Here is a 72089-nt window from a genome sequence, read left to right on the forward strand (position 1 = left end):
TTTTGGTAAACATAGAGGTTTAAGAACATTGGTGAAAAACTGATTTTTGGTCGAACTTCGGCAAGCTATAACTCAACTTCCGGATTCTTAAATGGTTTCAAACTTATTTATACAAAAAATTTGGTCTGTTAAATTTACGCCATTTGAAGAACAAAAGAAAAATGTTTTGAAACGAAAAAGTTATGCGCGTCGGAAGTTCGGTGGGCAAAATTGAAATTTTGCAGCAGTTAACCAAATTTCCTTCTCTGCAGGATTTACGTATGCGAACACTGCACGCGACGCGGCCAACCCATTTGGGTTTGGTGTTTCGCGTACACGAGCAAGAGTATGCATACGCGAAAGGTGAGTTTTAAAGGGTTGCGTACACGAGCGAGGTGTGTGAGTACGCGAGCCGTGAATTTGAGGGGTTGTGTATGCGACCACTTATACGTGACGCGGCCATTCCTTCCGAGTTCAGTTCCTTGCGTACGCAAGCAAGAGGATGCGTACGCGAGCAAGGAAAAACCAGTCCTTGCGTACGCGAGCAAGGTGCTCGCGTGTGCGACACCCCTATTTTCAGCAAATGAGTTTTTGAGTTTTAAAACTTAATTTTGAACCTCTAAACCTCTGTTTTTACTCTTTTAGCCCTAGATCATAGTAGTAAGCCTAATAATAAGATGAAGCTAGGAAATGGAGGTAACTTGGGGGTGAAGAAAGGTTGGAAAATTGATGAATTATATATGAAAATGTGAATACTTTGAGTGTATATGGTGCCATGAATGTAATGATATGATTATGCAATGATTACAAATGATTATGAATGTTAATTGGCTTATGCACTCAACTATCTGGCTTATGCACTCAACTATCTGAGATACGAGTTTTCCTGGATAAAGTACCATGACTTGCTACCACGTGTTTCAAGTTGAGACTCGATACTCTGTTGACCCTACATCATAAGGGTGACCGGACACTTATAAATTTTCGGGAAGGTTAACCCCAATTGAGGAAAGTTATATATATAAATTATGAATGAGAAGAGAAAAAGCTATGCATAGACTCATGGGGATGCTCGATGGGGGACAGTCTAGGAGTTAGCAGCCGAACTTGTCGGATTGACTTGATAACCGACAGATGAGACTCATCAGCCATAGGACAGACATACATCATATGCATATTGTTTGCTTTGCTTGTTTGTGCATTAATTGAGAATGCCTAAGTGAATTTACTATGTTAATTGTTATATTCGTTAACTGCAGTACTTGTATAGTAGCCGTGTTTGCCCTTGCTTGGTTGTTTGTTTGTTATCACTGGTGTTGGGAGGTCGGAGGAAAGGCGAGGAAGTTAGGGAGTTTAATCAAGTTTAAAGTTTGGTTAAGTTAGAATCTTAGAAGACCACCCGTTTATGGTATCTGTTTTAGTCCTTTAAGTGCTATAATTTGAGTATCGGTGTTCTAGGATTGCCTTTGGTATTCCCAAGACCTTATATCTTATGTACTGCCATCTTTACCATGCTGAGAACTCCCGGTTCTTATCCCATACGTTATTGTTATTTTCAGATGCAGGTCGAGAAACACCTCGCTAGGCGTTTGTTCTCTTGATTCTCTACTCTTGTCCTTTATATATATATATGTTAGTGCTCATAACTTTCTTTGTACACAAGTAATCTTTAATTTTGAGCGTTGCACTTTTAATTTTACGATTTTATTTTATCTATTCTTCACGACTCCTAGTATACTACTTTCTCTCGACTATTATATATATATATATATATATATATATATATATATATATATATATATTATTTTAGAGGTCGTAATACCACAACACCTCTATTTTACGACATAAGCATAAATCTCTATGTGGTAGGGTGTTACACCCGATCCCTTTCCATCTTCGTCTCCTTAGGGAATGTAGATGTCTATGATTATCTATGGATATTCTTTGAAAATTTTTGAAAATATTAACAAAAAAAGTCATAATATAATAATCACAAAATAATCAATTTAATATAATTCAACACAATTCATAATATATTTATTATAAAAAAATAACATTTCAAAAGAAAAAATATAAAAACATCTTCCAACATAATAACATAACATAATTTTTTGGGGCGAGACTAAGCGACATAGTGATGGACTTAAGAAGCAGAGAAAGTGAGTTAAAGAGAAGGAGAGAATGAATTCCATGGAGATATCATGTTCCCGTATCCGTTTATTTTATGTGGACAGGTCCCACTCGTGAAGATTTTACAGTCCCTATTTAGTCCAAATCGCGAATAATTCCTGCGAATATTCATTTGGCTTTTTTATCATCACAATTACTAGCATTTGTTGGTTCGTGATATGAAGCTACTCTAACCATCCAACCACTTAGTAAATTTTTAGATAACCAAAGTTCAGCTATATTATTCTCATAAAGTCACATGTATCTTTGTTATAACAATATTAATCGAAGATAAATAGCTAAATACTAAATGAGTCACATTTTTTATATATATAACAATGACTAATATCACATATTATAACTTGTAAAATTATATTATAAAATATTAATAACTCTGGATAACTTTAAGAAAAGATAAAAAATATTAAAAAATTATTGGTTGAATTATAAGATTTTGTTTTTAGAAAATTTTCTATGGTTTATGATTAATAATTTGGAATTACATATATGTTATTTATTTTATATGTATTTTAATTTATTTTATAGAAACTTATACTTGTTTTTGTATCGATGTTGTTAATAACTATAGAGAGACTTTTACTATTAAATAAAATTATAAAAAATTTTAAAAAATTGTTAATATTTTTCTAATAATGTGTTTAATTTTTAATTTATATTTATTTATTTATCCTAATAATTATTTAGAATAGATAATATATGTAAACATATTTTGAAAGAAACAGTTTATTTTATATAATTAAAAGATAACCATAAAATTGAGACTAAGACGAAGTGAAATATAATAAACATGTTGGAAGTAAAAGTTAAATAAACAATTAAAAATAAGAAAAAGAAAGCAACTAAAATAAAGTAAAAATAGATAAAAAAAAAAGCTATATACATGTAGTCGATAAAACGATAATTAGATTTGTTTTTAAGTTTGATTAAAAAATCTATTGTAAATATATTCAACTTTTATATATACTAAATATAATAATATTTAATAGTATAGTATTTATTATAGCAATGATTTAAAATATTAACTCAAGCGAGTAAGATCAACATAGGTCCATTGTTAAGATCCCAAATTTAAATTAGATTCATTATTTTCGGACCCAATGCAAATGAAGTCCACATGTCCCATCTTAAATCGGCTCGAACTAAATTCCGTAGTTAGTTAGAGATGATAATAGATACTCATGTAAACATTACGTATCCCCTTTTTCATCCCTCACTTCTGTTTTAAAAAGATGCCCCTGTCTCCTCTATATCTTTGTCGCAAATCCCTATTTAATTATTCTCTTAGGGAATGCAGATACTCACGATTATCTATAGATATTTTTTTTGAAAATTTTTAAAAAAATTAACAAAAAGTCATAATATAATAATCATACAATTCAATATAATTCAACACAATTTATAATATATTCATTATAAAAAATAAAATTTCAAAAAAAATTATAAAAACATCTTTCAACATAATAACATAACATATTTTTTTGGGACGAGACTGAACGACGTAGTGACAGACTTAAGAGGCAGATCAAAGTGAGTTAGAGAGAAAGAGAGAGATGCAAAATCGAGACTAAGAATGAGTCTAAAATAAAAAAAAAGGTGGTCGAATTGAAGGCAAGAATTATGATTACTAAATTTAAAAAATGAATATATATATATATATATATATATTAGGATAAATTAGTAATGTTATATTTGCGTGAATTTAACGGATCCAATGGAAGGGTGCCTATGTGTCTCTGTCTCTATCCATTTTATGTAGACAGGTCACTACTCCCGAAGATTTCACGGGTCCCACTTAGTCTCAAATCGCGAGTAATTGCTGTGAATATTCATTTGGCTGGGTTTTTTTTATCATCACAATTGCTACCATTCGTTGATTCGTGACATGTAGCTACTCTAGCCACTTAGTAAATTTTTAGATAATCAAAGTTCAAACTATATTATTCTTGTAATGAAGTTACATGTATCCTTGTTATAACAATATTAATCGAAGATAAATGGTTAAACGCTAAATGAGTCACATTTTATAACAATGAGTAATATCACATATTATAACTTGTGAAATGATATTATAAAATATTGATAATTTTGGACAACTTTAAAAAATATATAAAATATTAAAATATTATTGGTTGATTCATAAGATTTTGTTTTTAGAAATTTATTTATAGTCTGATTAACAACTTTGGAATTACGTATATGTTATTATATATTATTTTATATTATATTATAGAAATTTATACTTTTTTTTTGTATCGACGATGTTAGTGGTTATAGAGAGAATTTTACCAGTAAATAAAATTATAGAAAAATTTAATAAAGTAATGATATATTTATGATAATTTATTAATTTTTTTATTTAAAATAAAATAAAATTATATATTCAATATATATTTGTTTGTTTATCCTAATAATTATTTATAATAGATAATATATGTAAGTATGTTTTGAAAGAAATGGTTCAATTTTATATAATTAAAAGATAACCATAAAATTGAGACTAAGACGAAGTGAAATATATTAACATGTTGCGAGTAAAAATTAAATAAATAATTAAAAATAAGGTAAAAAGAGTAGAAATAGGCAGAAAAGACTCTAGGTGTAGCCGATAAAAAATACACCGTAAAAAAAATTTAGTATAAATTGATGAATATAAAACATAAAAAAATCAAGATATTTTCTTATTAAAAAATTTCAAGAAAATATTATGAATAAGAAACTATTAATCAAATTCTAAAAAATATTAATAAAAAAAATAATAATACCCTTAAAAATATTAATCAAAATACATAAAAAAATAAAATAAAATAAAATTTTGATAAAATAAAGATAAACAAAATCAAAAAATAAAAATTACAAAAATCATAACTGAAACACAGAAGAAAGATAAAGAACAAAAGTATAAATACATTATAATTTCACATATATAAAAAATAATAAAAAAAGTTTTAAATTAAATTTATTTTTCATTTCTTTATTCATTATTTATTAAATAATTTAATGGTTATTTTATTCAAATCAAATTATTAATATAATTAATTATTTATATTTAATGTTATTCATCTTAGTGGTATAACTAAAATATATTAAAATATCAAGAATAAAATTAAAATTAAATATTACGAATAAAATAAAATTAAAATTACATTTACTATTTTATAATTTTTATAAATAAAATCACATTTATGCTCCTTTAAAATGTATCATTTTAACACTATAATATGTTTTATTGAAAATAAAAATTATGATAAATATCACATATATTTGTTAATAACTTGAACAAGTTTAAATGTGATTATGATAGTTGATTAAGTATTATATATTCTTTAATAATTATCTCTAATAATATATTTAATAATGTTATTCACAAATATTTGGGTTTAATTTCTCGTAGTTCTCACTTTTCAGTTATTTCATTAGATGTAGTTGATAATTATTGAAATTTCTCGATTAATATAAAAAAAAATATATTATTATATGATAGAATTAATATGAGTATATTTTGTTATTAAATAAATAAAGTTAACGTAAAATGAAAATACACATAAAGAAAAAAGCAAAGAAAACAAAGTTAAAATAACAAAAGTGATAAAAGATTATTTTTACAATTTTATTTTGTCATTTTTATGTATAGAAGATTAGAAAATAATAAACTTCTAACTAAATTAGTTTGTATTTATTATATTTAATTTAAATAAATAATAAATTATCTTATTTTAATTTATTCCTTAAATTTATATATCATAAAAATTAAATCAATTAACTGATAAACATAATTTAAAATTGCATGATACTTAAATATTTAATCAAATTAATTAGTTGATATAATTAATTTATCATAATGAATTATATTTAATAAGTTAAAAGAGATAAATTAGAAAATACTCTCATAAGCATGTGCTATGTCAGCTCCATCATTAAATGTAAAAATTTAATTTTTATATAATAAAATAGATAATATAATAGACAGCGATAAAGAAAAAATAAGCATTTTAAATCCTAGATTATTTCATTTGGATGTTGTAATGTGAGTATTACATTATTTTACTTATTCTACCGTATAGACCATTTGTAACTTTATTTCAATATTAATAAAATTTCAGTACTTTGAATAATAAATTAAAATTCAAAATGAAGGTGAAAAAGAAAAGTAAAGTGGATAAAATTATTGATTGAAATTTAATTTTATCTTTTGTTATTATAATAAGTATTTTTATTCAATATACCAACACCATACAAAATTAATCATAAAAAATATAAAATATAAATAAATATACTGGATTAAAATGATGAATGGTTAATTATTATTCATTATTAATAATATTTTGATCATAATAAAAAGTAAAAATATAATAATATCTAGATTTACATTTTAGAATAATTAACTTTATAAGTAATAAATTATCTATTTTATTATACATATTATAAATTACTGAATTAAACTAATTGATATAATGAATTATAATTAATTGATATAAATTATAATAAATTGTGTGATATTTAAAAAAAAATAAAATGAATAACACGAAAATAACAAAATAGAAGAGATAAAATACTACAATAAAATGAATTGAGTGTGGGTTTTTTTTTATAAATTTCATATCACATCCGTTTAAATAATAATAAATAAAAATACATCAACTTAATATCTAAAAAAAATTATGAGATAAAATCATAACACAGTTCTAAAGTAAAAGCTTAAATTATACCATAATATCATTGTATAACACAAATTGAAAATAATTTTATACTACAATATACCACACAAATAGGTAAATGACTTGAGTAAATTTAAATACGGAACTTTTTATTTGTGCATACATGATAACACCATGGTCCATAAATGATTCATAACTAACATATCATATATTGCTGCGAACGATGAACACTAAGTTAATGGGAGTTGGAGAATATGGTGGTTTGTATCCGCGATGGTTACCTTCTTGCGACGGTACCTCATAGGAAGAAAAAGAATTATTGTAAAAATTATCCAATGAAAGAGTAATTGATAAACAAATGATATTATCTTCTAGTATATATGATCTTTTATAGTAGTAAAATAAAAATGAAAGGAATAAAAATTTGTATTTTTATATTAGGAATAGAATTTGATATATTTATCCTAATAAAATTTAATAATTAATTAGTTATAATTCATGTATTTAAATAAATAAAATAAATTAAATAAAAGTACTTTTAAGAATTAATCAAATCAATTAGTTGATACAAATCATTAGTATAATTGATTTTATTTGATTTATTGAATTCAAAAAATAAATTAAAAAATAGTCAATTGAATTAATTAATTGATATAATTATTTTATTATAATTGATTGAATTTAATGAATTAAAAAAATAAATAAAAAAACATAAGAGAAAATAATTTTCTTAACTAAATTAATGTGTATTTCTTGCATTTAATCAAAATAAATAACAAACTCTCTATGTTATTATATACCTTATAAATTAATAAATTAAAATAATTAATATAATAAATTATAATTAATTAATTGATATAAATTATGATAAATTGTATGATATTTAAATATTTAATTAAATTAATTAGTTAATATAATTAATAAATCGTAATAAATTATATTTAAAAATTAAAAAAATAAATTAAAAAATATATTCAAAAGTATATCATATTAATTTTATTATTAAATATAAAAATTAATTTTTTATATAATAAAATAGATAGAATAGATATTAAAACAAATAAGTTGCCAGAGACATATTATTGTACAAAACATGGTATGAATCCAAAAACAAAACAAAACAAATCTCCCCAATTATGATATTAGTCCCTCATATAAAATTTATTTTCGACCAACGCCAAAATAGTATAATTCTTCGGCTGTTCTTACAACCACTGATCAAAACAAAACTCATGACTAAATTCTTCAAGCAAAAGATTATTCTTCATCCCAAAAACCGCAATCTTTTTTAGAGGTGGGTCCCATAGATGCACTTATAAATCGCAGTGCTTCTTTTGGTATTATCGGTACATTATGTCAATTTGAATAAAATCAATATAAACCAATTAATGATTTATTCTTTTTTTTTTCCGAAACATAAATCATGGTCTTACTCAAGATTTTATATTTTTTTATAAGATTTATGACTCATTCTTACTGACGATTTCTCTTATATAAATAATAAATTTTGATGAAGTTTTGCTATTTCTTTTAAAAACAAAATTATTATCAATTCAATTTTAAGACCATGTGTAATACCATCTTCAAGTAGTTTATTTAAGGTTTCAGAACGTAACGGGCTTCAATCATGAGAAACAAACATCATCGTGGTCACGTCAGACTCATTCGCTGCTCCAATTGCAGGCAACTGCGGTCCCAAAGATAAATCTCCACCCTCTTATTTCCTTCTTCTCTTTCCTAAATGCCTCTACTTTCATCCTATTACTTCATGGCCACCACTTCTCTTCTCATTAAACTCATTAGTTTTTCAACTAATCTGAAAAATCTGAAAAATTCCTAGAAAAATATGCGAGAGAAGTGATTGAGAAATGTGTAACCCGTGAACTATAATTTGTTCCGAAAAAAATCTATTAATTCCCTCCCAATTAATTAGATTGGATTGTAGGTACAATAATTTATTTCACGGCGAAGTCTCTAGTTAAGTCTAGAATAGTCTAACTGTATCAAAGAAAAAGAATAAAAAACTGACTCTTTCACCCCATTTTTAGGGTTTATCTTGTATTGAATTTAGAGTATTTTGATGATCTTTTCTCACATTTAACCTATAAATTAGCATGATTTTGTTATCTCTCATGTATTTGTGCTTAAGTGTAAAAACATGCTTTTTAAGCCTTTAATTTGATAATTTTAATTCATCATTGATTCCATAAGATGCCTTGATGTGTTTGCTAGTAATCTCAGGTTAAAATAGGCTAGACATGGATCAATGGAGCAAGGAAGAAAGCATGCAAGTGGAGACAAGAACCAAAGAATTGATCTTGACCAAGCACGCGCACGCGCACAAGGCGCCCGCGCGCACATTGCAAAATCGGCCAGGACGCGCACGCGTACCGTGCGCGCACGCGTCGATGACCGCGCATGACTTCATTAAAGCAACACGTGTCTGGCGATTTGGAAGGGGTTTCTGAACCCATTTTTGGCGCCAATTGCTGATAGAAGGGAATAAAAGGATCAAGGATTGAGGGGAAGATAATCATTCTATCATTCTCTCTAGGATTAGGATTAGGTTAATCTTTCCTCTTAGATCTAGGTTTAATTCATGCTTCAATTCACTTTTTCCCACATCAAGTTTTAATCTTCTCCTCTTCCTCTTTCTAGTTATGTATTTTAATAATTGTAATTCTTCATTTTGTTTTGGATAGATTGTTGTTCCTTTGTTTTCTTTCAATAATGCAATTTGAGGTAATTCATGATAATTGTGATTTCCTTGATTGTTATTGTTAATTCTTTGTAATAATTGTTGTTAGATTTCATTCTTATTGTTGATTTACTATGCTTTCTTTTTGTGCCTTCCAAGTGTTTGATGAAATGCTTGGTTGAGTTCTAGTGTAGATTTTTGTTCCTCTTGGCCTAGGTAGAGTAATTAGTGACTCTTGAGTTATTTAATTCCTTTGTTGATTGATAATTAGAAGTTGCTAATTGATTTGAATGTCTCTAAAGCTAGTCATTCCTTTAGGAGTTGATTAGGACTTGAGGAATCAAATTGATTCATCCACTTGACTTCCCTCCATGTTTAGGGGTTAACTAAGTGGGAGCAATGAACAATTCTCATCACAATTGAGAAAGGTAACTAGGATAGGACTTCTAGTTCTCATATCTTGCCAAGAGCTTTGTTAGTTGTTAGTTTATTTTTCTTGCCATTTATCTTTCATGCCTCTTATCAAAACCCCAAAATAATTCATAACCAATAACAAGACACTTTATTGTAATTCCTAGGGAGAACGACCCGAGGTTCAATACTTCAGTTTATAAATTTAGGGGTTTGTTACTTGTGACAAACAATCTTTTGTATGAAGGGATTATTGCTTGGTTTAGAAACTATACTTTACAACGAGATTTCATTAGTGAAATTCTAAACCGTCAAAAATCCAATCATCAAAATGGCGCCGTTGCCGGGGATTTGCAATGGTGTTATGTTATTGGTTATTGTACATATGTGAATAGTGTGAATATCTTGCTTTTTGCTTTATTTGCTAGTTGTAGAATTTTATTTTCTCCTTCCACCATGAATTCTCACTTTGGATATGAGTGTGATTACAACTATGTTGTAGGTGATGAGAGCTTCAATGAGAATGTGTATCAAGAATGGGACAATCAAAGGTGGGAAGAGCCATATGCTTATGATCAATCCTCTTGGCAACAACCCCCACCAATGCACTATGAAGAAGAGCCATTCTATGATGCATATCAATCAAATGGCTATGGTGAATCTCCTTGTGATTTTCAACAATCACCATCATATGCCTATGAATCTCACCCTCAACATGAACCTCAACCATTCTCACAAGCCTTTCCATACCAAGCATCTTCCTATGATCCATATCCATCATATGACCAAGCAACCATACCATACTCCTATAACCATTATGAGCAAGAACCTTTAGAACCACCACAATTCCAAGATTACTACTACCAAAAACCACCTCAATACACACAATCTTCACAACCTTACCAAGAAGAACCACCTTCCTATTATGAACCCTCTCTCCAAAATGATGAGCCTTCCTACCCACCACAAGCCCCAATAGACGATCCTCTCACTTTGTTACTTCAAGGACAAGAAGCCATGAAGCGGGATACACTTGAGTTTGTGACCAATTTGACCAAGGTGGTGCATACTCTAGCCCACCAATGTTTGAAGACTCAAGGTAATTCCGTAACCACATGTGAAAGGTCAAAAGAAGAGCAAAGTATGAAGGAGAAATTGGAAAATTCGGTGGAAAAGGAAGAATCAAATTTTGTGTTGGAACAAGTGGAGGAGCCTATGATCATTGAAGAAAAGGAAGAAGTGGTTGAAGAATTAGGAGATGTTGAAAGTCCATGGGAATGTAGCATCATGGAGCACTCTTCCAAAAAGCTTGATATTGATGTTGAGGAGGGTGTGCGACCTCCGAGGCATATCATCGTTGGAGACTTGGAAGAGGCTTATCAAGAGATGGATTCAATCATGGATGAATTTCTCTCTACAATGGAATCCTCTCCCATTGGACATGAAGTTAAAATTATAAAAGAATGTGCACAACCATCCATACTCTCGGTGAGCATCAAGAAAGAGAGCTACCAAGAGGAAAAAGTTGGCATGGTGTATATTGAAATTGAAGAATATGAAGAGGTTGATCAAGAGATGGACTTACTCATCAATGAATTCCTATCAAAAATTGAATCACCTCCCATTGGGCAAGATGAAGTTCTTGAAGACAACACCAGGCCAAGTAAAAGGAAAGAGGTTGAAATTGAAGAGCACAAGGAAGTGGACCTTGCATTGTCTAAGTGTGGGGAAACCTCCCTACCCAAGTTACCATCGAATACAACATTTAAGTGGGTAAAATCTCTATCTCTAAGCTTTAACTTCTCGCTTGAATATGGTTTAATTGAAAATGATGGTCAACTTCGAGCTCTTTGTGGAGTTAGGAATAGGAGAGAGTTGTGTAGTGGTTGAAAATTCGGTATAAAAATTATAAAGGCCAAGACTCTAAGGTATAGGAATGAGGATGGAACGGAAATCACCGTATATGGGTCTAGAAGGAAGCATTGGTGGAATAAAGAGAATTCTATGTGTCAATCACATGCATATTCCACTTGATTCGAGGGATATAACTCAGTTAATAGAGCTCCACTTTTACAATTGGGTCATTACAATTACAGATTAATTTAATTGTCCAAGCAGTAATGATAGTTTCTTGTGTCCAAACCGGTAGCATATTTTTTCTAGCATACTTTTTCTAAGTAATGAAAAAGATGACTGAAACATGCCACTAAAAGATTCTACCGAAACAACGATGGATGTCAAGAATATAGATGAGGTATGATGAATAGTTGGTCAGATCTAGTAGGGATCGTACATGGACGATAGTTGAAGTTGGCGGCTCTCCTAGGATTTTCTCATCTGTTATCCTGGGGAAGAGGATCAAATTGGCCCTTTGATGAGCGGATAATTTATACGCTTTTTGGCATTATTTTTAGGTAGTTTTTAGTAAGTTCAAGCTACTTTTAGGGATGTTTTCATTAGTTTTTATGTTAAATTCACATTTCTGGACTTTACTATGAGTTTTGTGTTTTTCTATGATTTCAGGTAATTTCTGGCTGAAATTGAGGGACTTGAGCAAAACTCTGAAAGAAGGCTGACAAAAGGACTGCTGATGCTGTTGGATTCTGACCTCCCTTCACTCGAAATAGATTTTCTGGAGCTACAGAACTCCAAATGGCACGCTCTCAACGGCGTTGGAAAGTAGACATCCAGAGCTTTCCAAAAATATATAATAGTCCATACTTTATTTGGGAATTGACGACGTAAATTGGCGTTGAACGCCAAGTACATGCTGCTGTCTAGAGTTAAACGCCAGAAACACGTCATGATCCGGAGTTGAACGCCCAAAACACGTTATAACTCGGCGTTCAACTCCAAGAAAAGCCTCAGCTCGTAGATAGATCAAGCTCAGCCCAAGCATACACCAAGTGGGCCCCAGAAGTGGATTTATGCATCAATTACTTACTCATGTAAACCCTAGTAGCTAGTCTAGTATAAATAGGATAAGTTACTATTGTATTAGACGTCTTATCTTTTGACAGTTTAATTTTTGACTGTTTTAGTCTTTGATCATTCGGTCTTTTGATCATTCAGGGGGCTGGCCATTCGGCCAGGCCTGAACCTTTCACTTATGTATTTTCAACGGTGGAGTTTCTGCACACCATAGATTAAGGGTGTGGAGCTCTGCTGTACCTCAAGTTTCAATACAATCACTATTATTTTCTATTCAATTCTCTTTTATTCTTATTCCAAGATATACGTTGCACAACACTTTGATGAATGTGATGATCCGTGACACTCATCATCATTCTCACCTATGAACGTGCGTGACTGACAACCACTTCCGTTCTACCTTAGGCCGGGCGCATATCTCTTAGATTCCCCAACAGAATCTTCGTGGTATAAGCTAGATAGATGGCGGCATTCATGGGGATCCGGAAAGTCTAACCTTGTCTGTGGTATTCCGAGTAGGATCCCGAGAATCCGGAAAGTCTAACCTTGTCTGTGGTATTCCGAGTAGGATTCCGGTATTGAATGACTATGACGAGCTTCAAACTCCTGAAGGCTGGGCGTGATGACAAACGCAAAAGAATCAAGGGATTCTATTCCAACCTGATTGAGAACCGACAGATGATTAGACGTGCTGTGACAGAGCATTTGGACCATTTTCACTGAGAGGATGGGATGTAGCTATCAACAAGGGTGATGCCTCCAGACGATTAGCCGTGCAGTGACAGCGCATAGGACCATTTTCCCGAGAGGATTAAAAGTAGCCATTGATGATGGTGATGCCCTACATACAGCTTGCCATGGAAGGGAGTAAGAAGGATTGGATGAAAGCAATAAGAAAGTAGAGATTCGAAAGGATTCTAGCATCTCCACACGCCTATCTGAAATTTCCACTATTGATTTACATAAGTATTTCTATCCCTTTTTATTTTCTATTTATTATTAATTTTCGAAACCCATAACCATTTAATTTGCCTAACTGAGATTTACAAGGTGACCATAGCTTGCTTCATACCAACAATCTCTGTGGGATCGACCTTTACTCACGTAAGGTATTACTTGGATGACCCAGTACACTTGCTGGTTAAGTTGAACGGAGTTGTGTCCACATATAGCCAAGAGCCATAATAATGATTCCATACAATAACAAAGAGTACTACATTGATGTGATCACAATTTCGTCCACCACCCTTGCAAACAGCTTGATGCACTATCTCACTTCAACCCTTTGAACGAAATGTGGCAAAAGGAAAGAAAATCCATGGACCCACCCCATCGCCTCCATCCCGTAGTAACTACGAGATCGGGCTTGAAGTGAGATAGTGCATCAAACTGTTTGCAAGGGCCAACTTGGTCCTCTTCTCTAGATCCAGATGAGGAAACTAAAGGAGAGCCGCTGACTCCAACTACCGTCCATATACGATCCCTACTAGATCTAACCAACTACCCATCCTACCTCCTACGTTCTTGACAGTCAGTGTCATGTTTCGATCATCTTTTCCATTACTTAAGAAAGTGGGCCACCGGTTCAAGCACAAAAACTTATCATTACTGCTTGGACAATTAGACATCCAACCATAATTGTAACAATCCAATTGCAAGAGTGGAGCTCTACCAACAGAGCTATATCCCCCTAGCCAAGTGGAGCATGCATGAAAGAGTCAGTCTTCTACTCTTTTTCTTGGGGGCAGCTGGGCTATCCTGGACTTGAACCAGAGACCTCGTCCATGAAGTAAATCATCGCACCTACGGTCCAATCCAACCAATTGGGACAGAATTAATAGATTCATTTTCGAGAGCGATTCATCCTTTCCGAACGTAGTATACAACTATCTGCTGTACTGCGCTCTCCAAGTGTGCTTGTTCTCCTTCTTCCTTACCATGGTAAATTTTTGTGAAAAAAGTCCGATGAGAAGAAAAAAGAAGGCGTTAAGAGACCCTTCTGGCTCCACCCTAGACACTCTAACATCCTTTTTCAAAACTGCTCCCATTTCGAGTCAAGAGATAGATAAATAGACACATCTCATTACACTGATCGGGGGGCGTTTGTAGTGACTGAGGAGTCAAAGACTAAGAAGTGAGTTATTTATCAGTCAAGCATTCTATTTTTGTTACGGTTAGATCCAATCTCCTGGTCCTTGCAAAAATTAAAAAGAATTTAAAGTTCTTCCTCTCAAAAAGGGAAGATTAGGAAAATTCTATTGCAACTTTTTCGAGACTCCCAGAAAAGCATGAAAAAAAAGGCTCGAATGGTACGATCCAGCCGTCACCCCAGAATGAAAGGGGCGATCTCGTAGTTCTTGGTCTATGAAGATACGTTGTTAGGTGCTCCATTTTTCTTTTTCCATTAAGGCCGAACCTAAACTTGTACTCGAGAGATAAATGTCCATATAATGATAAGAGATGTATGAATTATCGAGAAGAGATGAGACATGGTGGTCCCCCTGGACCACCCAAATTCCATGAGTGAATAGAAAGTTAGATCTACGTTGGATCTCACCTGAATCACCCAATCTATCCTCTTGATGAGAAGTTTTCGAATAAGAGAAGTACGCCATGCTAATGTGCCTTGGATGAACCACATCTCAGGGTCAGGTGCCAATGAGCACATTGAACTATCCATGTGGTTGAGATCCCTCACAGTCCAAGCACAATGACACAATTATCAGAGGTGCGCTCTACCACTAAGCTAATAGCCCTTAACTTGAAGGCTATGCCATCATAAGGTGCTGCTAGATGAAAGGATCTTATCAACATCCATAAATAATAAATAATAGCATATATCAAACTGCTGAATCGAAAAAATTGGGTGCTATCATATAACATAGCTTTGTATCGGTTAAGTTCACGAGTTGGAGGTAAGCAGACTCGAACCACTGACATCTGTCACAGGGTAAACCACCACCTCTCAGGCCCTGACTGATTCTACTATAGAGGCCAACAATAGGCAATAACTCTTTCCGAACACAGCTTACAACTTTCATCGTACCGTGCTCTCTAAGGAGTAACTCTTCTCAAAATCTCAAAAGGTGCGAGCGTACAGCAGGAGAATTAGTAGAAGGTGGTAAACAATCTTTCTTCTATCCAGTGGGATGAGGCATCAGAGTGAGAGGTGGTATTTTTCAAAATGTATCCTCATCATCGTTAAGAAATGGCTCGAGTTTGAGGATGAAGGTGGTCGGTTGGATATCCTCTGCGCAGAGATACCGGCAGCACAGAGTGGAAGTGACGACAACTTGATGTCCTGGATAGGGATGACAACCAACAAATATTTTTTCTAAAATGAAGGGGTGAACACAAACAATAGTGTATGGAACATGATTACATGTTAGATAGTTCTTTATCGAAAAATAAATCTAAACAGAGTATTATAAATTTGTCTGTCTCTTGTTTTGAGTTTCTGCAAGAGCACACATTAAGATTAAATTGTTAAATTATCAATGCCTTTCCTAGTTGTGGAGGTTCATAAAGATTAATTCTCTTAATAATGAAACTTCTAATGCATTAAGTGGCACAATGCTCAAAACAAATTAAAAGAGAAAAAATTGAATTATCCATTTATATTATTCTTGCCAAAATTGAAGAAATTCATTCTTATTAGTATAGTATTAAAGTTTCTTAAACACAAGTTAAGGTATTTATTTTATAAAATTTTTAAAGTTAAATATATTGAAATATATTCATCAAGTACCATATTATACCAAACAAACTATTTTCTAAGACTCTAACTCTATATCAAGCTAAAGAAACTCAAAATGCCACAAATTTCTATCTCACAACAATAAAAACTGTTCTAAAAATGGAACAAAGTTTTGAAGACAATGGTTCTAAAGAAAATAGACAAAGTAGTAGAAGCCGATGAACCACTTGGAGAAGCTATACCACCTAAACTACTATTGTATATTAACAAATTCTACTAACACGACTAAATCTTAATAAGTATAATATATATTAGACCTGAATAAAGAAGCTACTATCGTGTTGTGTTGCATTAGATTCTTAATAAAGAAACTCCCTCTTTTCTTTAAAAATTTTAGCAAGAGATTCTATCTCATGATGCCGTTGTTGCTTTTCAACTGTATCCAAATAGTTGGGCTATTATTAGAGCTTTTGTGACAGTTTACAAAGCTTTTGAGGTTCTGATTTTCAGTAACGTGTTCTTCTATTTCTTTAAACTTATGATTCCTAATGTTGCGACCAATCAAGGTCGCGTCTTTCTCTCCTTCTGAGTTTAATGGGGTAGAAAACATTTTGAAATCTATCAGGAGTTTTTCCAAAATTTAAGGAGATATATTTTAAGATTCAAGCTGCTCTAATCATCATCCTTTTATTCTGACTTTAGAGGGTGAGAAGAGATTTGATTTCTATTAGAGACTTAACTCTGAAGCTCTAAAAATTTTACCTAGGTAACTTTTTCCAAATGAGAAAGACATTGTAAATATTTTTCTAAAAGTCTAGGGTAATAAAAATTTAAATATGAAATTCGCTTTGAGTGGTGAACGAGCTGCAAAAGAATGCATTGGTAATAAAATATTTTATTAATTTTACACTTCTTTACTTGTGAAATATTTAATGCTTTTATTTACATATGTTACACAGGTGAGATAGATGACGGGTTCATGACCCTAGTGCAACTAAGACAAAAAATCTTGTCTGACCCTGCTCCTCACAGTAAATCAAAAGCCTAGGAAGTCAAATCTTCTACAACTCCTATAGCAGATCTTATAGCACAAAATTATAGAAGTGAAAAGAAAAAATTTTTAAAGTTAGAAGAACTAAATTCTCCACCATCTCCTGAACTAAAAAAGAGGAAAAAGCAGAAAAAAGGCAAGAAAATCAGCTCATCTGAAAGTGTGTGGTGCACGAAATTGTGATCATCAATGGCGCCATCAACATGGTACGCTCAATTGCAATCTCAACTCTTTATCACAACTTCGCACAACTAACCAGCAAGTGCACTGGGTCGTCCAAGTAATAAACCTTACGCGAGTAAGGGTCGATCCCACGGAGATTGTTGGTATGAAGCAAGCTATGGTCACCTTGTAAATCTCAGTCAGGAAGATTCAAATGGTTATGGATGATATATGAATAAAGCATAAAATAAAGATAGAGATACTTATGTAATTCATTGGTGAGAATTTCAGATAAGCGTATGGAGATGCTTTGTCCCTTCCGTCTCTCTGCTTTCCTACTGTCTTCATCCAATCCTTCTTACTCCTTTCCATGGCAAGCTGTATGTTGGGCATCACCGTTGTCAGTGGCTACAATCCCGTCCTCTCAGTAAAAATGTTCAACGCACCCTATCACGGCACGGCTAATCATCTGTCGGTTCTCAATCAGGTTGGAATAGAATCCATTGATTCTTTTGCGTCTGTCACTAACGCCCAGCCTTCAGGAGTTTGAAGCTCGTCACAGTCATTCAATCATTGAATCCTACTCAGAATACCACAGACAAGGTTTAGACCTTCCGGATTCTCTTGAATGCCGCCATCAATTCTAGCTTATACCACGAAGATTCCGATTAAGGGATCCAAGAGATATCCACTCAATCTAAGGTAGAACGGAGGTGGTTGTTAGGCACACGTTCATAGGTGAGAATGATGATGAGTGTCACGGATCATCACATTCATCAAGTTGAAGAACAAGTGATATCTTAGAACAAGAACAAGCTGAATTGAATAGAAGAACAATAGTAATTGCATTAATACTCGAGGTACAGCAGAGCTCCACACCTTAATCTATGGTGTGTAGAAACTCCACTGTTGAAAATACATAAGAACAAGGTCTAGGCATGGCCGAATGGCCAGCCTCCCAAAGAGGGTTCAATCATAAGAACATGATCAACAGATATAAAGATCGAAAGACTCTGATCTAAGAACTAGATGTCCAAAGATGAAAATACAATAGCAAAAGGTCCGATATGTAGAGAACTAGTAGCCTAGGGTTTACAGAAATGAGTAAATGACATAAAAATCCACTTTCGGGCCCACTTGGTGTGTGTTTGGGCTGAACATTGAAGCTTTCATGTGTAGAGACTTTTCTTGGAGTTAAATGCCAGCTTTTGTGCCAGTTTGGGCGTTTAACTCCCATTCTTGTGCCAGTTCTGGCGTTTAACGCCGGGCAGTTTTGAGCTGATTTGGAACGCCAGTTTGGGCCATCAAATCTCGAGTAAAGTATGGACTATTATACATTGCTGGAAATCCCAGGATGTCTACTTTCCAACGCAGTTGAGAGCGCGCCAATTGGGCTTTTGTAGCTCCAGAAAATCCACTTCGAGTGCAGGGAGGTCAGAATCCAACAGCATCTGCAGTCCTTCTCAGCCTCTGAATCAGATTTTTGCTCAAGTCCCTCAATTTCAGCCAGAAAATACCTGAAATCATAGAAAAACACAAAAACTCATAGTAAAGTCCAGAAAAGTGAATTTTAACTAAAAACTAATAAAAATATACTAAAAACTAACTAAATCCTACTAGAAACATACTAAAAATAATGCCAAAAAGCGTACAAATTATCCGCTCATCACAACACCAAACTTAAATTGTTGCTTGTCCTCAAGCAATTGAAAATCAAATAAGATAAAAAGAAGAGAATATACAATGAATTCCAAAAACATATATGAAGATCAGTATTAATTAGATGAGCGGGGCTTTTAGCTTTTTGCCTCTGAACAGTTTTGGCATCTCACTTTATCCTTTGAAATTCAGAATGATTGACTTCTATAGGAACTCAGAATCTAGATAGTGTTATTAATTCTCCTAGTTAAGTATGATGATTCTTGAACACAGCTACTTTATGAGTCTTGGCCGTGGCCCAAAGCACTCTGTCTTCCAGTATTACCATCGGATACATACATGCCACAGACACATAATTGGGTGAACCTTTTCAGATTGTGGCTCAGCTTTGCTAGAGTCCCCAATTAGAGGTGTCCAGGGTTCTTAAGCACACTCTTTTTGCCTTGGATCACAACTTCATTTTTTTCTTTTCTTTTCTCCTTTTTTTTCTTTTTTTTTCGCATAAACTTCTTTTTTTTTAATTCACTGCTTTTTCTTGCTTCAAGAATCATTTTTATGATTTTTCAGATCCTCAGTAACATGTCTCCTTTTTCATCATTCTTTCAAGAGCCAGCCATTCATGAACAACAAATTCAAAAGACATATGCACTGTTCAAGCATACATTCAGAAACCAAAAGTATTGCCACCACATCAAAATAATTAATCTGTTATAAAATTCAAAATTCATGCAATTCTTCTCTTTTTCAATTAAGAACATTTTTCATTCAAGAAAGGTGATGGATTCATAGGACATTCATAACTTTAAGGCATAGACACTAAGAAACTAATGACCATAAGACACAAACATAGATAAACATAAGCATAATTTTCGAAAAACAGAAAAATAAAGAACAAGGAGAATAAAGAACGGGTCCACCTTAGTGATGGCGGCTTGTTCTTCCTCTTGAAGATCTTATGGAGTGCTTGAGCTCCTCAATGTCTCTTCCTTGCCTTTGTTGCTCTTCTCTCATGATTCTTTGATCTTCTCTAATTTCATGGAGGATGATGGAATGTTCTTGGTGCTCCACCCTTAGTTGTCCCATGTTGGAACTCAATTCTCCTAGGAAGGTGTTGATTTGTTCCCAATAGTTTTGTGGAGGAAAGTGCATCCCTTGAGGTATCTCAGGGATTTCATGATGAGTGGGATCTCTTGTTTGCTCCATCCTTTTCTTAGTGATGGGCTTGTCCTCATCAATGAGGGTGTCTCCCTCTATGTCAATTCCAACTGAATAACAGAGGTGACAAATGAGATGAGGAAAGGCTAACCTTGCCAAGGTAGAGGACTTGTCCGCCACCTTATAAAGTTCTTGGGCTATAACCTCATGAACTTCTACTTCTTCTCCAATCATGATGCTATGAATCATGATGGCCCGGTCTATGGTAACTTCGGACCGGTTGCTAGTGGGAATAATTGAGCATTGGATAAACTCCAACCATCCCCTAGCCACGGACTTGAGGTCATGCCTTCTTAGTTGAATCGGCTTCCCTCTTGAATCTCTCTTCCATTGAGCGTCCTCTTCATAAATGTCTATGAGGACTTGGTCCAACCTTTGATCAAAGTTGACCCTTCTAGTGTAAGGGTGTTCATCTCCTTGCATCATGGGCAAGTTGAATGCCAACCTTATATTTTTCGGACTAAAATCTAAGCATTTCCCCCGAACCATTGTAAGCCAATTCTTTGGGTTCGGGTTCACACTTTGATCATGGCTCTTGGTGATCCATGCATTGGCATAGAACTCTTGAACCATTAAGATTCTGACTTGTTGAATGGGGTTTGTAAGAACTTCCCAACCTCTTCTTCGAATCTCATGTCGGATCTCCGGATATTCACTCTTTTTGAGTTTGAAAGGGACCTCGGGGATCACCTTCTTCAAGGCCACAACTTCATAGAAGTGGTCTTGATGCACCCTTGAGATGAATCTCTCCATCTCCCATGACTCGGAGGTGGAAGCTTTTGCCTTCCCTTTCCTCTTTCTAGAGGTTTCTCTGGCCTTAGATGCCATAAATGGTTATGGAAAAATAAAAAGCAATGCTTTTACCACACCAAACTTAGAAAGTTTGCTCGTCCTCGAGCAAAAGAAGAAAAAAGAGAGTAGAAGAAGAAATAGAGGAGATGGAGATGGCTTTGTGGTTCGGCCAAGGGGGAGAAGTAGTGTTTAGGTTGTGTGAAAATGGAGGAGTGAAGATGGGTTTATATAGGGGTGGAGAGAGGGGTATGGTTCGGTTATGAATGGGTGGGTTTGGGAGGGAAAGTGGTTTGAATTTGAATGGTGAGGTAGGTAAGGTTTTATGAAGGATGGATGTGAGTGGTGAAGAGAATAGTGGGATTTGATAAGTGAGGGGTTTTTTGGGAAAGAGTGGTTGAGGTGATTGGTGAATGGGTGAAGAAGAAGAGAGAGGGCGGTGGGGTAGGTGAGGATCCTGTGGGGTCCACAGATCCTGAGGTGTCAAGAAAAATTCATCCCTACACCAAGTGGCGAGCAAAAATGCTCTTTATGCCAATTCTGGCGTTAAATGCCGGGCTGGTGCCCATTTCTGGCGTTTAACGCCAACTTCTTGCCCTTTCCTGGCGTTTAACGCCAGTCTGGTGCCCCTTTCTGGCGTTAAACGCCCAGAATGGTGCCAGACTGGGCGTTAAACGCCCATTTGCTGCCCTTACTGGCGTTTAAACGCCAGCAAGGTCTTCCTCCAGGGTGTGCTGTTTTTCTTTCTATTTTTCATTCTATTTTTGCTTTTTCAATTGATTTTGTGACTTCTCATGATCATCAACCTACAGAAAACATAAAATAACAAAGGGAAATAGATTAAATATAACATTGGGTTGCCTCCCAACAAGCGCTTCTTTAATGTCAGTAGCTTGACAGAGGGCTCTCATGGAGCCTCACAGATACTCAGAGCAATGTTGGAACCTCCCAACACCAAACTTAGAGTTTGAATGTGGGGGTTCAACACCAAACTTAGAATTTGGTTGTGGCCTCCCAACACCAAACTTAGAGTTTGACTGTGGAGGCTCTGTTTGGATCTGTTTTGAGAGAAACTCTTCATACTTCCTCTCCATGGTGACAGAGGGATATCCTTGAGCCTTAAACACAAAGGATTCTTCATTCACTTGAATGATCAATTCTCCTCTGTCCACATCAATCACAGCCTTTGCTGTGGCTAGGAAGGGTCTGCCAAGGATGATGGACTCATCCATGCACTTCCCAGTCTCTAGGACTATGAAATCAGCAGGGATGTAATGGTCTTCAATCTTTACCAGAACATCCTCTACAAACCCATAAGCTTGTTTTCTTGAATTGTCTGCCATCTCTAGTGAGATTCTTGCAGTTTGTACCTCAAATATCCCTAGCTTCTCCATTACAGAGAGAGGCATGAGGTTTACACTTGACCCTAGGTCACACAAGGCCTTCTTGAAGGTCATGGTGCCTATGGCGCAAGGTATTGAGAACTTTCCAGGATCTTATCTCTTTTGAGGTAATTTCTGCCTAGACAAGTCATCCAGTTCTTTGGTGAGCAAAGGAGGTTCATTCTCCCAAGTCTCATTACCAAATAACTTGTCATTTAGCTTCATGATTGCTCCAAGGTATTTAGCAACTTGCTCTTCAGTGACATACTCATCCTCTTCAGAGGAAGAATACTCATCAGAGCTCATGAATGGCAAAAGTAAATCCAATGGAATCTCTATGGTCTCAATGTGAGCCTCAGATTCCCATGGTTCCTCATTAGGGAACTCATTGGAGGCCAGTGGACGTCCATTGAGGTCTTCCTCAGTGGCGTTCACTGCCTCTTCCTCCTCTCCAAATTCGGCCATGTGGGTCATGTTAATGGCCTTGCATTTTCCTTTTGGATTCTCTTCTGTATTGCTTGAAAGAGTACTAGGAGGGAGTTCAGTAATTTCTTACTAAGCTGTCCCACTTGTGCCTCCAAGTTTCTAATGGAGGACCTTGTTTCAGTCATGAAACTTTGAGTGGTTTTGATTAGATCAGAGACCATGGTTGCTAAGTCAGAGTGGCTCTGCTTAGAATTCTCTGTCTGTTGCTGAGAAGATGATGGAAAAGGCTTGCCATTGCTAAACCTGTTTCTTCCACCATTATTGTTGTTGAAACCTTATTGAGGTCTCTGTTGATCCTTCCATGAGAGATTTGGATGATTTCTCCATGAAGAATTATAAGTGTTTCCATAGGGATCTCCCATGTAATTCACCTCTTCCATTGAGGGGTTCTCAGGATCATAAGCTTCTTCTTCAGATGAAGCATCCTTAGTACTGCCTGGTGCATTTTGCATTCTAGACAGACTTTGAGAAATCAAATTGACTTGCTGAGTCAATATTTTGTTCTGAGCCAATATGGCATTCAGAGTATCAATCTCAAGAACTCCTTTCTTCTGATTCGTCCCATTGTTCACAGGCTTCCTTTCAGAAGTGTACATGAATTGGTTATTTGCAACCATTTCAATCAGTTCTTGAGCTTCTGTAGGCGTCTTCTTCAGATGAAGAGATCCTCCAGCAGAGCTGTCCAATGACATCTTGGACAGTTCAGATAGACCATCATAAAAGATACCTATGATGCTCCATTCAGAAAGCATATCAGAGGGACACTTTCTGATCAATTGTTTGTATCTTTCCCAAGCTTCATAAAGGGATTCACCTTCCTTCTGTCTGAAGGTTTGGACTTCCACTCTAAGCTTACTCAATTTTTGAGGTGGAAAGAACTTTGCCAAGAAGGCATTGACTAGCTTTTCCCAAGAGTTCAGGCTTTCTTTAGGTTGTGAGTCCAACCATATTCTAGCTCTGTCTCTTACAGCAAAAGGGAATAGCATAAGTCTATAGACCTTAGGGTCAACCCCATTAGTCTTGACAGTGTCACAGATTTGCAAGAACTCAGCTAAAAACTGATGAGGATCTTCCAATGGAAGTCCATGGAACTTGCAATTCTGTTGCATTAGAGAAACTAATTGAGGCTTAAGCTCAAAGTTGTTTGCTCCAATGGCAGGGATAGAGATGCTTCTCCCATAGAAGTCGGGAGTAGGTGCAGTAAAGTCACCCAGCACCTTCCTTGCATTGTTGGCATTGTTGTTGTTTTCGGCTGCCATGGGTTCTTCTTCTTTGAAGATTTCTATTAGGTCCTCTGCAGAGAGTTGTGCCTTAGCTTCTCTTAGCTTTCGCTTTAGGGTCCTTTCAGGTTCAGGGTCAGCCTCAACAAGAATGCTTTTGTCTTTGCTCCTGCTCATATGAAAGAGAAGAGAGCAAGAAAATATGGAATCCTCTATGTCACAGTGTAGAGATTCCTTGAAGTGTCAGAGGAAAAGAAAAATAGAAGAAAGAGGTAGAAAATTCGAACTTATCAATGAAAGATGGAGTTCGAATTGTGCATTGAGGAGTAGTGTTAGTCCATAAATAGAAGGATGTGAGAAGAAGGGAAGAAATTTTCGAAAATAAATTAAAAGGATTTTAAAAATATTTTGAAAAATACTAATTGATTTTCGAAAACTAAGAGTGGAAGAGAAATCAAGTGATTTTTGAAAAAGATTTTGAAATTAGAAATCAAAAAGATATGATTGAGAACTATTTTGAAAAAGATGTGATTAAGAAGATATGATTTGGAAAACAATTTAAAAAGATTTGATTTTTAAAATTAATGACATGGCTAACAAGAAAAGATATGATTCAGACATTAAACCTTTCTCAACAGAAAAGGCAACATACTTGAAATGTTGAATCAAATCATTAATTGTTAGCAAGTATCTTTGAAAATGGAAAGAAATTGATTTTGAAAATATATGATTGAAAAGATATGATTTGAAAAAGATTTGATTTTGAAAAATTTTGAAAACTTGAAAAAAATTTGAATTAAAAACAGAATCTTCCCTCTTGTGCCATCCTGGCGTTAAACGCCCAGAATGGTATCTATTCTGGCGTTTAACGCCCAAAATACTACCCTTTTGGGCGTTAAACGCCCAACCAGGCACCCTGGCTGGCGTTTAAACGCCAGTTTTCCTTCTTCACTGGGTGTTTTGAACGCCCAGCTCTTTCTGTATGATTCCTCTGCTGTATGTTCTGAATCTTCAATTCTCTGTATTATTGACTTGAAAAGACACAAGTTAAAAATTTTTTGGATTTGTAATAATGCAACTAAAATCAAATAAACAATGCATGCAAGACACCAAACTTAGCAGTTTGTATACTATTGATACTAACAAAATGAGAATGCCTATGAGAAACAACAAAACACTCAAGACAAGAGAATTTAAAGACCAGAATAAGGAAATCATCTTGAAGATCACTTAAGACACATGGGTGAATGCAAGAAGAATAGAAACATGCAATTGACACCAAACTTAACATGAGACACTAGACTCAACAAGAAACATACAATATTTTTGGTTTTTATGATTTTGTAATATTTTTTTTTTTGGATTTTTTTGAAAATTAAGTGGAAAAGAAAATAAAGATATCAAAATTCTTAATGAGAATTCCAGAAATCATGCAATGTTAGTCTAAAGCTTCAGTCTAAAGAAATTAGACATGGCTAGCCAAGCTTCAGCAGGACATTACATTCAAGAGCTAAATTGATGAGAATCAATCAGCTTTGGTGATGATAAGAACATCACCTTGAAACACTAGAATTCATTCTTAAGAACTCTGAAGAAGAATACCTAATCTAAGCAACAAGATGAACCGTCCGTTGTCCAAACTCGAACAGTCCCCGGCAACGGCGCCAAAAACATGGTGTTGTTGCCGGATCAAAACTTGGCACTGTTATTGCAAGGAACAAATACGAAACTGTAGTTAGGACATTTAATTCCCCGGCAATGGCGTCAAAAACTTTGTGCACAAAATTGTGATCATCAATGGCGCCATCAACATGGTACGCTCAATTGCAATCTCAACTCTTTATCACAACTTCGCACAACTAACCAGCAAGTGCACTGGGTCGTCCAAGTAATAAACCTTACGCGAGTAAGGGTCGATCCCACGGAGATTGTTGGTATGAAGCAAGCTATGGTCACCTTGTAAATCTCAGTCAGGCAGATTCAAATGGTTATGGATGATATATGAATAAAGCATAAAATAAAGATAGAGATACTTATGTAATTCATTGGTGAGAATTTCAGATAAGCGTATGGAGATGCTTTGTCCCTTCCGTCTCTCTGCTTTCCTACTGTCTTCATCCAATCCTTCTTACTCATTTCCATGGCAAGCTGTATGTTGGGCATCACCGTTGTCAGTGGCTACAATCCCGTCCTCTCAGTGAAAATGTTCAACGCACCCTGTCACGGCACGGCTAATCATCTGTCGGTTCTCAATCAGGTTGGAATAGAATCCATTGATTCTTTTGCGTCTGTCACTAATGCCCAGCCTTCAGGAGTTTGAAACTCGTCACAATCATTCAATCATTGAATCCTACTCAGAATACCACAGACAAGGTTTAGACCTTCCGGATTCTCTTGAATGCCGCCATCAATTCTAGCTTATACCACGAAGATTCCGATTAAGGGATCCAAGAGATATCCACTCAATCTAAGGTAGAACGGAGGTGGTTGTCAGGCACACGTTCATAGGTGAGAATGATGATGAGTGTCACGGATCATCACATTCATCAAGTTGAAGAACAAGTGATATCTTAGAACAAGAACAAGCTGAATTGAATAGAAGAACAATAGTAATTGCATTAATACTCGAGGTACAGCAGAGCTCCACACCTTAATCTATGGTGTGTAGAAACTCCACCGTTGAAAATACATAAGAACAAGGTCTAGGCATGGCCGAATGGCCAGCCTCCCAAAGAGGGTTCAATCATAAGAACATGATCAAAAGATATAAAGATCGAAAGACTCTGATCTAAGAACTAGATGTCCAAAGATGAAAATACAATAGCAAAAGGTCCTATATGTAGAGAACTAGTAGCCTAGGATTTACAGAAATGAGTAAATGACATAAAAATCCACTTCCGGACCCACTTGGTGTGTGCTTGGGCTGAGCATTGAAGCTTTCATGTGTAGAGACTTTTCTTGGAGTTAAACGCCAACTTTTGTGCCAGTTTGGGCGTTTAACTCCCATTCTTGTGCCAGTTCCGGCGTTTAACGCCGGGCAGTTTTGAGCTGATTTGGAATGCCGGTTTGGGCCATCAAATCTCGAGCAAAGTATGGACTATTATACATTGCTGGAAAGCCCAGGATGTCTACTTTCCAACGCAGTTGAGGGCGCGCCAATTGGGTTTCTGTAGCTCCAGAAAATCCACTTCGAGTGCAGGGAGGTCAGAATCCAACAGCATCTGCAGTCCTTTTCAGCCTCTGAATCAGATTTTTGCTCAAGTCCCTCAATTTCAGCCAGAAAATACCTGAAATCACAGAAAAACACACAAACTCATAGTAAAGTCCAGAAAAGTAAATTTTAACTAAAAACTAATAAAAATATACTAAAAACTAACTAAATCCTACTAGAAACATACTAAAAACAATGCCAAAAAGCGTACAAATTATCCGCTCATCAGTGTGTTAGCCAAAGGTTTCAACCCAACAACTTTTATTGATCAACACTTAGTTAATGCTGAAATAGAGATGATGCTCGAAGCTATCGCTGCTAATGAGAGTATTTTTTCTCTTACAATGGACTTTGCTTGGAGTGACATTATATTGTTGTGACATCAAAAGGAGACTAGTGAGATTCCGACCTTTCAGCAGCTAATTGATGAAAAGAATAAAAGTGCTATAGTCATGTCAGCATAATAAGGTGACTAACCAATCGGCTAAAGTAAAAAAACTTGAAAAAAAATTAAAAAACTTTCTTCCAAGGTTCAGAATTTGTAAAAGGTAAAACAGATGCAGAAAATTAAGTAGTTGAGCTCATGACCTCCGTAAAGCGGTAGAAAACAAGCTAAAGTCTCTTGAATCTGAGAAGGCTCGCGTTGAGGAAGAATATGATTGACCAGTTTAAACTTGTGGCCCTGATACAAATGTTACTAAGATAGGGTTTATTGCTATGTAAAAGATTGAAAAATTGTGGACTTCTCTTAATTTATTTGTAACCTTTAATTATCCATTTTAAGTTTCTTTATGTGACCTTTTTGCTGGATAATGTAAACATTTTTATGATAATCCAAAGTTCCATTCTTATCATGCATCAAATTTTAATAAGTACTTTTATTTCGCAGCTAATCATGATGATTGTCACGGTAATTATTTAATAAACAAACAATTAATCATTTTATTATAAGCAAATGTAGTTGGACCTTATTAAAAAACCTTCAAAAGGAAAAAAGATTGCCCTACATGTAAAACTAAGAGTAATACTTGCGCAAATGGATAGCATGACAAATTCTCGGAATCTCAACTCCTTGTAATGTTTCCAACTTATACGGATCATTTTCAAGAATCTCTTTAACACGAAATGGTCCTTTCCAATCAAGAGGTAACTTGCCTGTTGTAGCTGGTACCAATATATCGACATCAGTTTGTTGTGGAACTAATTTTTCTTTCTTGAAATCTCTTGACTTTATGTTAGTACTATACCTCTTGGTCACCTTTTACTTTAATGCCTGTTTTGTTAAGTTGGCCATAGAACTTACTTTTTCTAAAAAAAAAATTTTATTTTCAATTTCTGGTTTTCTGAGAATGATCTTCAAGCTAGGTTTCTGATGGAAATTTTTCAAAACTCAGCAAGTGCGCCGAATTGTCTCAAGTAATACCACGGTAAGTGGAAATCATTCCCACGAGGATTAATGGATTAAGTAAGCAATAGTTAATTGATTATTCTAATTAGACAGTTAAAAACTTTAGTGATTGAGAGAAATAAGAATGTAAGAGAATTAAAAGAATTGTAATGCTAAGGATTAAAATACTATAAAAAAGAATGTTAAGGTTTCAGAGATGTTCACCTTTCAAGAAACCCAATCGTTATGTTTATCTATTTCAATACATGCAAAGATCATTTTCACGACAAATTCTTTGTAAGCAAATTCCAATTCCTTGAAAATTTAGTTTCTCTCTAATTACCTAAATGCCAATTCCTTGGTTAATTAACTAAGTAAAGAGATTAAGTCCAATCCTAATTTAATGTCTCACAAGATTCAAAGTAATCCTAAGTAGAATTATATGTCACTTATTTAACCCAGTGTTAAATGTTCGAAACTTATGATAATCAAAAGCTGCACATCTTATAAAACAAACTATTCCTAGTTGAATTAAGAAGTGTTGAGAAAGAGTTTTCAAGCCAATTCCAATATTAAGTTTTCCAACATAATACTTGAATCCAAAATAGAGTTATAATGTCTTCCAGCAATTTTAAATCTTTAGATGAATGAAGAACAAAAACTTAATCATAAAATAGATCAATGCAAAACATTAAAAATAGAATAAAACTCTTAGATCAATAATCGATAGAAAGACAAACAGAGCTCCTAACCTTAATAGATGAGATTAGTGACTCATGATGCAGAAAAATTAGGATTGTAAAGAAATCAAATAAGCTAAAATTTTCTCCGAGAAACTCCTTGGACCCTTTATATTCTAACCAAAACTTAATTTTAAATTTCAAAACATAATCAAATCAAATCTTTTCTCAACTAAAGAGTGATTCTCAAAGCTTGGTCATTTGGTTCTTCATTAATCATAGACTTGCACTTTGAATTTGGACTTGATGTGAATTGTTATGAAATTTGGTGAAAGTGGAGTGGCAAGGAGGTCCCTAGACTTTGGCCCCGTGGCACGCCTATTATGCATGATCGCAGGCATGTAGTAGGCCTAAGTGGCGTGTGGCACACCCATTGTTATTGCTCAGAGGGTTGGTCCTGGCGTATTGCAAGGGAGTGGCGTGTAGCACGCCCTTGGGTGGAAGGTCGTAGGCGTGTGGCATGCCTAAGTGGCGTGGCACACTATAGGTCCTTGGAGGGTGAGGCATAAAGACGTGCCAACCTCAGGTTGGCGTGTGGCATGTCCAACGATGTAGGATCGCAGGTGTGTGGCATGCCATAGGTGTGGCCTGGGAGTTCCATCGAAGGCATGTGGTAAGAGGAGTGGCACGTGGAATGGCGTGGCACGCCATTGTTGTTGCTTGGAGCTCTATCGAGGGCGTGTTGCACACCATGCCCAAGATGTTCTCCTCTTCGAAAGCGTGTTGCGAACTAATTTGCGCATGGTACGCCATGCTCAATTTAGTTCTCTAGAGGTGTTGCTAGCTTCTCAATTTTGGCCTAGCGTGCTACGCCGAAAGAATGGCATGTCGTGGCACGCCATTCTTGATGACTTCTTGCTTGCTTCCTTCAATTTTGGCGTGGCACTTGACTGAAGGGTGTGGCACGCCATGCTTTTTGTTTGTCTAAGCTTCTTGCTTGTCCCTCCATTTTCTTGATCTTACTTATCTCTTCTCTTATTCTCCTAAAAGAATCACGAATTCAAAGCACTCAAAGTGTCAATTGATAATGGTATAAAAACATTTGATTATCAAACAAGAATAACTACTTAACAAGGAAAAAGATAAGAAAAAACTATTAAAGAAGTTCATGCATTACAATACCAAACTTGAGAATTTGCTTGTTCTCAAACAAACAAAAAATCATGCATTTATAATTAAAGAACTTAGTTTTAAAAATCAGGGGTGATCGGTAGTATTCCAAATGATTTCAGTTGGCCTTTCACTAATCGCACAAAATATTTTAATCCTTCAAGACTTCTAGCCTGATCATATTATAGAATTCTTCCTTCTGAATTCCCACATTGAAGCAAGCTATTTCTTTCTTTTCTTTTCTTTTGCACTTTTTTCTTTTCTTTTCATTCATACTTTCTTTCATGGGGGGTGCTTTGCACCTTTAGCTTTAGCTTTGACTCTAAATATTTTATCTCAAGACGGCTATTAAGTTAAAATTTCAATTGACACTCTCAAACCAGTTGGTTCAAGGTGCAGCATGATAAAGCACCCCTCGGATTTAATTGCTCAAGCCTCTTTTCTTGACATAGAAACACCACAAGTACTTAACTAGAAAACTCTTTGAGTCCATGTTTCTTTTTATTTTTCCAGTCAGTGGTGCTCAGAGCCTTGGACATTTTTTTCTTCCCCTTCTTAATTTTTTTATTATTTTCTTTTGCTTCTTCAAGGCTCTGTCAAGTTTAAGAATTTTGTAATACTTCTCTAGATTTAAGTTCCAAACAATTATATTCATTTTGTTCTGAACATCATAATTAATTTGGCCTTCCATACCCAATTAGTTATGCTCTTCTCTATTTTTGCTCAACCCTTCTTTTCTTTGCATGTTTTCTTTTATTGCACGATTCTTGCTTGCTTAGTGTAGCAAGCTTCAAGTATAGTGGTGGTGATAGAGAAGAACAATATGAAAAAAAAAGCATGCACACAAGAAATAGAAAAAGAAGACCATAAAGCAAAACAAAAAGAACACTTCACCTCCTATTCTTCATTGTCATCTTCATCCTCATCATTCTCGGCAGCTTCATCCTCAGCAGCTTGTTATGTATCCCATGCACTCTAGAATCCCCGCTCTTCTTGTTCCTTCCTCACCCGCTCTTTATGTTGCTTGTGTTTTTTTCTAAGTTCCTCAGTGATGCTTTTGGCAAAATTTTGAAATGGGATCATGCTTGGATTGGTTTCATGGTCTGCCCAACAATAATAGTTCATTTTGGCTTGAACATTTATTTTGAATTCAACTTCCTCTAAATATCAAGCTTTTTGTAGTGCTCTGAATTCAGTAAACTTTCTATGACAGGTTGTCTGCTGCACAGTGAGTTTTTAGATTGCTAACTGAAGTTGCTGCCAACCAAATCCTTGTGGTTGATCTTGGAAAAGTGGCTGACTTGATGTGGCTTGGAACTGAGGAACTTGGGGTTGATGTTGAGGATGTTGTGGGACCTAATTTTCTTGAGTAGCTTGAGGGCGTGTACTATACACTATCTTTTCCATGTTTGCTACTGTGATAGGTTTGGCTACCTTAATTGGAATATCATCATCAATATGCATCCTGCATCCGCACAGAGGCAGTGAAGTAGGCTTGGAAATCCAAGCTTCGACTTTGGAGATACATTATCTATTAGGTGCTGGATATTTCTAGAGATAATATCTTCAACCTTTACCTCCTCTCCCTTCATTATATAGTGAATCAAATTTCACTTACTTTAGTTACTTCTCAGTTATTTGAGGAGGGAATAATTGATCTTCTAACAAATTTAAACCAACCTCTTGCTGATGGAATTAAGTCCATTCTTTTGAGTTGGTTAGGGTTTTCATCCTTGTCACGTTTTTATTGGGCACCTGGCATACAAATATTATTATACTTTGGGTAGGTACTCAGTCTCTGCTCATAGGCCATCTCGAGAGGAGAAGAAGAAGAGGATGTGGCTCTCAATTTAAGAACTTGTCGAATGTTATTTGGTCTGAAGCCAGTTGGCATGCCCCTCACATAGCTCATAAATGATAGCTCTTCTTGTATAGTGATAAATTTATACTTATTTTTAACATAATAATATAACATTTAACTTAGATTAAATATATATTTAAAGTTAAAAGATATAAAATACACTTGTTTTTTAAATAAGGAAAAAATTATAAATTAAGATACAAGTAAGTTAGAATATTTTTACAATAATTATTCTTTATTATACTATAACATAAAATATATAATATTGTAAAATTTATACATATACAAACTTTGATATTTGACCCTTTTTTATTTAACTCTTATGTTATACTTATTTGATTTTATTAAATTTTAGTTAGTTTTGCACTTTTAATTTATGTAATTTTTAAGTTTATATTAGCATATATTTATATTTTTGTATATATATATTTATAATTTGGGTAAAGTATATTTTTTATTCTTAACATTTTTAAGATTCTTTAAAATTACTTTTAACATTTAATTTGATTCAATTTTATTCCTGTTATCAAATTTTTTATGATCAACAATTAGTCCAAAAAACTTTTTTTATTTTAACCCTCTCTAAACTAACTCTAATCCTAACTCAAATACTGCATCTTAACCCAACTCTAACCTTAAATCCTCCTTCTTCAATTCACTACTACCACCCCACTATCACCTACACTACTGCATCCCTCATCTCACCATTGCCACAACAACATCTCCACTCACTACAGCACTCAACCCACACAACACTTCTCCAACACTCACTCCTCACCCACAATAGTAGCAACTAATTTTTTTAAAATAAAAAATGAAACATGGTTGACATAAAGAGAAAGAGAGCAAAAGAAGGAGAGAATAAGCATGGAAGTGATGCCTCAGATGGTAATAGTGGTATTGCTTGAGAAGAGAAGAGGTGTCATCAAAGAAAAATGTTAGTACTGACAGTTTATGGTAGTGCTTGAGGAACGGTGAATAGAGAAAATTGTTGTGCACAAGAGAATGAGGGAGAGAAAGAATGCGAGACAGAGAGTAAGTGCGGGATAGAGTAAAAAGAAGAAGAAAGTGGTAGTGGGCAGTGCTGATGGGTGGGTGGTCACAGTGGTGAGAGAGAATGGAGAAGAGAAGAAGAAAAATGGGACTAAGGGGAAGGACAGTTGTTGTCGTTGATGGCTTGATTGCGACGGCGATGAAGAAAGGGATGAAGGGGTTGCTTCAGAGGAGAGAAAGGGTGAGTAAAATGAGATGAGAACGGAAAGTGCGAGGAAGAAGAGGGATGATGGTGGCTACTGGCTAACGACATTCTCGCCAGTGACAATAATTGTAAATGTAAACGTTTGAGATTAAAAACATACTTTAGCCTTATAATTTTATATATTATTTTAGTATAATTCAATTATTTTTATTAAACTATAGTTAGACCGGTTGAACTTCTAAGTTAAACTCTAAAGTGGTCCCTGAAATTCACGGATTGCACAGATTTAGTCCTTAACTTACCAATTGCACTGTTTATGTTATCAATTTTGTTAAAAATGTACCATGTTGGTCCTTCTCCACATTTTCAGCCAGTTTACCTGCCGCCGGCAGTGACATGGCACTGACATGCCACGCTGATGTATATAACGGCTAGTTGAGGTGACAATTGGAACTATTTGACCTATTGTGGTCCCTCTACCTATTTTCAACCCTGATTTTAGCATCCCATCTCTATCACTCTTCATCTTCTTCTCTTTGCTCAGGAACATTCTTCTCCTACTTTTTTGCTGTTATTCTTTGAAATTAAAAGCAAAATCATGATTAGATATGCGAGTCAGGGTCAAGGAATGATATGTGAAATTGCATTGTTTAGAATTAGAATGATGAAACCCTTGGAACCTCAATTGGGAAGTTGTGGTTAATGGTCTTGAGAGCTTTTCATACTGCACTATTGCACTTAAATCCAAAACTAAATGCTATTTGCCATACATTATTACCCTTCTTGACCCTTTCGTTGGTTTCTGTGTAAGCCTATTCATACCATGAAGATAGCTGCAAGTTCTTCTTCAACTCATCCAAAATGGCCCTGCCTCCTGCGTGGATGCAAAAATGTTCGAATGCAAGCTTGAAATCTAGAATATATTGACTTTCGTCTTTAAAAGTTTCTTGGCAACCAATGTTGCAAAGAATCGTAACTGCTCAGATGTTGGAAGCACAAGAGGGCTTAATGTGGTGATGTTGGTTTTCAAAGCATCCCCTGCAATTGTCATAAGGTCTTTCTCTTTTGATAATGTGACACCAACTTTTCCATTGGCATCATCTTCTTGTTTAACGCAGCTAAAGCTCTTGTCTTCACTAGCCTTGTTCGTGCGAACAGTGTGAAACAATTAGTATTTCGATCGTCTCCTTGCGAGAGAATGTTGTCGGGAGGCCTGAGGTAGAAAGTCTTATTAAGGGTGTGGGGTCATCGATGGTCTTTATAGTGTAGGTGGCGACATCGTCTTCATCGACAAAAATGGCCTTGAGTGTGCCATCTCCGAAGAGGTGGACCTTTTCCCTGGGAGGCACAAAAGATCCCATCTGAGACAGGCTGTCTGCGAAGTAGCTTGCAAATAGATTGGCAGAGATGTATGTGAAAGGAATGTTTGCTTCCTCTATCACCTTCCTCAAAACCATCTTGTCCTCAAATGTCACCGTTCTTGGCTCTAACGCGTCCCCCATCCTCGGTGACTCTAGTCCAAACTCTGACGGCAAGAAGCGCTATGAACATACAAGACTAGACTATTAATTGATTATTGATGAAATTAGAAACTAAAATGAATTGAATGAAACCTTAACGTTGCCAGCTTCCTTGATGGCATTAATGAGGTTGAGCTGCAAGCCAATGCTGTGGCTCCTGATATGGACACCAGAGATGGCACTGATGACAACATCCACCTTCTTGACAGCATCCACAATGCTCTGGTGGTCGGAGAATGATGCCTTTATGAGGTGGGCAACATCCAATCATGATTTTGCTTTCAGTTTCAAAGAGTAACAACATAGAAGAAGGAGAAGAACGTTCCTGAGTAAAGAGAAGAAGATGAAGAACGATAGAGATGGGATGTTGAAATTTGGGTTGAAAATAGGCAGAAGAACCACAATGTGCCATATAGTTCCAATTGCCATGTCAGCTAGCCGTTATATACACCAGTGTGGCATGTCAGTGCCATGTCATTACCGGTGGCAAGTAAATTGGCCGGAGATATAGAGAGGGATTAACGTGGTGCATTTTTAACAAAGTCGGGGACATAAACAGTGCAATTGATAAGTGAGGGACTAAATCGATGCAATTCGTAAATTTCAAGGACCACTTTAGGGTTAACTCACTTCTAAATTAATAAACCAATAATTAGAGTAGTTTAATATTTTCAGAACCTTGGTGTCTTTCTTTAAGTACAAACTTTTGTAGGGTTGTGTCTCAAACCGTTCGAAAATATGCGTCTTTTTAAATGATAGGTCAAGCTTAAAGTCCAACTTAATGTATCACAAAAAGCTCCAACTTAATGACCACAAAAACAATAGATTATAACATGAAAACAGAAACAAAGGAAGTACAATGTCCAAAATACAAATGAGAAATATCAAATAACTTAAAAGTGAATAGATGAAATAAAATTTTGAGTGTCACCAAAAATTGTTTTTACAGAACTAAGACTTAGTCATAGTTTCTAACCAACAAATGACCAAGGTTTATGTTTCAAGACGCATCTGAAACGGGTTATGAGTGATTAAGCTTTGTGTAATGAGATCGGAAATAGTGGTGAAGGTTTCTAATATAACTTCACGTCAACTTCAACAACAGGTGGAGGTACTTGTAAGGAATTTTATATCTATGTTAACAAGAGTTAAAACAAATTATTTGTAGAATGAATTGAGAAATATCCGATTGCTCATCACTCTTGAAGATCTTCCTTGAAATAAGTGGGTGGTTTTTCCCCTTGCAACCTGAAGAGTTATTCCACGTTGTGTCAAATTCTTCATTGAAGACGAAGAACTTGGATTCGGGAAGTGTGTTGGGCAAAATGAACTACACATGCAGAATGGTGGAATTCACACCATAATCAGATTGATGAATTGGTTTATATACAAGTTGGATTACACCCTAACCATTGTGGTTAGCTAAACTATAGATACAATAACTAAAATGGTTAACTTAACTAAGGTCCTAACAACCATGGGCCAAGTGGCAGCACTAGAGATAGGACTAACTAATTTGATCTAACTTGCAGCTAATTTCCAAATTGAGAAACTAAGCTACTTATGTTAACTATGTCGTTGGGGTAGTTATCAATTTGGAGGATAACACTTGAAGTAGTGAGTTGCTCGACATCCAAATCGGGTCGGGTACAGGTCGCAATACTCGTGTCCCGAATAGATCGGACATTTTAACCTATATAGCCTTTTGGACGTGTCTTTTTTATTGGATCCATAAAATCTTAACTTTGGGCCATAACTTTAATGATTTAGGACTACAGTATGAACAGTTTACATCAAAACTCTACAGACTTGAAAAAAAAAATGAAATCAATAACTACAAATGTTTTTATTATAGGCAAATTCTTAGGTATAGATACTGCATAGACATTTACATATGTAAATTTTTATTGGAGAAGCGGTGAATAGACAAGTGTCCCTTGAAGGGACAACTTCTGCATCACAGCACCTACTTCCGTACTTGTAGCAGTAATTCACATCACAGTGTCATGCACGTGCAATTTATAAGATTAAAGAAAAATAATTAAGTAATTAGAATATTTCAATTAGGTATTTAGATGGGCCATTTCATGGTACATGAGTTTGATATGTTTTCTGGGCCTATTTCCTATAGAGCAATTTAAAACATAAAAGGTTAATTTTTGTAGGACTTTTATTTACTGTTTTATTTTAATTTATTGTAACTTTGAAATAAATTTTTAATTTATTACACCTTTGAAATAATTTATTAATTATCGGAGTTAATTTTTAGGAGGAATTTTTTTAATTACTGAAATTTAAAATTTTGTGTTATTTCAAATGCAATGACTTTACGTTTTGGTAAAATTTAATTTTTTTTATCAATTAAAAATAAAAATTTATAAAAAATTAGTTATATCCCTAATTGAAAAAAGACGTTAACAATATAAGTATTTATGAGTAATTATTTCCTGCCGTGACTAATTCTTGTGCAACTTTTTTACTTATTCTCTCATTTATATATATATTATCAGAAATTTCAAATACATACTATAACAAATTATTATTAATATATTCAGCTAAGATATGTAGTTTGTTAGAATAAATCATTGTAGTATATTATTTTTAATACTTTTTTAAAAATATATAATAATATAATTTTATTATTCTTTCATATTTTGAGTGAATTATAATCTATCAGGATAATTCGTTATTTTATATTAATTTACTTTTGTTTAATTTTTTATTTGATATAATTAATCATTATATACGTGTTTTGATTTTATGTTCGGCTAATAGTTATTTTTTTTAGTCAAAATAAATATAAAAAATTAATAATACACCTGTTTAGACTGAAATACAAAACCAAAAATAGATCTTTTTTTACATAATAATACCAAAAAAAATCCAACTTATACTAAAGTTTCTAATTATTTCAGCTTAATTAGTAATAACATAAATAATTATTTATTTGAATTTTCTTTCATCACTTACACAATAAGAAAGGTCCTTGAATCAGCTCTGTAAATGAGAGCAGAATTTGTCTCTTTTTAGGATAGTTGTCCAATTCTCTATCAACCAATTAAAATCTATAGGTATAAAAATTAACTCTCAATGAATGAAGTCTTCAATATAAATAGAAAGTTGATTTCTATACCTAATTACCTATACATTTGAGTTGGTTGATGGAAAATTGGATAAATATTTTAAAAAAGAATAAATTTTACTCTCATTGCAAAGTTGGTTCAAGGACATTTTTTGTTGTGCACGTAATGAATGAAATATTCGAATAAATAATTATTTATGTTATTACTAAGTAAGCCGAGATAATTAAAGACTTCAGTATAAATTTTTTTTTGGTATTATTATGTAAAAAATGACATATTTTTAGTTCCGTACTTCAGTATAAACCGGTGTATTTTTTATTTCGGGCCTGTTACACATACAAGCAAAAACGAGTTACAAGTTTTACAAGTTGGCCCAGCCTATAAACAATACACGCGCATGAAGAGGGATTGAATGGAGCGTAACATTCACGCGCTCCCATTCAAACGGTTATGTACGCTTCGAGTAATGGTAAACTCTTCCACTTCTTCCACTTCCTCTTCTCCTTCAAAGATAACACAAATCCTCAAGTTTCGAGCAACATTCCAAACTGAAGAGACATTTGAACTCGTCGCGAATAATAGCAGAAACCATCAACAAAATATTATTCAAGGTACGTTATTGTTTTACTCATCTTGTACATTTTCCACATTTCTGTTTCTGATTTCGAAATCGAAGAACTATGTTTTACTGTTCTTCTATGTTCTTCTAGGTTTTATTGATCTTATTGTTCTAAATCTCATATCACTGTTTTTACTATTCTTCTTATTCTAGGTTTTACTGTTCTTCTTGTTCTAGTTCTTCTCGTAACTGATTTTTCGTTGTATATTGCTTAATTTATTGGGTGTATATGGAGTAATTTGTATGGGTGTATATGATTGATTGTTGGGTGTATATGGCGTAATGTGTTGGGTGTATATGGTTGATTGTTGGGTGTATACGGCGTAATTTGTTGGGTGTATATTCCTGAACCCATATCATGTAATATAATCAACTGTTGCAGCTGTTCTAATATTGCTTGTCCTTAGGTGTATATTGCTTGACATTGTAATATTGCTAGAGCTTGTATATTTATCGTTGTTTGAGTCAATTGAACATCATTTTGAACTGATCTCATTAAATACTTATAAAATCGGTTTGCGTGTATGTGGTTGATCTATGGGTGTATCTGACTGATATCTATGGGTGTATTTTTTATTGCAGTAAAAATGGAAGGCAAAAACCAAGCTGAAAAAAATGTAAGAACAAATATATGTCTTCGATCAAATCAGTTTTTCATAATAGAAATATATCTAACTCTAATTTTGCTTTGTTTATAGCAAATCAAGGACTTAAAGTGTGCAACCCATCTGTTGAGTGAGAAATTCAGAAATATGAGCGAGGAGAAGTGATGCAATAAGACTGTCCAGGCCATCCTTATTGTTATTGAGTCCATTTTGTCAGATAGATTCTAATGATATTGTCACTGATTAATGTAACTGTTATATACTCTTGTAAGAAATTGAACACATGGTGTAAATATATTTGATCCAATTATAAGTAAATTTTTTTTCCATAATTAAACTCTCTCTGGTGTATTCAAAATGTCTGATTTACAGGTACTATAATATGAAGTGGTGATCCAGATAGATTGGAACCCATGACGGTCTGCATAGAGATCTGCATAATACACCCAAACGCAGACTATAAATACACCCGATAAAAAATTAAATTTACACCTCTGCTGCAGATTTTAACAAGTCATTTTTGTTTACAAGTCTTACAAGTTAGGCCTAACACGCGCGTTACAGAAGAAGAAGCAGAAGAAGATGGGCCTAATACGCGCGTTACAGAAGAAGAAGAAGAAGAAGAAGAAGAAGAAGAAGAAGAAGAAGAAGAAGAAGCGTGAATATAAATGACTTGTATGATTTGTATGGAAAAGCGTTCTCTCTTTGCCTTCGATCTCCTTCTGTTTTTTTCGATTTTCATGATTTCTGAAATCAAGCTTTGAAATTGATTTGAAGATGATGGAACTTCAGAAATACACCCGAACGATTACAAAAATACACCCAAACGATTATAGAAATACATCCAAAGAATTACAGAAATACACCCAAACAGTTACAGAAATAAACCAAACGATTACAGAAATATACCCAAAGGATTACAGAAATACACCCAAAGAATTTAAGAAATACACCCAAAGGATTTAAGAAATACACCCAATATAGGGAGAGACAGTATATTTCTTCTTGAAATCAATACACCCAAAGAATTATAGAAATACACCCAAACAGTTATAGAAATAAACCAAACGATTACAGAAATACACCCAAAGGATTACAGAAATACACCCAAAGGATTACAGAAATACACCCAAAGGATTTACAAAAATACACCCAAAGAATTTAAGAAATACACCCAAAATTCGTTGAAGTACACCTTATGCATAATTCAGAACTCTCTCTCTTTTTCCTCCTCATCTTCTGCTGCTGCTTCTTCTTCTTCAAAAACGATTTCAGAGCCTGATGTCAAAAAACAATGGAAACCGAGAATAACGAAGAAAGAAAACAAAGAGAAAAGCACGTAAATGAAGAAGAAGAACGGGAAGAGGAAGAAGAACGTGTAACAAGAAGAAGAAGAAGAAGAAGGAGAAAGAGAAGGCAAGAAACGTACCTTGAATAATGTTTCTTCGTTTTTTCTGGTGATTTTGATGAAGGAGAAATAAAAAACGAAAAGAGGAGAAGAAATTTCAATAAAAAAAAAAGAGGGAGGAAGAGAAGAAAAAGAGACACAGAGAAAGAAGAAGAAGAAGAAGAAAAAGAAGAAGATGAAGAGGAAGAGGAAGAGGAAGCACGGAGAAAGAAGAAGAAGAAAAAGAGGAAAAAAAACGTGAAACGGCGTGAATATAGCGCGTGTAAGTGACGTAGGAGTTGCAGTACGTTTTGGTGGATTAGGCGTTAATGAACTTGTAATAGTTACAAGCCCTAATCGCTTGTATACTGAGCTTTTCTCTTTTTATTTTTTATATTCATTTTGTCTATAAAAATTAACTATTAGCCAAACATAAAATCAAAAAAGATATATAATGATTAATTATATCAAATAAAAAACTAAACAAAAATAAATTAATATAAAATAATAAATTATCCTGATAGATTATAATTCACTCACAATTTTACTCACAATGTGAAAGAATAATAAGATATATTATTATATATTTTTTTGAAAAATATTAAAAATAATATACTACAATGATTTATTCTAACAAACTGCATATCTTAGCTGAATATGTTAATAATAATTTGTTACTATTTGAAATTTATGATAATATATATATATATAAATGAGAGAATAAATAAAAAAATTGCACAAAAATTAGTCACCAGAGGAAATAATTACTCATAAATACTTATATTGTTAATGTCTATTCTCAATTAAGGATATAAGTACATTTTTTATAAAATTTTATTTCCAACTGATATTAAAAAAATTTTTAATTTTACTAAAACGTAAAGTCATTACATATAAAATAACACAAAATTTTAAATTTCAGTAATGAATAAAAAAATTCCTCCTAAAAATTAACTCCAATAAGTGAGAACTTATTTCAAAGGTGCAATAAATTAAAAATTTATTTTAAAGTTACAATAAATTAAAATAAAATAGATCTACAAAAATTAATCTTTTTTGTTTTAAATTATTTTATAGAAAATAGGCCCAAAAAACATATTAAACTCATGGCAATGTACTCAAATAAATAAAAGGAGAGAAAACTTTATGTGATTGCAACAATTGGAACTTTCTTATCTATATGTTCTTTTTTCTTATTACGTAATCCGTGAGAGCTAACCACGATTTTCTATTTATATATAAACCGTGGCAGCCTGCAACGGTTTAGCAAGGAGAAGTATTGAACGTAAATCGTGGTAAGTCACGAACAGTTTAGTAATGTTCAATAAATATACCCAAAAAATCCTATAGCCAGTCACGGTTTATGAAAAAATTTTTAAACTCATAATCCCCTGTAGGTTGCCACGGTTTATCAGGAAAATTATTAATGTTCAATAAATTAAATAGTGATGAGCAGAGTGGTTTTGAAAAAACTTGAACACCATTTGATGTCAACTGCAATGCTATGATTTAACTGTAACTATTAGATTGAATAAACCTTATTAGTAGCGTTATAATTTAAAGCTATCTTGACTAGCATACAAAAATTAAATTGACTTCAATTAAAAGTAATAATAAATATAACGGTTAGAAAAATCCTAACAACTGAAGTAACAGGTGGGAAGTTTGAGCAAAAGAAATGGCTGATAGGATTTTGTGCAGTTATTTGAAACATCTAGTTGGACCGGAATAGCAGAATTTTTCAGAGAGTAGAGACAAATGTTGAAGGAGTAAAGATTCTGTCCTTCTTGAGTTATAAGGAATGGTGTAGAGTTGATCCGTTTTGTTGTAGAATTTAGTATTTTTATTTATTTCTTACATATGTTTTAGTACATTCGAGTATGACGGATCAAGTATGGATCTGAATTTTATTTAAGAATTTGATATTTAACCAATAAATTTATGAGTTTATGAGTTTAAAAACCCCTTCATAAACTGTGGCTGACTATAGGATTTTTTTGGGTATATTTTTGCATTCCTAAACCATTGTGGCCTACCACAGTTTACGTTCAACACTTCTCCTTATTAAACCGTTATAGGCTGCCACGATTTATATGTAAATAGAAAACCGTAGTCAACACTTCTCCTTGTTAAACCGTTGTAGACTACCACGATTTACATGTAAATAGAAAACCGTAGTTAGCTCCCACAGATTATATAATAACAAAAAAAGACATGCAGGTAAGAAAGTTCGAATTATTGCAATTACGTAAAACTTTCCCTCCTTTTATTTATTTGATCACATTGCCCTTAAACTCATGTACCATGAAATAGCTCATCTAAATACTTAATCCAAATATTCCAATTACCTAATTATCATTCTTTATTAATCTTATAAATTGAACGTGCTTGACACTGTGATATGAACTACTGCTACAACTACAAATATGAACTACTGCTACAACTACAAGTACGGGAAGTAGCTACTGCGATGCAAAAGTTGTCCCTTCAAGGGACACTTGTCTATTCAGCGCTCCTCCAACAAAAATTGATGCAGAAATTGTCCCTTCAAAGGACACTTGTCTATTCAGCTCTGCTCCAACAAAAATCTACCTATGTAAATGTCTATGCAGTATCTATACCAAAGAATTTGCCTTGTTTTGATTGTGGAAAATAAAAATTAAAACAGGTGCATCAGGCACATAAATGGAGAACAATTTTGTTAATCGATTGAGGTGTACGAAGTCTTTTTGGTATTGATAAGGTAAATTTCAAACAATTTCGTTAATAGATTGAGGAAGGAATATTCATAAATTAAGTGATCAAGAACAATATTTTTTCTTTTTCTTTTTGTGGTGGAAGATTTATGGTGAAGGGCAGGAAAAAAAAAATAGAAGGTACACTACGGATATTATACATTCTTTTGCACCAAACAACAAAAATTGAGAGATTAATGAGCCGAACAATGCTGGCAATTACAAAAAGCTACACATCCTAAAAGCCTACATTTTACAAGTAATTACAAAATATTTTTAATACAGCCTGTCATAGTGAGCAAAAAATTCAGTTGAGGTTAATTCTAGAAGGAAGACACAATCCACCAGGAGCATTCTCTTCCACAAAATTGGATTCACAGTTGACCAGTTTCATCACATACTGAGATGGTGATGCACGGTGTTTTTTTTGTTTGGCTTCAGCAAAAGCTCTTCCAAGAACACGTTCAATCCAATCCTCCACTGCATTTTTCTTCTCTGATAACCATGCAGCTGCAAGAATTTGTACCATTACATCATATTCAATTTCCAGCTGAAAATCTGAACTAAGTGCTCTCTGGAATTGTGTGCTAATGCTTTTCAACAATTCATCAGCAAGTGCATCAAAATTGAATGGCTTAAATAACACTTTTTCTTCAATTTGATTACAGATATCAGTGGAACATGCTCCTGAGTTTTCCATCTCGTTGTCATTATCATTGATGCATTCTTCGGCCTCGTTTAGCGGCATGTTTAGATCCAGATAGGATCTTGATTTCTCCCTGACCTGTTTCTGCATCTTGCATGTGTTTCCCACCTCTTTGGAGTCATTAGTATCAGCTTGCTTCCTTTTGCTAAGAAATGGTGGTTTGGAGGACCCTTTTCCACGAATAACCTGGACATTTGTGATACCCCTTTTTATGGCATCCTCAGATGCAGTATGTCCAAGTATTAGCTGCATTTGAAATTTCTTGGCTTCAAGGATTCTTTCCTCAGAGAACATTTTCGATCCCTCGGATATAGAAGAGCTATTACTATTACCTTTACTGACAGTTGAGGCTACTATAAAGATTCTGTTGTTGATGCTGATTTCCCTTCCATGAGAATCTGGAAATTTACCAGTTTTTAACGCCTGTGACAAACTAGTCTGCACAAGGTAATCAGCTTTATCGACATGATCAAGAAAAACAACCGAAAGTGGCCTTTTACTCAACTCCCCAGCAATATAGTCCACAACAGTCTTCCTTCTCAGCGCATCATGACAATGTGATATTTGGCAATCAAAAACAGAGTTCAATGAGAAAGACCTGTCCAGCAAGCTTAGATCTACGGATATTAGATTTTCTCTGTTTCCAAATATAATCTCTGCAAGAGCTGCAGCAATTTTCTTTTTGCTGATCCTATCTGGTCCAAGGAAAGCAAACCATATGCCAGCTCTGGAGCCTTTACATTTTCCTGCACCGGAATTACAAAGGAACAGCCTTCGATTTATTGCATAGATGGCATCATCTTGCCAGCCAACCTTTTCAGCGAGAAGTTGATTTAGAGATTTGAGATCTACCGAATCAAAATTTCCTTCTGAATTTGGAAAAGAGCAAGCAGATCTAGGTGTTTGGTGTGAAGTATTCTCATTTGGGGCATCAAAAAAATCAATTGACAGAGATTCCGACAAGTTTGGAAGATGCTTTTTGTGATCCTGTAGTTTTGGGGTATCTGGCTCTTGAGCTGCTGATGTATATATTGTGCCCAATCCTAAATCTGTCATCACAGGTGTAAGGGATGAAGATGAACTGTGATCAAGAAGACTTGTATTGGCCATAGAGGAAGGGGCAATCCATGGCGTCCGCACATCAGTCAACTGAATCCCTGAAAATTTCAGTGCATGATCAGTTCCGCTACTGATGCTGGCCGCATCAGAAGATTCCAGAACAGATGGCAACTGTTTCAATGGATAAATACTAGGCGGCTCTCTAGGTAGGTAGGAAGTTTGATTAGAATATTGGACTTCTATATGTGATGGATCTTTACTGCCGCTTTCCGTAAACCCAGAGCCAAACCGTAAACCCTCAAGTGATGGAGCTTGAGGTCTTGTTTGAGAATTATCAACTGATCTGGTGTGATGAAGATTACGGCAAATGTCATTCCATTTCTTTTGACAACCCAGGATCCTCTCGTTCAAACTTGTGCTTTCTTCATTAACCTGCACTGGATGATGGAGTTCATTCTTAAATAGATACATCTATAACTTCAAACCAATGAAATATTGAGAGAGCAAAACATGATATTGACAAAAACTGAGTACAAGAATTTTGATACTATAAACACAAAGGACAAGAAAATGATAACACAGGAAAATTTTTTTGTACATTATTGCACCAGAATAATACGATATTTAAGGATCATAACCAACCTTTGCCAAATCCAATCCTCTATGAAAGTTCAAATCAGCATTTTGTAACCAAGGAAAGCTTAAGTAAACAGATGACAGAGTAGCAGAGCCTACCTTCAAATCAGCAACTTCTTCTTCATATTTTTCATTGCATTCGTCACAACGCGCAGAAGATGCACTTGAACAGCTTACAGGTGTTTTGATTTCAGGTGGTGTAGAAAAGAACCCACCAAACGGAATGAAGGACCCCATCAAGCTGTAAGTTTATCATGAGCAGGTAACTGTGAGATCCAATAGGCACAAAACAGTCAGAAGCTAAAGTGCACATGATGTGTGAGAGAGACTTGAAAGCACCATCATCTACATAAATGAAGTATATTGTTACCCCCAAAAGTGGCAGTCAGAAAAATTATGCTTAAATTTCTTTCTAACTATCCTTAAACATATTGGTTCTCTGTACTCACAATATATAACAAGAATGGGCATCGACAAAGTGGGAAAATCACACCAATACATCTGAAGAGAATCATAGCATTCGTCATTATCGTGCCAGTGAAGGCTCATCCGTGGTGTGTTTGCCAACTCAAGTAGATAGAACTACATCTTCCTAACTACATATCCAGGTTAACAATACACCTCTTTACACTTTTAAGCACTCCTTGATACAGATCTTAGTATCTTTCAGTATCCAGCAAGAAGCACATCACCGCAAATCGCATGTTAATCATCTATCTATTGTCTGTATATGGTTTTTGAACCATGATCATTATTATATATTCTTATAAACCAATAAAGACAAGTAAGCATACTACAGAGGTTTGGGTTTTCACAAATCATTAAATCATCAATAGAAGCGTGCCTCAACCCTCAGTTCCAAGTTCCCATGCCACAAACCGGAAAACTCAAAAAACACCTTGAAAACCATACGAGCCTCGAACACAATATAATATAATAGTATTAATACAAATATAGTAATAATAATATAATAATACAATAGTATGGATTAATGTATATATACATCAAGGTGCAAGAACCCTGTACAGTACATGTCGGATTATTTCAACCAGACACGGAACAAGTACAAACTTCAAGCTATGTCTTGTTGTAACTCCAAGATACAAATCGCCATTTTAACCAATAGAAAAGTAAAAAGACCAAAAAGAAGAAAAAGGATAAACTATAAAGAAAAGAAAGAGACGCACCTGGATTTAGGGTAGAGTCCTTCCATTGAAGGGGTAGCAGATGTCACGGTTATAGGATACAGATCCCAATCCTTTTCCACATTTGGGAACAAACCCAATAACTTCGAATACACATCACACTTCTCCGCCACCCCAACCAACCAAACCTTCCCTCCACCACCACCACCGTCCAACAACAACCTCGTTATCCTCGAAAGAACAAACCCAACAGCACCACTATCCACTCCATCTTTAACAAAAGCCCCAACATCCCCAAAGCTCACAACAACACCACCACCATTGGAGCATTGACCGGCTTCTCGGCCCAACTCCTCAAACCTCAACCCCATCTTCTCCTCACTCATGGCGCCAGAAATCAAGAATTCTTGAATCTCGTTCTCCACCGAGATGACATTAACCGCAGCCATTTCTGGTGGGAACATTGCAACACCACGACCCTTCTCGATCATCTCAACGAAGCTTCTGAGCGCGGTTTTCGCGTAAACACCCATAAGCAAAGGGTTTCTCTTGTTCTTCCGCGTTAGAATATCCGCAACCCTTCTGCAGTTCTCGTCCAGGAATGGGAACCCGGAAGAGAAACCGGGTCCGGGTCGACCCGATTCAAGACTGCAGAGGAAGAGAGGGGGCGGGTAGCGCGTTCTTGAGAAGATTCTAGAAGAAGGCGGAGGGTTAGGAGGCTGAAGAAGTGCGAGTTTTATGTCGGGGCTCCGAAAACCCGCTTCGCCGAAGACGCGACTCACGATTGGATCATCTAAGATTGAAAGAACGAAGTGTTTGAGCTCAACTTTCAGAAACGACGCCGTTCCTTGATTGAACTGAGGGTTTTGGTGATTGTGGATTTGCATCAAGTGGAAGGTATCCGGGTGGCGCCGTTGGTTCGCCTGGGAGCGTTTTATGGCCGCCATGAGGGAATTCGACACCGGAGGTCCGTCGTCGTCGGCGGTGGAGGAGGTCGATGAGGGTTTGGAGGAGGGGAGGCGGTCGAGGGACACGCCGACGGAGAGTTCTAGGGCGCGCAGCTGGAGGCGCGGGGAGACGGTTACGGCTGCGGCTACGGCGGTGACGACGGTGCGAGATCGGGTGATTGCGTCGCGGAGGGAGGAGGAAGGGAGGGCCAAGAGAGCAGAGACTGCGTGGAGGGAGGTCGTCTGGGCGTGGCTCCGGCGACGCGCCACCGCGACAGCGTCGTCGAGAGCACGTGCCGCCTCGTCTGTCAAGCATTGCCTCGCTGCGCTTACCGGCGTCGGCATCGCCGGCGAGCATGTATCGGTACTAAGAGAGCTCTATATGTATAAATAAAAATAATAATATATATGCAAACTCTATAATTATCTATAAGAGTCTATAATAATAGTAATAATAATGATGATGATGATGGTGATTAATTTAATTTAATTATTATGTATGTGATATATCATATATGATGATGGATGAGTATGAGGACGCTGACAAATGTGGCGTTTGTGTGTGTGTGAGAAGAAGGAAAAGGGGTTTGAGGTTTGGGTTTTTGTTGTTGAGAGAGTATGAATAATTTATTGGAGTTTGTATGTTAATTAAATGAGAGAAAGAAGAAGAAAGAATAGGCAGATAGAGAGAGAGAGAGAGTGGTGACTCTGTTTTGGATGATTCTTTGATGCTGGTGCCTGGTGGTAGTCTACCAGTCTCGCAGATGATGATGTCTTTTTAGTTTTTACTGATTATTATTATTATTATTATGTATTTATATGATAAAAAGTACTTTTTAAATACTATGTGGATCTTAATATCGTACTTTTTTCTTTTAAAAGGAGAAGGTTAATAAAATCAAAAATATAAATTTCATTATATTTAATTAAATGATAACATAAAACTCTCACATAATAAAATTATAAACTATAATATAATTAACTTAATTATAAATTTTATATGTCTAACTTCTTACTTTTTATTTACCGATTATCTTTTAATTTAGTCTTGATGTGGGATGAGGAAAAAAGGTTTCAATTCATATGCGAGACAGCGAGAGCAAAGATATTTTCACTTCTAAATTTTAATAGATTATAAATATAGAGTTCTGAATTGACAACGGAATCCAATTGACCATTTTTATATCTTTTAAAATGAGAATTTAATTTTGATGTATTTTTAATATAAAATATTTTATATAATTATTTAATTATTTTTATATTTTTATAATTATTTATATAATTACTGTAAAATATAATTATTTTTGTTAACATAATATTATATAATTATTTTATATTAATAGTATATTAAAATTAATTTTTTTAAAAATAAATTATTAAATTTAACAACTTTTTCTTTTTCTTGTGTAGTAACACTTTTATTTTTATTGAATTTAAGATATGGGAAATCTTTTCTAAAATTATACTCTGAATTAAATCTTAATTTGTATTTATATATAGCATTCGTATATTTTATACAATATAAATGTTTAATCATATATATAACACTTTCTTTTTATTGAAGTGATGATACGGGGAAAATTTTTCTAAGAATATAATATGTGAAAAAAAAGAATCTTAATTTGTAAATTGTCGTCAAATAATAATTTTTTGCATCCGTAAAAGATTGTGAAGTATAGTATCACAAACATGATTGAATCTTATATTATGATTAGTAATTTGTAAGTGAAAATATTTGATTCCTTAAAATATTAAAATATCAATACATTAAAATAATTTTTATTATAAATATGATATAATAATAGATAAATAAGTTAATTAGTAAAATACTAATATATGATCATTTTGTACGAAATTATACCTACGCTACTGATATTTATAAGTTAACTCATGGTCTCTCACATTCTTTATAGGCAAATAATGCTGTTCACTTGTTTGTATAATTATTAATTAGATTTTTGACCTATATGTAACTTCATGTATATGTTATAAGTTGACGAGGAGCCCATTATCAGCATTACATTAAATATATAAATAATAAACAATTATATTTTTTCTTATTTAGAATAATTCAAATAGCACACCTGAAAAGAAAACAGATTTTTATTTATTTGTTCTATAGATAGTAGGACCCCTTTTTCTTTACTCATTGATTGTAAATAAAACACATGGTAGGCATAGATTCTCTATTGCTCTATCTAGGCAGAGAGACGAGAAGCCAAGAACTCTGAGTTTTCCTCCTTAATAGTATCAAAAACAACTTTAACAATTATATAACATTTTTTTATTGAAATTCGTAATTATATTGTATAGTTGTGTGTTTCAATAATTCAATCCTTTTTTGTTTAGAATTAATTTTAAAGATCATTATTGAGTGCTTGTCCTTCAGAGGTTCATGGTGAAGATTAGTGAGAGAGTGAGATAGAGATGCCGTGCCCACTTAAGCAAATGGGGCAGTGCGAGTCACTGTCAAGCTTTTGAGTCTACAAGGACATTTTATCATAGTTATCAGAACCAAACCGATAATCAATCCGGTTATACGACCGGGTCACTGGGTTACTGGTTAAATTAGTGGGTTATTGATTTATCCGATCAATCTGGTCATAACTAAAAAAAATTAAAATTATATGAATAAAATTAAAGTAATATCTTAAAAATTAAAATATAAATCTTTACAAACATTAATAATTTAATATCAATTTTTAAATATAACTAATTATCTAAAAAAAATAATATATTAGTCTCTAGTACAAAATACTTTTTTAATTTAAATCAAAGACAAGTGAAAGATAACACAATCGGTAAATTCACAATTTGTTTACAATGACTCCAAGCAAGGTTAGTCTTCCCTCTATTATTATAAACTCTATGATTATCACAAATACTAAAAATAAGAAAGGGCTAGATGTTCATGCCACCAACTAACTCCTGAAAGAAAAACAAGAGTTTTTCCGGCAAACCAGTAGAACTTATACCTGGGACCAAGAACAAGCTTCAAAGAAGAGGAAGGACTTGTTGCAATCTCAGGTACAATGGCTAGTTGGAAAGTCTTTCCATTCAAGCAAAAGAAACACAGCAACACAGCAACAATTAATGATAATCAACAACCACCAAAGTTCACTAACGATAATCAACAACGAATTTAACTATTCAATCAAAGTTCACTAAAATTTTCTCAGGTTCAAAAACAACTCTAAAAAACTAAACAACATCAGCAACTGCCATATTCAACAATAATTCTAACTAAAATTTATATCAAACCAGAGAAAGAACAGAAAGAACAACAACTCAAAAAAACCAACATTCAACAAACAGAAAGAACAACAGAAATTCTAAAATTTGCTCAGGTTCACTAAAATTAACATCGAATCAGCGAAAGAATAGTAACAACAACTCTAAAAAACCAGTATTCAGCAAACAGAAAGAACAATAACAACTCTAAAATTTGCTCAGGTTCACCAAAATTAACATCGAATCAGAGAAAGAACAGCAACAACAACTCTAAAAAACCAACATTCAACAAATAAAAAGAACAGCAACAACTCTATAATTTGCTCAGGTTCACCAAAATTAGCATCAAACCAGAGAAATAACAGCAACAATAACTCAAAAAACTAAATAAAACAACAATAGCCATATTCAACAACCACCAGATTCACCGAAATCAACATTGAACTAGAGAAAGAACAGGGTCGAAAACTAGAGCTCGCCTGGTAGAGAAGACGACCACCACCACCACCCGAGGGAGCAGATGTTGCTTCAATGGTTTTGACGAAGCGAACGCAGGGTCAGGACCCACGGTCACCGAGAGAGCAACGAGGCGAGAGACCCAAAAACTGAGAGTGACGAACTGACGACGCTGAGGGAGCGACGAACTAACGACGAGGGGAGAGACGAGGTGAGGGTGAGGGGATGCCAGTGCCGAGCTCGAGAGAGTGACGAGGTGAAGGTGATGGGTTGCCTGCTGCTGACGCCGAGCTTGAGAGAGTAGAGACAGAGAGATGAAGGCTTGGGAGGGGAGCGGATGAGTTCCACTCTGTGACGCCAGGGTGTTAGGGTTTATTCAAAGAGGGAGGGGGTGGGGGGTCTGAAACGATGCCGTTTCAGGGAAGAAAAAATAAAAAAAATAATAAACATGATCTGGACCGGGTTGAATTAACCGGCCGAGTCATTGAGTTTGCATGAAACCCGTCGGATCGAACCAGATTCTACCAAGTTTATTGCGTAAACGGTTCAACGAATAGTTCGATCCGACTAAATGACCGAGTAACCGGATTTCCGGTCGAATCGATCGGATCGAGCCGAGTTTGATAACTATGCATTTTGTCCTTTTTAATTGTTCTTTTTTCATCCTCCTTTTTATTTGGTGACTTTAATACTACATATCTTAGAGTTTAATTACTTCACACCTAAATGGATAACTATATTTAATTATTTATACATCCTTTTGAAATAATAAATATTAAATAACAGAGTTGAATATTTTTATTAATTTTATGAAACACAATTAAAGTATTATATAATTTCTTTTTTCTATAATCTTATTATAAATAAATTAAATCTAATATATTTATTAAAAAATATTACATGAAAATCGATTTAGGAACTATTTAAATAAAGATGTCTAAAATATTTTTTGTAAAGATATTTTTTAGTAATTAAAATTTAACACATATAATTGATTAAATTATGTTATTTTTGACCGAAAAAATAGTGAATCAAATTTTGAAATGATTTAAATTAATATTATTTTTTATAAAAAAATAACTATAATATCTTATTATAAAAAATAACTAAAATACTTCTATTATATATATATATATATATATATATATATATATTAATTTTGAAAATTCTAAATTTTAGTCTTTTATTTTTCTGTTGTCATAGGGTTTAGGTTTAAAATTTTTAGAATTTATATATATATATATATATATATATATATATAAGTATTTTAATCATTTTCTATAATAAAGATATTGTAGTTATTTTCTATAAAAAATAATATTAATTTAGACCATTTCAAAATTTGATTAACCATTTTTTTACTCAAATTAATTTATCTAACTTAATTTTAACAAAAATAACACGATTTAATTAATTATATGTGTTAAATTTTAATTATTAAAATATATCTAAAAAACGTTTTTATTTGAGTGATTCCTAATTAATTTTTGTCCTTAACAAAAAATTCTGATTGGAACAAACAAGAATACAAGATATGTTTATGAAACGGAAATTGAAATTGCTGATATATATAAACTTGAGATGATGTAGAAAGGCGCTATTAAAAAGCAGAAGGAAAAGGATATATAGGATAAGTACCCTAACTAATGAGTTCGATATATTTATAATAAAAGAGAATTTTATTTTATTATTTTATTTAAGATACAATTGTTAGTTATGAATCTAACCAAATTGTACATTTATTCGTCTAAATGTAACATATATAACATTTTTTCCTAAGTTTTTGTACGCGTTCATAAAATTTAAAAGGCAAAAGAATAAATCCAGAAAACTGATTAACTTAGGTAATGAAGGAATTAATTGTGCTTTTAAGAATCACACGAAAAGCACCAGCTATATATATGCTAAAAGCATACTGTTGACTTTGCATGATTGGCCTAATATAAAGTCATGTAAATTTTTACTCTCTTTTTTAATTTTTTAGTTAAAACAGGGATTAATCGAGATTCGAGATATCCATATGATAATTCGAATATCACCTTAAAATAAAAGCGACACTACTGTACAAAGATAAACATTACAATTATTTTCTCTCCTTTAATTTTCTCAAAACTAAAAATTCTTCTTTATATTATTTCCGAGTTAGAAAAAGAAGTGAATAGTGACAGAAAGGTTGCTTGGTAAGTGAGTGCGTTGGAAGCAGTCCAGCCACAATTAAAAAGAAGAGAGAAAATAAGTGAGAATTGATTATTAATTATTAAAAGGAAGATATGTAATACAAGATTTAGTTTGATGCTGAAAGATATAGTCATACTCATAGAGAAGGGGAAATTGATTTTTATAGCTGTCCACGTCAATTCAGGGTGTGAAAGGTATCGTTATCATATTTCTTAGTGGAATAAGGATTTTTTGACTAGACAAAAAAGGTGGCCGAATTTCAACGATTAAATATTTTATTAACATTATAATAACTAGTGAATTAATTGACACATTGTGTATATTTTTCCAGAAGAATATAGCAATATTAAAAATGCTTTTGTATTTATTTATATTTATAATAATGTATATAAATAGATGAAAGTGGATTATCTTTTTCTTTGATGCTTTTTGAAGTTGCATACTACACTGTTTGTCGGAAATCCACTTAGATGATGATGGCCCTTTTGAAAATGGGGGTTTTCCAATTGGTATTGAAAATACTGGGCACAGCACAATAGCTCCATTGTGAGGACTCAGGAGACACCAAAACAAACATAACAGAAAAGTAATGGAGAGATTGAACAGGATAATGGAGAGATTAAATAGGATGTAAATTATAGGATTTAAGTAAGTTGGTCAAAATGGCAGAATGCATCTGGTTTTAGATGCGACAAAAAAATGTCTTTAAAATTTAAAAGTAAATTCTATTACACTGCAATAAGACCGGCTATGCTTTATGGTACAGAGTATTGGGCAGTTAAAGGGGAGCACGAATATAAGTTGAGTGTGGCAGAGATAAAGATGTTGAGATGGATGAGTGGTCATACGCAATTGGATAAAATAAGGAACGAAGATATAAGGGGGAGAGTTGGAGTAGCACCCATTGTGAAAAAGATGGTTGAATCGCATCTCAAGTGGTTTGGACATGTGAGAAGAAGACCGATAGAACACCCAGTCAGGAGGGTGGATGAGATGGAAGATGGACAAGAGGTGAAAGGCAGAGGAAGACCTAAGATTAAAAAGATCATCCAAGAGGTGGTAAAATAAGATCTACATGTAAACAGTCTATTTGTAGACATGATTTATGACATAGCACAATGGCATCATTTGATTCATATAACCGACCCCAACTATTAGGACAAGACTTTGTTGTTGTTATTGTTGTGTTCAAGTTGGTGAAACACACATATATGGACAAAAATAAGGTTTTACAGGAGTACAGGAGCGTTGCCGATGCAAAACATTGTTACCGATATTATTGGCAACTTGACATTTTGTCATTGGCAAATTGTTTGTGTGTGCAACACATGTCGCTACACTAAAAGTCCGCGGCAACAACCTCTCTCCCTCTTAACGCCAGCACAACTCTCTCTTTTTATCTCTTTCTCTCTTTCTCATATTTTAGTTTTATCTTGAGTGATTTTTTACTAATCTTTTTTTCCTTCAAACTAACTTCGCTTCTTCTTTATTTCTAACGTATATGTTAAGAGAATGAATAGCATCGAATTAGATCAATTTATATCATTTATATTTATATAGCGTATCTGTATCTTAAGATTATACATTCTAAAAAAATTTTATTTTGTTGAAATTGTTTTAAATTTTGCTAGCTTTTTTTTTTATCTTTTTTCATTTCACTCCTTATGTCTCTCTTTTTGTTACTGTGTTGTGTTGTGGATGGTGTTAGTAATGTTGGTAATGGTGGTGTGATGTTATTGTTATAGTGTTAAAGATGGTTTAACACTGTTTAAATCAAAAGAAGTTAAAAGAAAAAAAATGTAAAGAAAGAAAATGAATAAAAAACTTAATTTTCTTTGATTGGATGAAAAGGAAAATTGGGCGAAAGAAATAAAATTGACGTGAAACTCATTTTCAACTTTTCACTCTATACATGTGAAGAAAATTGAGAAAAATTTACAAATAAGGGTAAGAATCTTACCCTTTATATTATTCCACCGGAGTTTTTGTTATTATTCTTCTGCAATCATATTTTGTGTCACTATATCCATGTTGGTACTTAATTTCGAAATAAATCCCTACAAATATATATAAATATAACATGTTCAAATACACTTTGTACATTTATTCAAATATATTAATATAACAGAAATAGAAACAGCACTTGTCAATACAATTCTCTCTCTAATTTTTTAATGTTTAAATACATTTTTTAGAAAAATAAAAATTTATGACAGATAATTTATATGTATATAACAGAAACAGCATAAAGCCATGAACTAAAAGTAAAATCAAATTAAAAATTTGTATATGTACTTAGACTAGGTCGAATTAAAATCAAATTAAATAATCACTAATCTAATTAAAATCAAATTAAATAATAACTTATCTAATTTGCATATATACTGAAACAAATTTCAGTTTTCAAGGCAGATAAATATACTTTCAAGCAAAACGAACACGGAAAGTAGGCGCTGAACGGAGGAACAAAACACAAGGTAGGGTGCAGCAGAGCCAGCAACACGACATGGACAAACTGAATGGAAGAACGAAGCATGCGAGCAAGTTGGCGACGCGGGTAGGGTGCAGCAAAGCTCATGACGAGAGTGAGGGGAGAGTTCAACAGCACCAGCGGCGCAAGTTGAGGCAGACGCGGGTAAGGTGAATAGTGCCGGCGACGGGAATGGGATAGGCGCGGCAGAATACAACAGCACTAGGATGCAGAGAGATTGAGATTTGAGAGAAGATGATTAGAGTTCATTGTGTTCTTCAAAGGCTGGGGCTGTAAAATGTGATTCGCAATATGAAAGTACTGAGGCCAAGTAGGGTTGTTAACTTTGTATTTATATCTCATTAAATGAGAAATGAGTTTTATATAATTAAAAAATATTATTATTATAAATTGATAAACTTGGTTCTATGGCCAAGGATATTTTACATAGGTTGAAGGTGCAAGTAAGTCGGGTAGGGTTGAGACTCAACGCGCATCCTATTCGCTCCATAGGCAAACTCGCTCTACGTCTAACAAATAGACCCAGGTGTTTTTTTACAATCTGTATAAAACTGTATATCATACACAGAAAGTCACATTATATAGGAAATGGATAGTTCCTTGGCAAGTTGGGAATCAGAGGTGTTCTTGCAGGAAGAATTCACCTTCTTATTCCTATTGAAAAACATTATTGAATATTGACCTCCATTTTTACCACTTTCTTGTGAATAAATTAAAATTCCATCAGTAACTCAACTCTATATTTCTTTTGTCTCTTCCCTGTTTGGGTTTTTATTCAAGTAGTAGAGAATTTTTTTTTAAATATTTGTTATTGTTGGATGAAGTTGGTACAGTAAGAATTGAATATAAAGATAAATATGATGTTGTAAGAGAGAGATATTCTACTTCTCTCTTTCTTTTTTGTGGATTGGTTAAAGAAAAAACAATAAGGTTAGAGAAAAACAAAGAATGTTGTTTGAGTGAAAGGAGAGTGAAGTGGATGTGAAATGTGAATGATTAAAAGTTTGTCGAATCAGATTACAAGATTAGAACTACAAAAAATTAATGTGCTTTCAATGTCAACTAATCCGCGAGATGAGATTAAGAGAAAAACCGTGTTGAGGAAGAGATGAAACCAGCAACCTAAGGCGCGCGTGCTATAGCAAAAAGCAAATAGAGCCAAAGAAACTACCTAGCCACCAGCGATAAAAGAGCAAACATTGGAATAGATGGCACGGAGTGTGACACAGTGTCTGAGAAGCATAATAGAATCTTGAGCATTGTGATGATGAAGGCCGATGGGACGATGCTACAGTGATGAGGGTTGGCGGGATGAAGCGTGCTAAAACACAATCACAATCGGAAGTGAGTGTAGAGTACTTGGGATGCACCCAAACAAAATTAGGGGGAGTTGGATAGTGAATTCAAGTTAGGTTTTGTGGTTCGGATCGAGCGTTTGTTGGTCATATTTAATCTAAAAAAAGAAAAAATTTACTCATCTTTTAAATTAAAAATGCATCATTTTATGTGCTAACATGTGATTTAACATGTTAGATCAGTTTTATTAACATCATTAGTAAAAAAAAATAATTAAAAAATTAATGTGACTAATTTAAAATTTTGTAAAGACGGATCTAATTGAAATAATTTTTTAATTATCTATTTAAAGATTGAATGATCTTTAAAAAGATAAATTTAATTATTTACATTTGTTATAGGGTAAAAAACGCATTACGCAATCCAACCAAACCAGATTCTCATTCATCAATCAACCAAAACACACTATAATGTAATTCGAAACAACAAAATTCGAATTAGATTTGTTCATAATTCGAATCGACTTAGCTCGAATTATGACCAACCATTGCACACAAGTAGTTCGAATCAAGTTGCCACGAATTCTACAACTATAGTTCGAATTTAGTCAATTCGAATTACATGCATTTCGTGACATAGAAAAGTTCGAATAGTATCAATTTCAATTACTCTTTTTTGCATGTGTGCCACTGGCAGAGGAGAGAGACTTAAAAGTGTTGAAGATGAAGGACTGAGAAACTGATGACAAAGCAGTGCTCTGCCTCTCACTCAATGTTCTGTGTTCTATCATAAAAACAATTAAGAGTTAACTGTGAGAGTAATTACGTATTAATTAGAATTTTTATTTAACTCTTATTATTAAAAAAAATTTAAATATTTTTATTTAATACATATAAATAAATATATTCAAAATTTAAATATTTTATATTTTTAATAAAAAATTTAAATTTATAAATTTAATATGTACTCTTAAAGTACAAAATAGATAAATCCTAAAATTTATGCTAAATTTAACAATTTAACCATTTTAAATTTTATTATAATTTTATATTTTATGTACTTAATTTATATTTTAATTTTTTATAAAATCCCAATTTTTTCTACTCTAGTAATATTTTATTAGATTCATTACTCCATGTTACGTTAGCTTAGCATTATTTTTCACATTCTTACTTGAATAGTTGGATATATATTTTATAGTTGATTCAAAAGATATTTACTGTATAATTTTATTTTTCTAAAAATATTATATATATATATATATATTTTGATGATTATACAATTTTAGAAATATTTAAAAAGTATTATTAAAATTAAATTATATTTTTTATTATTTGACAATAAAATTAAAAATTAAAAATTAGAGATTAATATTGCTGGGTAGCCAGTAATTGTGGTGGCAAATTTGTACCCTAACAAAAATATTAGGAATTAATATTGCTAGGTAGACAAAAAAAAAAAACAGTCATAACTTGTCTTATTTAACATTAATTATATAATCTTTATTACAAAATATTTCATTAACAAACTTAACTATTAGGAGTTAAATAAAAATTTGATATAAAAACTTTTAGGAGGCCAGTCTTCTTTCCTAAAATGGAATAATGAATCTAATGAAATATTACTAGAGTAGAAAAAATTAGGATTTTATAAAAAATTAAAATATAAATTAAGTACATAAAATATAAAATTATAATAAAATTTAAAATGGTTAAATTGTTAATTTAGCATAAATTTTAGGATTTATCTATTTTGTACTTTAAGAGTACATATTAAATTTATAAATTTAAATTTTTTATTAAAAATATAAAATATTTAAATTTTGAATGTATTTATTTATATGTATTAAATAAAAATATTTAAATTTTTTTAATAATAAGAGTTAAATAAAAATTTGAATTAATACATAATTACTCTCGCAGTTAACTCTTAATTGCTTTTATAATAGAACACAGAACATTGGGTGAGAGGCAGAGCACTGCTTTGTCATCGGCTTCTCAATCCTTCATCTTCAACATTTTTAAGTCTCTCTCTCCTCCGCTAGTGGCACACATACAAAAAAGAGTAATTCAAATTGATACTATTCGAACTTTCTCTATGTCACGAAATGCATGTAATTTGAATTGACTAAATTCAAACTATAGTTGTGTAATTCGTGACAACTTAATTCGAACTATTTATACGCAATCATTGATCATAATTCGAACTAAGTCGATTCGAATTATGAACAAATTTAATTCGAATTTTGTTGTTTGAAATTATATTATAGTGTGTTTTGGTTGATTGATGAATGAGAATCTAATTTAACTGAATTGCGTAATTAAAATCTGTCCTCGATTTATATGCATTTTTTACCCTCAAACCTAAATTTATTGTCTCTTCTGCGAAACTTTTGATAAATAAAAACCATGTGGATCTCATTATCTCATGTGAGCGGGGTTGACATGACTACTACTCCGAGACATAAATTAACCCTGCGGTTTCCACAATTGTAGGGATTTTACATCGTACCATGAATCAATATGGGATTGGAAACAGTAGTAGTAGTGTCTAGTGTGCATGGCCCTCCACCCACAATAATCACACACCATGCTTACATAAACAACCCCCTTTTTTTTCTCTTCCTTTTTCTTAATTTGGGTTATAATGTCACTTATAAAATTGGGGTATGATGTCATTTAGCCTAGTCTAATGTCGATAATAATTATGCGCTATATTTTTAACCTTTTTCAGGAGCTTAATTATCAGGTAACAATTATTTTTACTTTTTAAAAAATGACAAAAGAAAATAAAATTTGGTTCGATCATTTTTTTAAAGACTAAAATATTCTTATAATTAATTCTGGAAAAAACTAAAGTATTATTTTAAATATCTTGACAAAAATATCTTTAAAAAGATTAAAATATTTTTATAAAATTAATTAAGATTGTTGCATTAATTTTTTTAATAATGATTATAGTTTTGTTCATCTCATTATATTGACTAAACTAAAATTTTAATGTTTTCTTAATGTGACTAGAATAGTTTATTTTAATTAATATTTAGAAGTACAATAAAAAATGGTTAAAATTGACATTACCTAAATAAGAGTGAGTCACATATTTTAAGGAATAATAATAATAATAATAATAGTGCTCAATGGTTTATATGATATCTGTTTTCATACTTTTCATTTTTTTTTCTTTATTATTTTATTATATCTTCAGAGGTTTTATGTGATTTTGTTTTATTAATTTTTTTCAATCAAGTATTGATATTTTGCTCCTACAAAAAATATCAAAAATATTTAAAAATAAATAAATTCTATCCATATAAAGTTGTTTTAGGTATTTTATTTCATTTATTCAATCAATTTAAAACAAATAATTATGAATTTAAGAATTACATTATTTTACTTGAATTATCTATTAAGAAAATAATAAATTATATTTTGAATGGAATTATTGAAAAAAGAATTATGATTAAGATTTATTTTTTAAGAAAAATATTATATTTTGAGTGTAAGTTATTTGAAAAGATTTATGTTTTGAGATTGTTTTAAATAGGAGAAGGGTTTATATTTTTAAATTTGATTAAAGAATCATATTCGGAGGAGTTTTAGTGGATTCAAAGGAAATTGGACTTTGATTGAATAATTCTATTTTTGACGTTTTGGAAGAAGTCAAAAAATTGATTTTAAAAGTGAACTGGAAGGTGGTTTTGATTTGAATGGATTGATTTTGTTCTAAGTGATTCAGTTTTGAAATTTGTTCAGGAACTTTATTTGATTAATTCAATTGAAAAAAAACAATAATTTTTAAGGATTTTGAATGAATTTAAGAAATTGAAAGTTGGCCTATCTTTCCTTAAAGTCTTGAGACTTTGTCGAGATAGTTAATTAATAACTCTGATTTAAAGTAGTTAAACGAATGATTTAAAAGTGAAGGATTTTGAGTCTTTTCAAAGTGAACTACCACTTGATATGATTTTGAAATTATTTAGAAGTTTTGGAAAATGTTACATAAAGTGGTTCCATTTTGAAAGGGAATTGATTTTGAGAAAAAGGTGGCTTATGAGCTTGAAATAACTTGAGATCAGATATGATGAGGATTTTGAAATTGAGACAAAGATGAGTTTGATTTTGGTTTCAAAGTAAAGTGATTTGAGAAAAAAGTTATATATGGCATGAATGATGATTTGACTTGATATGGATTGTTGAGGATGTGCAGAAATGATGATGAATGAATGATATGAAATTATTACTTGTCTTATGCATTTCCAGTTATCTGAGATACGAGTTTTTCTGTGTAAGATGTAGTGGCTTGCCATCACGTGCTCCAAGTCGAGACTCGATACTCTGTTGATCATACATCGCAAGATGTGACCGGGCACTTTAACACTCCGAAAATTTTTCAATGAGCAGAATAATTCAGAAAAAGCTATGCATAGACTTTTGGAGATGTGCACACGGGAGACTGTCTAGGGTTTAGCAGCCGGAGATGTCGGGTTAACTTTGTAATCGACATATGAGACTCATCAGTCATAGGGTAGGAATTCATCATATGCATCTATGTGACATTGTTTGTGTGTGCATATTGTAATTGGTTTGTTTATGTGAATAATTATGTTTAACTGCTAATTGCTATACTTGATGTAACTGCTTTGATTGTGTTTGAACCTTCTTACTTGTATCTGTGACTGAAATTGATTGGATTATGGTGAATTGGATGTTGATTAAGTTATTTGGGCTAGGGCCGTGATCGATGATGTGATGGGTCGAAGGCCGTGATTGGTTTGTGTTTTTGGTTTAGTAAAGTATGAAAAACTAAACTGGTTTAGCATAAACTTAATGAACCTATGCTTGGAATAACTTGGTCATTCATACTGCCTAGGAAAACTTTTAATATTTGATATAAAAAAATATTTTGGATTTTGAAGAATTAACGGATTTCTCTTTAAAAAAATGAGATTTCGGATTTTTGAATGTAAACCTTTGATTTTTGAGAAGAAGATACATAAGACGAGCAACGATCACTGTACCATGAAAACAATTTTATTTTACGTATTTTGTCATAACAATTCTTTAACCCCTTTGGTGAGGACCAGTGAGGACAATGTTCTCATCTCCCTACAGGTTTTCCTTTTCAGGATATGGGCGAAGAGGTCACAAAGAGTTTATTTCCTTTTTGTTTATATAATGTATTGCATTGTTTAGATATTATGTTTTCCTTCGCTTCTATCTTTACACATTTTGTAAGAGGTGTTCCGAGGGTTACCTGAAACTGTAGGTCGATCTCGGACGAGATCTTCTGTGTTGGTCGGAGTCGACGTGTCCGGCAGGTGTACGGCGGCCGGAGCTGGTGTGTCCGACTTGTCGGACTTGGTGATGGTGTTGATCCTTCGTCCCCGGAGGGTGGGGGGTACCTGCAAGGGACTCCGATGCTTAAGTTAGCAAGGTATTAAGCAGGTATTGAGTAGAATCAGAGTATGAGTTATACCTGGGTGCTCCAGTGTATTTATAATGGTGAGATGTGGCCTTCCGTGGATAAGATAAGTTAATTATCTTATCTTATCTTTATCTTATCTTTGAGTGAGGTCATCTTTATCTTTAAGGGAACCGCCCTTCTTTCTGTAGGCTTGGGTTGTCCTTGGATTTGGGACGTGTTCCTCTATTTGGGCCCTTTGTTTGGGCTTTCCTGTGACTTGTCCGAGCTCTTTGAGAAGAGGTCGGGTTGTCCTGACCTGAAGAGGTCGGTCGCTTTGTCTGTAGAACATCCCGGGTCGGACAGCTCGATCCAGGGTATGAACAGTGCCCCTGCTTGAGCTCGGTCTTCTTTTTCGAGGCCGAGTCTTTGACTTCGGTCCTTTCTTCAGTGAAGTCGAACTCAAGCATTTTGTCGATTCCTTTCTTTGTAGAGTCTTTTTTGAATGTAGAACGTTTTCCTCTAAAAGCGCGCGCTTTTGTATTAGCGCTTTTTTGGGAACGCAAGTGGTTTTAACATCCGCATTTAATTGGCATTAATTGCCCCATTCTCTCTTGGCTTTTATTTTGAATATCTTTAATCAAAAAACGGTTTCTCTTTTTCACTTCTTCTCCGTAACTCCTTCCTTTACTTTCTCATTTTCTGTTTCTTGCCCAGAGTTTGTAGTTTCTTTGTCTGTTCTGCTACTGCGTTTTCAGAAGAGGGCTGTTTCCACATTTTTTCCTTCTGTCTTTGCATTCTTCCTGTTCGAGGGGGTGGCTTTGTTGCTTCTGCTTTTCATCTTTCTTCGAGGTTTCCTTCTATTCTCCAGGTTAGTCTCATTTCGTGTTTCCTCGTTTATTTCTGATTTTACGATGGGGTTTTTCTTTTGATCTTCCTTTTGGAGAAAGTTTGGATCTTTCTGTTTTTATCGTGCTTGACTTGTTGCATGCTCTAGTTTTTTCTCTTTTTCAGTGCGAATCTTTTGTTTGCTTGAATCTTTTTCCTTTTGCATGTTGCCGTCGTTTCTGTTTGTGCCTTTGGCTGATGATTTTTGCTTGATTTTGAAAAGTTCGTGCCTTTGCTGTTTTTCCATTTTGGCCTTTTTTGGTGTTCTGACAAACTATAGCAGTAGTGCTGGTAAACTGTAGAAGCAATGCTTTTCCTGATAAACTGTAGAAGGGTGGACCTTTTGCGTTTTTTGCTTCCTTTGTTTTCTTTTCTGGATTTTATTTGATGAGTGCCGAGATATAGATTGTAGAAATGATTTGAAGACCTTTCTTGTTTACTGTCTCCAAGGGATGCTCCAAGACTTTTTATCTTGAGTCTTGGGGTTTTTCCCTTTTTGGTTTATCCGTCCGTCAAGATGTTTTGACCCATGTCCGAGATGCTTTTAAGTAATCCATTCTTCTTTTCTTTTTGTAGGATTTAGTTGGCCTTATGTCTTCCCGAAATAACGTTGTAGAGATGCCTTCCCAGGTTCCTGCGGGTATGGCCGATTGGGTGGACTCCATGGTTCTCCTATGTGTCTCGCTGGCTGATTCTGAATTTTGCACTCAGCTTAGGCAGTTTCATAGTGTCTGTAGCAATTCTGGTGATGAGAAGAACTATGATCTTGTCCTTCCTTCCTCTGACGAGAGAGTCTATTTTTCAACTCGGGTTGTTGACGGTCGCCCTTTCTTTTATGCTTATGACTTTTTCTTTGGTCCGCTGGGTATCACCCTTCCCTTTACTCAATTTGAAATCAACCTGTTATGGTCTTGTAATGTTGCCCCTTCTCAACTTCACCCCAACTCCTGGGGTTTCATAAAAATTTTCCAATTGTTGTGCAATGGCTTTGGTATTCCTGCTTCCCAATCTCTTTTCTTCTATTTGTTTGTCTTGACTAAGCCTGGAGTGGTAAAAAAGAAGGCAGCTTGGGTCTCCTTTCGTTCCACCCAGGGAAAGAAAGTTTTTTCCATGTTTGACGAGTCATTCCGCGATTTTAAAAACTATTTTTTCAAGGTTCGAGTTGTTAAAGGAACTCGCCCCTTTTTTCTGGATGAAAATAATGAGCTTGCCTTTCCCCTGGAATGGCAAAAGGATGTGAGGGTCTCCAGGTATTCTTGGGACATGTTGGATGAGGCTGAGCGGGCCTTTGTGACTGTTTTGGAAGAGCGCTAGGGTCAGCCTCCCCATCTTGATACAAAGAAATTTCTAACCAATCCTTCTCTTCTTCAAACTGAACTGGGTATCTTGTGTTTTCTTTGCTATCTATTTATGTTTACTTGTAGCTGTATTTCCGACTTGTTCGATTTGTAGCTTGACTTCTGTTTTATTTGCAGAGGCAATGAAGAATAACAAATCCATGAAAGCTTTTAAGAGGGCGCAGAAGGCGACTGCTGCCAGGAATATTGCCGCCAAGGCAGCTGGGGAGGGGTCCTCCCAAGTGCGCGAGAAGCCATCAATGCCGAGTTCCCCCATAGTGAAGAAAGCGATTCCGACACCTCGGGTCCGCTTGGTGGATCCTCATCCTGCTTCTGCCGTTCCATCTGCTGCCCCTCCAAGTAAGAAGCAAAAGACGGTTGAGCCCTTCAACTTTAATGCCCCTGACTTCAATGCCATCGAATTCATAGATCAACAAATTGGGCCCTATGGTACCCTTTCGATGGACGATGTGTCCATCCTTCATCATTTGGAATTTATGGCCTGGAATCACGTGCATATGGCGTTTATGGCGGCCGTTATACACCGGACTACTCAAAGTCTCCCTCTTCATGCCACCAAGGCATTTATGGAGGAGGCAAAGCAAGAGTTTGACCGGATGAAGGGGCTGAAGGAGGAGCTCGAATTAAAGGTGACCAAGTTAGAGAAGGATCTAGAGAATGAAAAGGCGAGTTCCCTTTCATTGGCGGCTTCTTTGAGGTTGGCCGAGGACACAACCCTGATGCATAAAGATAGTTATATTACAACTTATCGGGAGGTGATGCGTCTGAAGGGGGAGTTGGACAGTGCTCGGGAGGATTATTCTGAGCTCCAAGGTCATCTTGTCGGCAGCGTGATTGCTGCTTACGAGAACTTGAAGGAGCAAGTTCGGGTTATTGCTCCCGAGGCCGATCTCACCCTTTTCAGTTTAGACAACGTTGTCAGAGATGGCAAGATTGTCCCTGATGACGAGGGTGATGATGATGCTGATCCTCCTCCTGTGTCCTCTGCCAAAGTGTCGATCTCTTCTGTTCCTCCGGTTGCACCTGATTTGGATTGCCAAGTTCTGAACCGGGAGGATGGAACTATAGATGCCGTGCCTATTCAGACTCGTCCGCCTTCTCCTTGTCCTGATGATGCCAAGAAAGTTCCTGAAGCTTGTTGATCTGTAGCTGGCCCGGCTTGTGGGCTTTTGAAACTTTTTTATTTAATTTCTGACTCTTCTTAGTTGCTTTATCTAGCAACTTTTATATTTTGAACAATAGCTTACTGTCTTTCGGTGGTAAGTTTTGGTGGCCTTTTACGGCCTTTTCTTAAAAAAGTAGCTTTTTGACTTGACATCTACTTCTGTTTGTTGATGTTTGAAATCTTGCAGCTTGGCCTCCTTAGATTGCTTTGTTTTATTGTTTGTAGCTTGGATCCTTGGAGGTTGTGACTTATGGGTCCAACTAGTTTCCTGGTGGTTCTTTTGCGCTGGTCCCCCTTTAAGTTATTTCTGTAATCCTCTTTTTTGGACCTTTGTCAGGTCTCTTTCAGGGATTACTTTGATAACTTTTTAGTGGTAGGAGTCCGACTTGGTTATGCCGGTCTCCTTTAAGTTATTTTTTGTAGTCCTCTTTCTTGGATCTTTGTCAGATCTCTTTCAGGGACTACTTTGGTATCTTTTAAGTGATAGGAGTCCGACTTGGTTGTGTCGGTTGATGATTGGATTTTTGACGGTTTAGAATTTCACAAATGAAATCTCGTTGCAAGTATAGTTTCTAAACCAACACAAATCCTTTCATACAAAAATTTGGTTGTCACTAAGTGCAAACCCCTAAAATTTATAACCGAAGTATTTAAACCTCGGGTCGTCTCTCAAAGGACTTGCAGGGTAGTGTTCTTGTTATTGGTTACGGACTTGTTTATTTTAGGGTTTTAGATGAGAAACATGAATAGTAAATGGTAAGAAAACTTTATTAACAACATGGTCTTGGCAAGATTTGGTTGTCAAGGGTCTTCATCATTATCACTAGCCACAAGTATGGTAGTTGCAAGGATTAATCCCACTTAGTCATCCTTAAATCAATTAACAAAGGAAAGTCAAGTGAGTTATATCAATCCTAGTCCATAAGTCCTAGCTTCCCACTAATTGGATTAATGAAGGCTAGAGTTAATGGCTATCAACTATCAATCAATTGGACACTAGTGACTCAAGAAATCCTAAGTTACCTTCTCAAGCCATGAACATAAAATTCTAGTCTAACATTCTTCCAAGCATTTAATTAAACACTTGGAAGGCACAAAAGAAAAGTATAGTCAATCACAACAAGAATGAATTCTAACTACAATTGAATGTAAAGAATTAACAACAACAATCAAGGAAATCACAATTATCATGAATTACCTCAAATTGCATTATTGAAAGAAAATAAAGAGAACAAGAGTATCTCAATTACAAAACCTAGAAACAAAATAAGAGAAATTACAACAAGAGAATAGGGATAGAGAGAAGAACCAAAGTGTAGCAATCATCAATTGAAGGTAGAAGTAGAAGGAGACTTGAATTAAACCTAGAACTATAAGATCCTAATCTAACCCTAATTCCTAATCCTAATTCTAGAGAGAAGTGAGAGCTTCTCTCTCTAAAAACTAGTTCTAACTACTTCTAAAACTAAACTATGACTAATGATCAAAAGTATGTTGATTCCTCTTCAATCCTTGGCTTAAATAGAATCAGAAATGAGTTGGATTGGGCCCACAAGGCTTCTAAAATCACTGGCCATGTGTTGCATTAAGTGGGTCATGTGCCACCATCAGCGCGTCTGCGTACCGTGCGCATGTGCGCACCTATGCGCGATGCAACTATGGCAAATCTAATATCGTTTCGAAGCCCCGGATGTTAGCTTTCCAACCCAACTGAAACCGCATCATTTGGACCTTTGTAGCTCAAGTTATGGTCATTTAAGTGCGAAGAGGTCGGCTTGACAGCTTTCCGGTTCTTTCATTTCTTCATAAGTTCTCCAACTTTTCATGCTTTCTTTCTTCATTCCCTTGATCCAATCTTTGCCTTCTAACTCTGAAATCACTTAGCAAACATATCAAGGCATCTACTAGAATCAAGGTGAATTAAATTTAGCTATTTTGAGTCCTAAAAAGCATGTTTTCACTCTTAAGCACAATTAAAGGAGAATATACAAAACCATGCTATCATTGCATAAATGTGGGTAAAAGGTTATAAAATCTCCTAAATCAAGCATAAGATAAGCCCTACAAATGGGGTTTATCATCGGTCTCCTTTAGGTTATTTTTCGTAGTCCTCTTTCTTGGATCTTTGTCAGATCTCTTTCAGGGACTACTAGTATAACTTATTAGTGATAGGAGTCCGACTTGGTTGTGTCGGTCTCCTTTAAGTTATTTTTCGTTGTTCTCTTTCTTGGATCTTTGTTAGATCTCTTTCAGGGACTACTTGTATAACTTTTTAGTGATAGGAGTCCGACTTGGTTGTGTCGGTCTCCTTTAAGTTATTTTTCGTAGCCCTCTTTCTTGGATCTTTGTCAGATCTCTTTCAGGGACTACTTGTATAACTTTTTAGTGATAGGAGTCCGACTTGGTTGTGTCGGTCTCCTTTAAGTTATTTTTTGTAATCCTCTTTCTTGGATCTTTGTCAGATCTCTTTCAGGGACTACTTGTATAACTTTTTAGTTTTGGGCTGACTTTGTTATGTCAGGCCCTTCTAAGTTAAAGTAATCCTCTTTAATAGAGTTGGCCAGACCTCTTTCCAGGGTTTACTTATAGCTTTGGTTGACTTGGTCTGACTTCTGTACGTCGGCCAGTCTTTAAGTTATTATATTAGCTATCCGTAAGACCTCGTCAGGTTCTTTTTGGATTGCTTTCGATAACTTCTTACATTATTCTATGTTCATCTTTGCCGATTTGTAGAAAATGGTTGGCGTCTTTAGATCGTCCTTTGGGTGAATCGCGTTTTCACCTTTATCGGACGATTGTCTTTATCGTGGTCGCGTAGTGAATTTGTTTTTCACTTTCTGCCGACCTGTTGCTTTATAATCGGATGATGAATACTTCAGATTAATGCGTCTTGGAATTTTGTAGAATATCTAAATAAACTTTATTCAAAGAAAAAAAAATGCAAATATATACATGTGGGAGTTTCCTTGTCCCTTTAAGTCGGGTATGATCTAGGTCTCTACATGGTGCCTCATTAAAAAACCTTTTCAGGAAAAAGAGCGCATCCATTTAGTGAGATCCTTTACCTTTTCTAACTGTAGTACCTTCTTAGGTTGCAGGCGTGCCATGATCGGGGAAACTCTCGTCCATCAAGCTCGGACAGTCTGTAGTAGCCCTTCCCCAGTACTTCAATGACTCGGTAGGGTCCTTTCTAGTTTGCTGCCAGCTTTTCTTCTCCGGGTCGAGTTGTTCCAATGTCATTTCTGATTAGGATGAGGTCATTCTCTGCAAAACTTCTCGGCACTACCTTTTGATTATATCTGGAAGCCATTCGTCGCTTTAGAGCTTCTTCCCTGATCCGAGCTCTTTCTTGGATTTCGGGTAACAAGTCGAGCTCTTCTCTCTAAAGTTGGGAGTTTGCTTGTTCATTGTAGTGGACTACTCGGGGAGATCCTTCTTCGATTTCTATTGGAATCATTGCCTCCACTCCGTATGCCAGTCGGAATGGTGATTCGTTTGTAGTGGAATGGGGGGTTGTTCGATATGCCCATAGGACTTATGGAAGTTCCTCGGCCCAAGCTCCCTTTGCTTCTTGTAGCCTCCGCTTTAGTCCGGCCAATATGACTTTGTTGGCCGCTTCGGCTTGTCCATTGGCTTGGGGATGTTCGACGGAGGTGAACTGGTGTTTTATGTTCAAGTCGGCCACCAATTTTCTAAAGCCTGCCTTTGTAAATTGGGTACCGTTGTCCGTGGTGATGGAGTATGGTACCCCAAACCTTGTAATAATGTTCCTATATAGGAATTTTCGACTTCTTTGAGCGGTGGCGTTGGCTAGGGGTTCTGCCTCGATCCATTTTGTGAAATAGTCTACTCCTACTATGAGAAATTTTACTTGTCCCGATCCCTGTGGGAAGGGTCCGAGAAGGTCGAGTCCCCATTTCGCAAATGGCCAGGGTGAGGTCACGCTGATGAGCTTTTCTGGTGAGGCAATGTGAAAATTGGCATGCTTCTGGCATGGTGGGCATGTCCTCACAAATTCTGTAGTCTCCTTTTATAGAGTTGGCCAATAAAATTCCACCCGGAGTATCTTTTTGGTGAGAGCTTGCGCTCCGAGATGATTACCACAAATGCCGCTATGCACTTCCTCCAAGACTTCCTTTGTGTTGGAAGTCGGTTCGCATTTTAGTAAAGGTGTTGATATCCCTCTTTTGTATAGTGTGTTGTTTATGATAGTTGGTGCACGAAATTGTGATCAATACTTTTCAAAACACAAACAATCCCTAGTAATGGCTCCAAAGACTTGGTGCTCAATACCATGGCATAAACACAACTTCGCACAACTAACCAGCAAGTGCACTGGGTCGTCCAAGTAATAAACCTTACGCGAGTAAGGGTCGATCCCACGGAGATTGGTGGTATGAAGCAAGCTATGGTCACCTTGTAAATCTCAGTCAGGCAGACTCAAATGGGTATAGTGATAAACGAATAAAGCATAAAGATAAAGATAGAGATACTTATGTATATCATTGGTGAGAGCTTCAGATAAGCGTATGAAGATGCCTTCCCTTCCGTCTCTCTGCTTTCCTACAGTCTTCATCCAATCCTTCTTACTCCTTTCCATGGCAAGCTTGTGTAGGGTTTCACCGTTGTCAATGGCTACCTCCCATCCTCTCAGTGAAAATACGTCCCTGATGCTCTGTCACAGCATAGGCTAATCATCTGTCGGTTCTCGGTCCGGCCGGAATAGAATCCAGTGATTCTTTTGCGTCTGTCACTAACGCCCCGCCTTTCGGAGTTTGAAGCACGTCACAGTCATTCAATCATTGAATCCTACTCAGAATACCACAGACAAGGTTAGACCTTCCGGATTCTCTTGAATGCCGCCATCAGTTCTTGCCTATACCATGAAGACTCTGACCTCACGGAATGGCTGGCTCGTTTGTCAGGCGAGCACTCGGTTGTCAGGCGATCAACCATGCATCATGCAATCAGAAATCCAAGAGATATTCACTAAGCCTCATATGCTTGTAGAACAAGAATGGTTGTCAGTCACCTTGTTCATAGGTGAGAATGATGATGAGTGTCAATCATCACCTTCATCAAGTTGAAGAACAAGTGATATCTTGGACAAAGAACAAGCGGAATTGAATAGAAGAACAATAGTAATTGC

The 72089-nt window shown here is 34.5% G+C and overlaps 1 protein-coding gene, 1 non-coding gene and 1 pseudogene across 2 annotated transcripts; 1 reads left to right on the forward strand and 2 right to left on the reverse strand.

The window, feature by feature from the left end:
• The first annotated feature begins 24051 nt into the window (after window positions 1–24051).
• LOC130943222 (small nucleolar RNA R71) lies at window positions 24052–24159 on the forward strand. The gene has a single exon (XR_009071750.1). It is a non-coding gene; the product is annotated as a small nucleolar RNA R71 (small nucleolar RNA).
• Window positions 24160–35079: 10920 nt separating this feature from the next.
• LOC130939649 (isoflavone reductase homolog) lies at window positions 35080–38701 on the reverse strand (annotated as a pseudogene).
• Window positions 38702–44118: 5417 nt separating this feature from the next.
• LOC130940395 (protein SMAX1-LIKE 6-like) lies at window positions 44119–49238 on the reverse strand. The gene is made up of 3 exons (XM_057868519.1): window positions 47570–49238; window positions 46482–46623; window positions 44119–46178 (listed from the first exon to the last, which is right to left on the reverse strand). The coding sequence occupies exons 1-3, from the start codon at window positions 48817–48819 to the stop codon at window positions 44289–44291; spliced, it is 3282 nt and encodes a 1093-aa protein (XP_057724502.1). The 5' UTR covers window positions 48820–49238; the 3' UTR covers window positions 44119–44288.
• Window positions 49239–72089: the final 22851 nt, after the last annotated feature.

The sequence above is a fragment of the Arachis stenosperma genome, chromosome 7, assembly GCF_014773155.1.
Source record: "Arachis stenosperma cultivar V10309 chromosome 7, arast.V10309.gnm1.PFL2, whole genome shotgun sequence".
Taxonomy (NCBI): Eukaryota; Viridiplantae; Streptophyta; class Magnoliopsida; order Fabales; family Fabaceae; genus Arachis; species Arachis stenosperma.

What these genes read in the sequence shown, in the direction of transcription:
- LOC130940395 (XM_057868519.1), bottom strand. Translation starts at nt 48,819, where the DNA reads ATGCCGACGCCGGTAAGCGCAGCGAGGCAATGCTTGACAGACGAGGCG. An exon ending in GGACTCTACCCTAAATCCAG is followed by an intron (nt 46,624 to 47,569) that starts GTGCGTCTCTTT and finishes ATAAACTTACAG; the next exon opens with CTTGATGGGGTCCTTCATTC. An exon ending in AAGAAGTTGCTGATTTGAAG is followed by an intron (nt 46,179 to 46,481) that starts GTAGGCTCTGCT and finishes CATCCAGTGCAG; the next exon opens with GTTAATGAAGAAAGCACAAG.